General features: G+C 41.2%; 1 protein-coding gene across 2 annotated transcripts; it reads right to left on the bottom strand.

Annotated features, from left to right (window-relative positions):
* Positions 1–14898: 14898 nt before the first annotated feature.
* On the bottom strand, positions 14899–57046 carry TESPA1 (thymocyte expressed, positive selection associated 1). 2 transcript variants are annotated; one of them, XM_008140936.3, is made up of 11 exons: positions 56897–57046; positions 43504–43711; positions 42568–42610; positions 32940–32989; positions 32552–32605; positions 31780–31816; positions 31431–31529; positions 29215–29423; positions 26556–27361; positions 25347–25443; positions 14899–15457 (listed from the first exon to the last, which is right to left on the bottom strand). In XM_008140936.3, the coding sequence occupies exons 2-11, from the start codon at positions 43664–43666 to the stop codon at positions 15252–15254; spliced, it is 1764 nt and encodes a 587-aa protein (XP_008139158.2). In that variant the 5' UTR covers positions 43667–43711; positions 56897–57046; the 3' UTR covers positions 14899–15251. The 2 variants fall into 2 exon arrangements, with proteins under 2 accessions (XP_008139158.2, XP_054574408.1); XM_054718433.1 differs by lacking the exon at positions 56897–57046 and adding an exon at positions 47546–47599.
* Between the last annotated feature and the right edge of the window lie 15043 nt (positions 57047–72089).

Below are 72089 nucleotides of genomic sequence, written 5' to 3'. Positions count from 1 at the left end.
CACCAAAAAGGTTGCAGGTTTGATTCCAGGTGAGGGCACACACCTAGGTTGCGAGTTTGATCCCTGGTCAGGGTGCTTATTGATGTTTCTCTCTCACATCGATGTTTTTATGGGAGCATTTAAACCATTTACATTTTAATGGCTTAAATGTTCCAAATATTGATAGGTACATATTTATTGCCATTTTATTATTTTAACTATGGTTTTTTTTTTCTTCTTTTTCTTCTTAAAGAAGGCCCTTAACATTTTCTGTAATGATGGTTTGGTAGAAGCTCTTTATCCCCCAATTTTAATTAATTAATTAATTAATTAATTAATTAATTAATTAATTTCTTACCCCCCCCCCCCCAATTTTAAATGATAGCCTATCTGGGTAAAGTATTCTTAGTTGTAGTTTTTTGTTTTTATCACTTTGTATATTTCATGCCAATCTCTCCTGGCCTGAAATGTTTGTGTTGAGAAATCATCTTATAGTCTTATGGGAGCTCCCTTGGTGTGGGCCTCTTTGGGTTGTCCTCTTTGGGAATCCCTTTGCTTCCTGAACTTGTATGTCTCAATTGCCATGAATCTTTGAAGTTTTTCTGAACTCACAACAATTTGAATTATATAGTGAAGTGAATTTTTGCTTGTTTTTGTTTGCAAGGTTTCCAAAGCAGAAATGTATTGACTAAGCATTTTGCTTAGTCATCCTTGCTGTGTTGCTTTATCATTATTACTGATAGTTAAGTCCCATCTTGAGTTTAGTCATAACTTCCTTCTGCTGAAATCTTAGCTCATTTCTTCTTCCCACCTTTCTGCAGGGAAGAACAACTCTTGCCCATTCTCCATGGGTAGCAGTGTGGCTTAGACATGTAAGCACTGACCCAGTTCTTACTCAGTCTGCTCTTTGTTTAGCTGAATCATCCTAGTGTCCACTGGACAGATTGAAACTCTCCAGTCTATTTTAAGGTAGACAACAGAGAACTTAAAAAAAAAATCATCACACCCATCTCTGCATCTGGGCAGGATCATTTCCTGCCAGGCAGAGCAATATTCTTTCTTCTTTTGAAGCACTAGAATTGTAGTAGGCAGTTAGATTGCCAAGAGCAGAGCAAGGACAATAGGCCAGGTATGGAAGGTCACCAGGGTGAAAAGCCCTGGATGCCTAGCAACCGGCAAAGGTGGGAAAAACAAGGACCTCCCTCCCAGGGTAACCTTTCCTTCCCTAGCATATTGTAGGTCATGAGGTTTAAACCCCTTAACATTTCATATTGCTGGTCATGCAGTTCAGACCCTCCCCTGACCTTTCTACCCCCAGCATATTAGTAGTCATGTGGTAGATCCCTCTAGAGGAGGAACAAGGGGGCCAGAGAATAGCCTCATATGACTCCCATATAAGCTCTTGCAGGACCACTTCCATAAGCATTAAGCCCATTTGATGAGGTTCTGACCCACATCAAATAACCCTAGGAACAAGGCCTCAGGTCTGGTGGCCACAGAGACAGAGTTTGGTCAATCTAGAGATGAAATCTAGGCCTCAGTTGTGTTTTAGCTCCTGACCCAGAAAAGCAGCAAAAGCAGGTGGAGCAATGCCAATGGCTCACGTAAGGATCAGATGCAGTGATTATTGAGCCCTGCCCTAGTGCCAGCCAATCAGTAGAGAACACGACGCTGAAAGGACACGCCTGGAAAAGCTGATGAATATTCTATTGAGGTCCTCTCCTGGGACGCGTCCTAAGAGAGGAGATGAAAACCCTCAAGATGAAGGACCCAGAATGTGTTCTCCTCTGGAACAAGTTCATGCCTTTCCCCCTCCTCATCCCCCCAGGTGTGTTACTTTTGCTTTTCTTTCTCTTCAGCTCCAAGGGCCCTTCTTTTGCCCCTGTAACTTGTTTCCTGAGCCCATGCAGCCTCTACCTCTATGACTTTATAAATAAACATTTACTTGTATTTGAGTTTCGGCTCTGAATTATTTCTTAGCCAGAACTCAAGTACTGAGGTTGCTGACTGAACTGAGGTCCCATCGCCAATAACATTCAGGTACCACTCACCACTAATAGAATCCCCAAAGAGAGGGAATGAGTCCAAGACGTCACTCACACTGATCCTTCAGGTAGTCACTGAAGTCCTCCTTTTACATTGCTCACCTTCATTCTTTGAGTGTAGAGATAAAGAGAAGGTCCCAGGGCCTGTCTTTTAGTGGTTTTAGTATACATTGGGAGACACGTTTTATTTAAATGGCATAAATTGGGAGCCATTTCTGGTGCAAGTGCTAAAATAAAAATCTTATTTTAAATGTAGAGAAAGTCCATCAGATAATAGAAGTATTGATTACAGTTCATTTGGGGAAGACGATACAAGGTAGAATAAAACCAAAGGATGAAGTGTCTTGTGACTATATAAGGCATCTGAGCTAGGGATGAGTTAAGGTGCCTTTGAGGCTTCAGAAGGTTATTGCAGGGAGAGCATATGTTCAATAATTAGTAATTTGCCCTGCACTATAGGTAGGTCAAAAGAGGTTATCTTTAATAATCTTATTATGAGCAAGGCCTCTAATTCAAGCCTTGGGTAGTTAAGGAAGGGGCAGAAGTTTCTCTTAAGCCTGGAGCTAAAGCTGTCTTCACTAAAAAAGAAAGAAATCCCCATAACCACAGAGGCACATATTGAGGTGACTTGCTCAGAACCCCATATTCATCAGGTACTTCTCTAGTTTTGAGGATACAGTTTTAAACAAAACAGACAAAAAAAAAAAGAGAGAGTGGCAATAAACAAATTAAATAAGTAATATAGAATGTTAAATAGTATAAGTTCTGTAGAAAAAATTATAGCAGAAAAGGGGGATTAGAATTTTGGGGGCTGCTCAAGGTGTAGTAGGAAGTCAATGAGGACTGGGAGGCTGAGAGATGGAGACTTGTCCAGGGTTGGGCAGCAGATTAGGGCAAATGTTTCTTACTCAGTCCTGTGCTCATTCCTCTGTTCCTCCTGCATGTTCCAAGGTCAGAGGCACCCTTATGAAGCTGAGTGCAACTTGATTTACACTGATGAGAATCAATAAGAAAAATTCTGAACAAAGTACTTATCTTAAAATATAAATACATTAACCTTGATTTTGATTATATAATAAACATTAAATTTAGAGGTAAATTTGGGGAATGGTAGGATATGTAAAAAGAGTAGGTAGCTGTGCCTTAAACTGCAACTTGTAAAGAGAAATAATATCTATACTAATAAGGGGTAATATGCTAATTAGACCGGATAGACCGGACGTCTTCCAGACGTCCTTCCAGACAAAAGCCACAGTGGCAGGGGCCGAGGCAGAGGCGGTTAGTGGTGATCAGGCAGGCAGGGGAGCAGTTAGGGGCATCAGGCAGGCAGGCAGAGTGGTTAGGGGAGACCAGGCAGGCAGGCAGAGTGGTTAGGAGCAATCAAGCAGGCAGGCAGGTGAGCGGTTAGGAGCCAGTGGTCCCGAATTGCGAGTCAAACATCCCCTCAGGGGTCCAGGATTGGAGAGGTTGCAGGCCAGGCTGAGGGACTCCCCCGAGTGCGCGATTTTTTGTGCACTGGGCCTCTACTAATGCTTATATAATACATATGATTTACAATTTTACAAAGCACTCTCTTATTCTTTTACTCAGTTTTCATGACAATAACTTGAAAGTAGAGCAGCTTTCTTTCATATTGTTATCCCCCATTTTTAATAAATGAAGAAACTGAGGCTCATAGTGAATAAGTGATAAAATTGTCAACTGTGTGGGAGATATATATAAATACTATTCCTCTCACCTTCTAAGATATATATAAATACTATTCCTCTCACCTTTTAATTCATACATGTGGGGAATCCACATAGGCATGAAAATTCCAAAGACAGGGAAGGAACACTAGGTATAGAAGACATTTTTGGACAAAGAAGAAAGAAAGGAGGAACAGGGTATTGGATTTCAGAAGTGAAAATAGACTATTTACATGTAGTTGAGGAAGAGCAGAGCATACATGGACAGGAAAATCCTTGCTAGGCAACTCATACACCATGGGACACAGAGGGTATTAGCTAACAGGTACCCACCTGAAGCCCTCTATTAACCATAATTAATTCAAATTAGTCTATGGCAGTGGTTCTCAACCTTTTTAATGCCGCGACCCTTTAATACAGTTCCACATGTTGTGGTGACCCCCAACCATAAAATTATTTTCGTTGCTACTTCATAACTGTAATTTTGCTACTGTTATGAATCGTAATGTAAATATCTGTGTTTTCTGATGGTCTTAGGCGACCCTGCTAGCGGTTCTCAACCTGTGGGTCGAGACCCACAGGTTGAGAACCGCTGCTGTAGAAACTAAGACCATCGGAAAACACAGATATTTACATTATGATTCATAACAATAACAAAATTACAGTTATGAAGTAGCAACGAAAATAATTTTATGGTTGGGGGTCACCACAACACGAGGAACTGTGTTAAAGGGTCGCGGCATTAAAAAGGTTGAGAACCACTGGTCTAAGGTGACATCCTAAGATTTCCTTCCTGAAGCAAGGTTTCTCTGTCTAAATCTCTTGGGCAGGAAAGGTGGGAGGGTCAAAGGTTATTTCTGAATAAACACATTGTTTATTAATAAACACATTTAATTAACTCACCCCTAATGCTGTAGCAGGGCCAGACCAAATGATTCCATGGGCCTATGGGCCCGATGTTCCCTAACCTGACCTAGATGCACAGGGCTTTGCTTAAGGCAAAGATAAGCCTTTTACTAAAAAGTTATATGCCTGGAGCATGACAACTCACCAAGACCTGCCCCATTAGGAATTTATGATCAGATTGTTAGCATAGGTAGCTAGCTAGTTATTAATAAAGGAAGGGAGCAAGGGAATCAGACATTAAGCATAAACTACTAGGGAGCCAAATAGGACATTAAGCCTGCTTCACTGGGAAGTTGCAGCATGCATACGCTCCCAAGGGGACTGCTGGATCCTCAGTGCTCAGGACCCAATTCCCTAAGTGGGCAGGAAGGATCTGTGACTGGCCATTAGCCATGATTACTGAAGGGGAGGGAGAAAAAAGCAGGGGAAATTCCTTTGCTGGGCACATGCACAGTAGGAGTTAAAATGGTAAACAAAAGGGGAGACGTCTAATCTGGGACAAAGACCAGATTGGTTAGGGGGAGGGCCTACCACAAGCCCAAGAAAGATTGGGAAAGAGATTGCTCAGTTTGAAAGCCCGAGGTAATATAATCAAAGCCTAACAAAGGCATTTCCTTGGTAATGTGTTCATTAGTTCACTGGCCCTAGCAGCCATGCAGGCCTAGCAGCCATATGGGCTGAAGTGTGGACCCCAAGCATGGCTCCAAGTGTGAGCCTGGCAGCTGTGTGAGCCCAAGCCTGGGCCCCACATGCAAGCCTGGGTATAGCAACAAAGTACTGGCCAGGGTGCAGCCAGGAGCAGAGACTAAGTTAGCTGGATGGGGATAAAGACTGAATTGGACTAAGCTTTGGCATGGACTGAACCAATGGCACAGAATTCCTGGACCCTGGCTCTTTTTCTGGGCTTCGCAAAGACAAGGCTGGACTTTGCCCACAGTGGAATGGATGAAAATGAGACACTGGGTACACTGGGTCCCTGGGGGCAATCTTTTATTTCTATTCCAATAAATCTTGCCACTACTCATCCTCCCATTCATGGGTCCTCAATATGCTTTTCTTGTGACTCCACAGAAGGACCAGCAAGATCACCCTATAAGGTTATTTTCCATAGAACCCCTTTCATAAAATTCACTTGGTAAAGTTTACACAATAGTGAATAGCCTCTGTGGCTGGGACTAAGTCACTTTCCTCTAATCAGTCTGACTGAGGTAGGATGTGTGCACAAGACAATAATTCATGCAGCCATGTTGCCTGTTTGCTTTCATGCACAGAAATCACCTGCTTGCATATTGTTATTGTTGGTGACTAAGTACAGTCATACAGTAGTAATGTGTATTGAAGAGAAGGTTGTATTAGGGAATAGTAACTTTATCATGCACCTGAGAAAGGAATGTTCTTTTTATTTCCTGATGTCATAAGTTTTGTTATGTTGTGTTTGTTTATTTTTTAAAAATTTTTATTGTGATGAAAAACATACAACATACAACTTTCCTTTTTAAAATTATAGTTCACATTCAATATTATTCTGTATTAGTTTCAGATGTACAACATAGTGGTTAGACTTCATAAACTTTACAGAGTTGTCCCCCTGATATTTCAAGTACCATCCCCCTGGCCTGTATATAGCTATTACAATATTTTTTTATTCTTTATTGGTTAAACTATTACATATGTCTCCTTCCCCCCCCCATTGACCTCTCCCTGGTCACTCTCACCTCACAGCACGTGGTCTTACCCCCCTAGTGTCTGTGTCCACTGGTTCTGCTTATATGCTAGTCCTTTGGTTGATCTCTTACCTCACCCCCTCTCCCCTGCCTTCCCTCTGAGGTTTCACAGTCAGTTCGATGCTTGTATGCTCTCTGGATCTATTTTTGTTCATCAGTTAATGCTTTTCACTATATTCCACGAATGAGTGAGATCATGTTATATTTATCTTTCTCCAACTGGCTTATTTTGCTTAGTATAATGCTCTTCAGGTACACCAATGCTGTTGCAAATGGTAAAAGTTCCTTCTATAGCAGCACTAGAGGCCCAGTGCACGAAATTCGTGCACAGAGAGGAGGGGGTGCTTAGCCTGGCCTGCACCCTCTTGCAATCTGAGACCGCTGGCTCCTAACCACTTGCCTGCCTGCCTGCCTGATTACCCCTAACCACTCTGCCTGCCTGCCTCATTGCCCCTAAACACTCGCCTGCATGCCAGATCACCCCTAATCACTTGCCTGCCTGATCACCCCTAACTGCTTGCCTGCCTGCCTGATCACCCCTAACCACCTCTGCCTTGGCCCCCACTGCTGTGGCTTTGTCCAGAATGACGTCTGAAAGGTTGTTCGGCTGTCCGGCCTAATTAGCATATTATGCTTTTATTATTATAGATAGTATTCAATTGTGTAGATGTACCACAGTTTTTTAATCCATTTGTCTTCTGATGGGCACTTAGGCTGTTTCCAAATCTTAGCTATTGTAAATTGTGCTGCTATGAACATAGTGGTGCATATATCCTTTCTGATTGGTGATTCTAATTCCTTGGGATATATTCCTAGAAGTGGGATTACTGGGTCAAATGGGAGTTTCATTTTTTATTTTTTGAAGAAACTCCATACTATTTTCCACAGTGGCTGCACCATTCTGCATTCCCACCAGCAGTGCACGAGGGTTCCTTTTTCTCCACATCCTCACCAGCACTAGTCTTTTGTTAGTTTGTTGATGATAGCCATTCTTATAGGTGTGAGATGGTACCTCACTGTCGTTTTGATTTGAATCTCTCAGATGATTAGTGATTTTGAGCATGTTTTCATATGTCTCTTGGCCTTCTGTATGTCCTCTTTCCAAAAGTGTCTATTAAGGTCCTTTGCCCATTTTTTGATTGGATTGTTTATCTTCCTTTTGTTAAGTTGTATGAGTTCTCTGTAAATTTTAGAGATTAAACCCTTATTGGAGATAACATTGGCATATGTGTTCTCTCATGCAGTGGGTTTTCTTGTTTTGTTGATGGTTTCTTTTGCTGTGCAGAGGCTTTTTCTTTTGATGTAGTCCAATTTGTTTATTTTCTCCTTAATTTCAATTGTTCTAGGAGCTGTGTTGGTAAAGATATTGCTATGACATATGTCTGATATTTTGCTGCCTGTGATTTCCTCTAAGATTTTCATGGTTTCCCATCTTACATTTAAGTCCTTTATTTTGAATTTATTTTTGTGTATGGTGTAAGTTGGTGGTCTAGTTTTTTTTTTTTTTTTTTTTTTTTAATATTTTTATTGATTTTTTACAGAGAGGAAGAGAGAGGGATAGAGAGCTAGAAACATCGATGAGAGAGAATCATCGACCAGCTGCCTCCTGCACACCCCTACCAGGGATGTGCCCGCAGCCAAGGTACATGCCCTTGACCGGAATCGAACCTGGGACCCTTCAGTCCGCAGACCGACGCTCTATCCACTGAGCCAAACCGGTTTTGGCATGGTGGTCTAGTTTTATTTTTTTTATTTTTTTTTTTTGCATGTATCTGTCCAAATTTCCCAACACCATTTATTGAAGAGACTGTCTTGACTCCATTGTATGCTCTTGCCTCCTTTGTCAAATATTAATTGAGCATAATGGCTTGGGTCAGTTTCTGGGTTCTCTGTTTTATTCCATTGGTCTATATGTCTGTTCTTGTGCCAATACCAGGCAGTTTTGAGGACAGTGGCTTTGTAATACAGCTTGACATCTGGTATTGAAATCCCTCCAACTTTGTTCTTCTTTGTCAGGATTGCTGTGGCTATTTGAGATCTTTTTTTATTCCGTTTTTGGAGAGTTTGTTCTAGGTCTGTGAAATATGCCATTGGTATTTTAATGGGGATTGCATTGAATCTATAAATTGCTTTGGGTAGTATGGACATTTTAATGATGTTGATTCTACCAATCCATGAATACGGTATATTCTTCCATTTGTTTATGTCTTCCTCTATTTCTTTTTTCAATGTTCTATAGTTTTTCAAGTACAGGTCTTCTACTTCCTTAGTTAAGTTTATTCCTAGGTATCTTAATTTTTTTTGTTGCAATGGTAAATGAGATTAAAAAAAATTCTCTTTCTGTAAGTTCATTATTGCTGTATAAAAAAGCCATAGATATCTGGATGTTAATTTTGTATCCTGCTACATTGCCCAATTCATTTATTAAGTCTAATAGTTTTTTTGATGGAGTCTTCAGGGTTTTCTATGTACAATATCATGTCACCTGCGAATAATGACAGTTTTATGTCTTTTTCCCCCAATTTGGATGCCTTTTATTTCTTCTTCTTGTCTAATTATTATGGCTAGCATTTCCAGTAATATGTTGAACAGGAGTGGTGAGAGTGGGCATCCCTGTCTTGTTCCTGTTCTTAGGGGAAATGGTTTTAGTTTTTGCCCATTGGTATGATGTTGACTGTAGGTTTGTCATATAAGCCTTTTATTATGTTGAGGTATGATCCCTCTATTCCCACTTTGCTGAAGGTTTTTATCAAGAAAGGATGTTGGATTTTGCCAACTGCTTTTTTCTGCTCAATTGATGTGATTTTTATTTCTCAGTTTGCTCAGCGTAAATTCTGGTGATTGTTCTAAAACATGCACAGCTACTAAGGTCTTAGAAAATATAAACTGACTTTATAGTTTTTATAAACCAAACCAAATTAAATATGTGGATCTTCTAGGAGTGGATAAGGCTGATGTTGGGTGCTTGTTAAGATCTAATTCAAAATTACTGTATTACCTGTTGATTAACATGACCAGAACTCCTATACCCCTCTTTGTTGGTATGAAGATGGGAATAGTATGGAGGTGGCCAGGGAACACACCCATATGATGGATCACATTTATTGATTTGCGTATATTGTACCAGCCTTGCAGCCCTGGAAAAACTCCCTCTTGATCATGGTGTATGATCTTTCTAATGCAATGTTGGATCCGATTTGCTAGGATTTTGTTGAGGATTTTAGCATCTATGTTCATCAGAGATATTGGCCTATAATTCTCTTTCTTTGTCCTATTTTTATCTGGTTTTGGGATTAGGGTAATGCTAGCTTCATAGAAAGAGCTTGGAAGTGTTCAGAAATCTTCTTAGGATAGAAGCTTGTCACAGAAGTTTTATTGGAATTGTCTGGAGTCTTTTGCCATCCAAGCTCAGCTCTCCTGTCATAGCTCTATATGGAAACATGTCCCCATAAGTTAAGACTGAGGAAAGTTGGAACAAGCAGGGGTGTGTTCCCTGGCCACCTCCATACTATTCCCATCTTCATACCAACAAAGAGGGGTATAGGAGTTCTGGTCATGTTAATCAACAGGTAATACAGTAATTTTGAATTAGATCTTAACAAGCACCCAACATCAGCCTTATCCACTCCTAGAAGATCCACATATTTAATTTGGTTTGGTTTATAAAAACTATAAAGTCAGTTTATATTTTCTAAGACCTTAGTAGCTGTGCATGTTTTAGAACAGTCACCAGAATTTACGCTGAGCAAGGGCAGGAAGGTGGCTGGAGATTGGAAGTTCACTTTGGAAAACTGCCTAAATACAAACTAATGTTTAGGTAATTGACACAGTTATTTCATGAGAGAATATTGCTTTCCTGCATTAAAGAAGAATTAATGAACCTCTGAAATGGAAGAAGTCTGAGATATCATTAATAATTGTAAGCCCTTCTCTCGTGATTAATAAGTGCCAGCGTTCTTCTCTGCTTGTTACATAGAAGAGCTCATTTATGCTCACATTAAGAGCTCATTAATGCTCACATTAAGCTCATGAAGTGAATATTATTATTATTGAACAAGATTACCTTAATATTCCCTTCAACTTTAGTTAGACTTTTTTTTTTTTCTGACTCTATAAGTTTGACCTCCATTTTTATAGAGCATTTACTGGAGAAAACTTGCCATTGTAAATTCTTCCTCTGTCCCTTTGAGATGTAAATCTTTCCCACTGCCCAGTGTCTTGCTAGTTTTACAACTCCAGGATGTCTTTCTCAGGTACAGGGAACCATCTCTTTGAAGTGTAATCCTCAATGATTAGCATTCTTATCTCTAAACTTCTATGGGAGACTAGGAGCCTAACATCTGAACATGCCTAGCTCCAAATTGCAAAACTATTTTCTATAATAAAGATACGAGAGACATTTTTCCTTTGGATGAAGACAATTATCAGGTATAGCCTATAATCCCTCCCTAAGGTCCTCCAGTACTTTTCCATTGGCTCACTCCAGCTCTTAAAACTTCTATCACCCTTACTTCAGCAGAGATGAGTTCAAACTTAATTCTGGCCTCTCTCCCCTATTGGAATAGCCAGGAATAAAGTCTTTCTTGCCTGCTTAACTTTGGTGCAGTTTTTACTAGGACATTACCCATAGTTTATTGATTAAGAATCTGAGGCACAGAGGGGGTTAGGGGGGTGAGAGAGGGTAATGGGGGGAAAAGGGACATACATAATACTTTCAACAATAAAGATTTATTTTAAAAAAAAGAATCGGAGGCACAGAAAAATTGAGTAACTTGCCTAAGGTCACACATTAGTGAGTGGGATTCTAGTTCTACCTCCTCACGAGGTGATGCTGTCATTCAGGACTTTCTGTCTGTTAGAATTCTTCCTAGAATAAATGTTACTGTGTTAAAAACTATTTTTATGGCATTATTTTATTTGATCCAGCCCAATATACTAGGCAGAACAGGTATTTTTACATCTTTACTTTATAGTTGAGCGTTTAGGGAGGTAAAACACCTTGCCTGAATCACACATGAGTTTAGGTCCCCAAGGTTTAGGGTTCAATCCTCACTGCACTCTTGAGCTGTGAATCTAATTTAGAACCAGGTGCTTGGGAAGGGCCAATTCCCATCCAACTCTGGAAGCCTATGTCCTCCCCAGGGAGTACCTGTGATCCTTCCTTCCTATTTCAATAGTCACCCAACTCCCCTCTTCCACCCAACAGTTTCCAGAGGCCTTTCTTTAGTTCACAAAAGCCATTTCCAGCCCTGGCTGGTTTGGCTCAGTGGATAAAGAGTCAGCCTGCGGACTGAAGGGTCTTGGGTTTGATTCCAGTCATGGGGGGCGGGCGGGGGGGAGTGTAGAGGGCATATGCCTGGGTTTCAGGCTCGATCCCCAGTGGAGGGTGTGCGGGAGGCAGCTGATCGATGATTCTCTCTCATCATTAGTGTTTCCGTCTCTCTCTCTCCCTCTCCCTTCCTCTCTGAAATCAATAAAAATATATATTTTTAAAAAGCCATCTCCAGCCTTCTCCACCCACATTGCTTTCCTTTGAACCAGCTCCCTGTAATGATTCTGCCTTTCCTCGGCCTCTTAGAACTCACTAAAGAACTCCGATTTATATATGGACACCTGTCACTTTGCCCTGTGAGGCCTCAAGTATGAGCTCCAGCCTGTTTCCTACCTGTGTCTTATCTCCCAAATTGACTTCTCTTCCTTCCCCAGGGCTTCCCAATGTTAACATAAGGAACATTCAAACCTGTGAAAACTTTGCGTGTGAGTTTATTTGAGCCAAATTGTCGACAATTGCTGGGAAGCAGACTCTCAACGGATTGAGATGTTGCTCTGGAGAATGGCAGTTTTGCACCTCGTTTTATACATTACAATCAAAAGAGGAGACTTAAGTGGGTTACATGAAATCCATTGGTGATAGATCAGGGAGGTGGGAGAAAGCAAAGCGGGGAGACCTCTGGGATTGGAGAAAAAGTAAAATAATGAACACATCTTTTACTTAAGTGGGTGCAGGATAGTTAACTGTCAACAATTAACTCAAGAACAATGAGGAGATTTGTGGTCTCTGCAGAGCAGTGCCTGTGCTTTGAGGGGATCACGATAAAGAAAAGTTACTTTGACATTCCAACCATATGTTATCGTAGATGCAAAAAGACAATAGGCTCAGTTAAGGTAAAGATTGACCTTTGTCAGGGAAGATACTGGCCGAGGACACGACTACCCATCATAACCTGTTTTTTAGTTTAAAGAAGTTTTAATTTCAGACCATTCTTTGTGGTAACTTTAGGTCTCTGAGTTTGCAAGGCTGCCATGCAGGCTTCCCCTGAGCTAGTCAGGTTAGCACGTGGCCCCTTTTCGTCCACCCCTAATAATCCAGGATGGCAATGGGGGCAGTGTAGGTAGGAGTCGAGGCCGAGATAGATCAGCGCTGAAAGGGTGTTGGAGAAAGAGGATCGTGCGGCAAAGCTTCCACCAGAGAGCGGGTCTCATAGAAACCAGTCCTCCTCAGGTCCAGGCCGCCTCTCCTCTGGCTGCGGGCATGTGCTTTTGGTCAGGTTCATGTCCTTCCTCTGGGCCTTCCAATCAGACCCCTGACTAGTCCGTTCAGGCCGTGATATTCTGGGATTGTGAGGCCTCGGGGTTCCCAGCGGGAATGGAAGTAGGTACCCCTTCCCTGCTGGGCTCACAGGGAACTCCGTTTCCTTATGGGCAGCAGGTCTTGGAAAGAAAAGCAGAGCCCAAGCTTGGAGCTTTATGAGGACTGCAGGGGCGCGCTTCACTTGAGCGCTGCCCTGACACCTGTCTAATCCAATGTCCTAGACGCGGCACCCCCCCCCCCAACACACCCTCCCCCGTGCCAGCGAGGCGGGCACAACAGACTGGCCTGGGGACTATTATCTGCTGTCTGGCGGCGACCCGCCCGGGAGCTCCGTCGCACACGCCCCAAGTCCCGACAGGGAGAGCGTGTGGCTGGGGAGCTGGCCGAGGAGCCTGGCTCTCCTTGGGAGGAGGTGGAGCCGGGCACGTGCGGCAGAGAGAGAGAGGAGCCGGAAGCTTTGGTTCCCGGGCTAATAATAGAAGCGTCTGCAAAGGCGTCTGACTCACTGTCAGAGTCCGTCAGAACCGGCCTGGGAGCGGCCGTGGAGGCGGAAGGCGTTTCTTTTCCTTCCGCGCTGGCATTGCCGGTGCGGACCCATCGGTTACTCCGGGGCTGTGAGCACCGAGGAAGGGAGCAAAGGAGGCTATGGGGCCACACCCTACCTCCAATGCGGTCCCCACCTCCCGCCAGGCGCACTCCTCAGAAGGCTTCAGTTGTTCATTTCTGCATCTATCCGTAGCTTCTGGCGAAGCTGAATGCAGGGATTTGCCTCGTTCCGCAGCCCCAACCCATCTCGTCCAGGCGATGGGGTCGAATGTGCTGTTAGTCTCTTAGGCGCTTTAAGTGACAAATCACAGGCCCTTTTGTTCACTCTCAGGACCAGGACGGCCTTAACCGCCCCTCAGCTTGACTAAAGCGAGAACAGGCTTTTCCTGATGCTAGTCCCTGGCTTTGGAGAATTTTACTGTAAATTCTTTCTCTGTCCCTTTGAGATGTAAATCTCTCCCTGCCTCATTCCGGTTTAACAGCCCAGGAAAGGACCTGAGACTCCAGTCTCTACAAGGCAAACTAGTGTCCGCTGTCTCAGTTTCTATGGAAGGGTAGGAGCCTAACTTCAGTGGTGGGGGCGGGGAGGCCCTAGCTCCAAGTTGTAAACCTACCTACCTCCTGTCATGAAGATACCCAAAGTTTACTTTTCCTTTGGGTTAGGCTGATCTCCCAACACAGATGTCTAAGATCCCCCCATCCGAGCTCTTCAAAATGCACAGCCGGTTGTTTCCACCTAGCTAGGTATCCGTGTTTCATTTATGCTCTCTCTTGATTGCAGGCAATAGTATCAGAATAAAATCAACCTGTCAGCTCACTGTATTTGGTGTGATTTTTCTTTTTCTTCAACACTCACCAAGGATATGATTGCCCTCAAATTCCTCTCTTCTGGTCTTCGCTGTTTTGCAACTTATTATGCAACCAAGTCATACATGACTGAAAGTGTGTGTGTGTGTGTGTGTGTGTGTAGAGAGAGTGAGAGAGAGAGAGAGAGAGAGAGAGAGAGAGAGAGAGAGAGAGACCTCTCCCACTCTACTAAAATGTTCTTGGGGGAGCAATGTATCTAAGATGTCTGCACCACATACTGCCTTACTGTAGAGCACTGTAGGTGCTCAGGCCCTGTTTGTTGAAAATGTTTTGTCAACGTTTTCCATCCAACAGAAACTATGACTGTTAGTTCTCCAAAAACATGGCAAGATTTTAAAATATTTTATTTGTATTGTTTTCTGCCAGCAGAAAATACTGTAATTTTTTTTTTTTTTTTTTGCAGTGGCCAAGAAGAGAGACTCTGAATTCCACTCATCTCTTTCTATGAAGATACAAAGTTTGGGGTAGAGGGAGAAGCTGATTTTAAGGGGGAGGCTGTAAGTGGATCTGCTCAGATGAGGCCTCAAGAAGAAAAACAGGACTCCGGTGTGTGGAAGACATTCTGGAGTTTAATGGAGAGCCCATAAGAATGAGTAGAGGCTCAGAGGGACTTCCACTGTGGGTTGCACCAAGGTTTCAGAGCCCGAAAGTGGGATTTTTCCTTCCTCACTTAGCTTGAGCCCTTTGAGAGCATTCCAGTAGCAACTGTTGTCTCAAACTTCATCATCCTTAAATCTTCTAACTGTCCTATGCAGTGTCAAACCAAACTTGGGAGAAAATTAAGTCTTTGTCCAGTTTACCACTGTCCATATGTATTCTAATACCTACATAGTAGAGAAATCTACACACAGAGGAATGAAGACACGCCTAAGGTCTTTCTCTCTGCGTTCAGTTTACGACAGCATCAGGACGTAGATTCCAAGTCTCTCAGTCTGGTCTCCTCCCCTGTGTGCCATGCTGCCTTCCTCCCACTGAGCTCAGGACTTTGTAAGGTCCGGGAGCAGGAGCTGGAGGTTGGAGGCAGTACCACCTCCTGCAAGAAGAGGTGGGAATTAGGCTCTTCTACGAAGCCACTGCTGTCAGAGCATGCACTGTGGTGGTGGAGAAAGCCTGCAATGCAAATGAAAAGGAAACACATCATGCATTTTTAAGACAATGTTGGGTATTGGTGCTAATAGAAACTTTCATACGCCACCTGTGGAAATGCTTCTCACTACTATAAGTAATATTTAAAATTATTATTAGCAGCAACAGTCATGTGACTGGCTTTCTGCTCTTCTCACCATGAAGTGAGATTTCTGGAATGTTCACCTCTTTTTATACTTATAAAAGTATACCTATATTTTATTTTTATTTTTTTATATACTAGTACTAGTGGCCTGGTGCACAAAATTTGAGCATGGAGGGGGGGTGTCCCTCAGCCTGGCCTGAACCCTCTCCAATCTGGGACCACTTGGGGGATGTCCATCTGCCGGTTTAGGCCCGATCCCCAGGGCTGGCTCCTAACTGCTCACCTGCCTGCCTGCCTGATTTCCCCTAACCACTCTGCCTGCTGGCCTGCTCACCCCCAAATGCCTCCCCCGACGGCCTGCTCGCCCCCAACTGGCCCCCCCTGCTGGCCTGCTTGCCCCCAACTGCCCCCCGCCCCGCCGGCCTGCTCACCCCCAACTGCCCTCCCCTTCTGGTCTGATTGCCCCTAACTGCCTCTGCCTCGGCCCCACCACCATGGCTTTGTCCAGAAGGATGTCCGGAAGGTCTCCCAGACTAATTAGCATATTACCCTTTTATTAGTATAGTTATTGCTGAGCATTGCTGTAGAAACTTACAAAACCATTGCCAACCCATGTTCTGCACCTTGTGCTGAGCCTCAACATTATTCACATATTCAACTGTTAATACATGTTTCTATTCATAAATATTTCTCATCCTTTCTCCATAGTGACAAATCAAATCTTTACTATCTTCCTGAAATTCCCTGCATCACACTTTCAGTGATGATCCTACAGGCAAAAGAGAGAAACCAAAGGCAGAACTTTCTGGGCTTCTTCCCCAAATGACCAATGTACCTGTATTCACACCTGTCCTTTTTCCTTTCTTCTATTCTCAGACAAAGTTCTGCACCTCTAGTTCATGACTAACCGACTCCCCACCCCAAAGTGCTTTGGATATTAACTCAATCTAATTCTCCAGTGACCTCAGGTCATCATTCTCCCTTCCCTCCTGAACCCTAGTCTCTCCCACCCTATTGATTCTCCCCCTTCAGCAAATATACATATTTAAACCTTCCCCATCCTAAAACAAAACAAAACAAAATAAACAACCAAACGCAAAAAACACTCGTTAGAGTCTCTTGATTCCTTTACTAACCTTGTTTACATAATTTCCTATTCACTTTCATTAATATTTTCACATAAATAAAAAATCTTATGCAGGTTCCTAATCATTATTTAGTTGCATTCTCATTCCTAATGGATATTTTATGGCATCTGAGGACCACACCCTCCTTCTTGAAGCCAGCTTCCTTTGGTTTCTATTTGAAACCTTCTTTTTCCAATCAATATGTCCACTCCTTTATGAACATCTTTTGTTCAATCTAGCCCTAAATGTTAATGTTCTTAAGGGTTTCTTTTTCATTTCAACTCCTGACTCTGCTTTCCCTATTATTTTCATGGCTTCACCTATTATAAGTAAGCATTGAATTCCAAAAAACTCTCTTCAAATTCAAATATCCAGCTGCCTTGGATCTGCCCTGACCCTTTGAACTTTGCCACCACTGGTATTTCAGAGGTACTGCAACACATCACATCCAAATCTGAACTCATCAAATTGTTCTAAACTTCAAAATGGGCAAACAAGGTTACCAGGTGTTCTTTTGGTACAAGGTTAGTCTTGAGAGTTTATTTACAGGGCTATTTTCTAGTTCTGCAGGAGCAGAGGTTACCTTGAAAATTTATGTTGAGTAAAGATTAAGTAATTTATTTCTAATGTGATCAGTATTGCCTGAGATTAGAGTTTATGGCATTGCTGGATATTAATCAGTTTTGTAGCTAACTGGCCGATCTATTAGGTTGTCTGTATATAACTAGATTCTCAAGTACTTTCTGGACCAGTTCAAATATATCATTTTAACCCTTATTAATCAATGAATAAAATCTTGTATTTGCGTGAGAGTCATTATTTTGCTTTTTGAAAATTAGACTTTAAAATATTTGCTTTCCAACTTGTTACTTCTACTGTATTCTGTTCTTAATAAAAGGACATTAATAGTCACTTAGTCACCCAAGGAAAACACCTGGAAATTTCTGTTTTTTTCTTTTCCTCACATCCCATCTCCTAGGTTTAGCCACTGTATATATTAAAAATCCCACTCTTCTCTCTCCCCCACCCCATACCCAGTACTCTCACCTTATTTCTGGTTATCATGTTTCTCCTCAGTCTTCTGTGGTAAACTCTTGAATGATTTCCCTTCCTCCACTGGCTCCCTATTCTGCCCATTTCTCATATCTCTGCTAGATCATTCTAAAATAAAAATCTAATCATATAATTCCTTTGTAAAACTTTTAAGTGGTTCTCTAGACTGAATAAAAATATTTAAAATAATAGAAAACTTTGTTTCACAATCTGCTTTCTATTAATGTTTCCTAGTCTTAATTTTTATCATCTCCCATATAATCCATTTCTCCCACTAGGCACAAGGTATAGTTTCTGAAGATGTGATTTTTCCATTCCTGTCTGCCTTTGCACATGTTATCTCTCTAACTGGGATGTCAATGTCCTGTTTCTTCTTCTACTTCCTCCCACTACCTTTACTCATCGGTCCAGATTCACCTGGAAATGTCATCCTCTGGGAAGTTCGCTTTTCTATGTCCCCATGTCATCTAATGAAGTGAAATCAAAGTAATTTTTTGATTGAACCAAGATGGCAGCAAAGTTAAACAACTAAGCTGCCGCCTTGCACAACAATTTCAAAAATACAACTAAAAAACAAAACGTCTACCACCCAGAACCATGGGAAAGCTGGCTGAGTGGTAGATTTACAACTAAGAAGAGAAGGGAGCGCAAACGCTGGAGAGCTGAGGTAAGGAGGCACGCGCTAAGTGGGCTGGCGGCAGGCAACTGGGCGCATGGCTTTTCTTCAAACCGAAGGGAGACAAACTCCCGATCACTCTGAACTCCAGTTTCTGGGGACACGCGGGGGACCCAGACGTCTACGGGGAGAAGCTGGACTCTCGGCCATCGGTCGGAGAGTGAGAGTGACTTTTTGCAGAGGTGCGCCCAGCAATCAGGGTTTGCTGCACTGGAGCGCGGGACACGGGGACTTGGAAATGTGGAAAGGCAGAGATGGCTGAAAGCAGCCATGGCCGTTGGCCACGCCCCAGCCTAGTGACACCCTGAGACCCCGCCCCGCACATTCTACAAACCCACCCAGGCTCCACACAGCGGCTTTTACATATAAATGGCCTGTTCTGTGGCAGCTCAACCAAATTAACTGCAGCTCCAGTCAGACTGCTCCAAAACCGCCCAAGCAAAGAGGAGAAAACTGTAGCTCTTGCTGTAGCTCCTGCTGGGAGGCTTCAGACCTGCACCCCATTGGAGATCCAGACACTAGGGTATCTAGTGGTTGGTGTGGATGACAACAGATTTCAACCACTCTCATAAGGGACACATTCAAGAGGCAGACTCAGTGAGCACCAAAGCCCTACTGTGTCTCCAGCACAGCAATTCTTCCATTATAGACACAGCAGGTCCTCACAGCCAATTGGCCTGGAGGTCAATTCCTCCCAGTGTACCTACAGCAATCAAGGCTTTTAACTACACCAAGACTTTCCACTCAGCCCACAAAGGGGTGTACCAAGAGCGACCACCTAGAGTGATTGGGGAAGCTGAGCTACCGGCCCCTATAGGTCACTGACCACACAAAGCCACTCCATCTACATAGGGAGGCAGCCAAAATGTGGAGACACCGAAGTATGTCACGAGTAGGAGAGATGGAGGAAAGCAAACTAATGGACGACACAGTGTTCAGAACCACATTTATAAGGTTACTCAAGAATCTTCTAAAAACCGCTGAGAAACTTGAAGAGACCTTCAAGGACCTTAATGAGAATACCAAAAAAATGGAAAAGGACCAGTCAGAAATTATGCATACACTGTCTGAAATAAAGAATATACAGACACTCAACTGTAGACCACCGTACCCGAAGAGTCAAACCAAAGATCTGGAATATGAGGAAGCAAACAACACCCAACCAGAGAGGCGGAAAGAAAGAAGAATCCAAAAGTGTGAGGATAGCGTAAGGAGCCTCTGGGATGGCTTTAAGCATAACAATATCCGAATTTTTGGGGTGCCAGAAGAAGAAAGAGAGCAAGATACTGAAAACCTATTTGAAGAAATAATGACAGAAAACTTCCCCCACCTGGTGAAAGAAATAGACTTACAAGTTCAGGAAGCACACAGAACCCCAAACAAGAGGAATCCAAAGAGGACCACACCAAGACACATCATAATTAAAATGCCAAGGGCAAAAGACAAAGAGAGAATCTTACAAGCAGCAAGAGAAAAACAGTTAGTTACCTACAAGGGAGCACCCATACGACTGTCAGCTGATTTCTCAACAGAAACTATGCAGGCCAGACGGGAATGGCAAGAAATATTCAAAGTGATGAATAGCAAGAACCTACAACCAAGACTACTCTACCCAGCAAAGTTATCATTCAGAATTGAAGGGCAGATAAAGAGCTTCACATATAAGAAAAAGCTAAAGGAGTTCATCACCACCAAACCAGTATTATATGAAATGCTGAAAGGTATTCTTTAAAAAGAGGAAAAAGAAGAAAAAGGTAAAGATAAAAATTATGAACAACAAATACATATCTATTAACAAGTGATCCTAAAAATCAAGTGAATTAAAAATCTGAGGAACAGAATAAACTGGTGAACATAATAGAATCAGAGGCATAGAATGGGAGTGGATTGATAATTCTCAGGGGGAAAGGGGTGTCTGTGTGGGGGATATGGGAAGAGACTGGACAAAAATCATACACCTATGGATAAGGACAATGGGGGGGGGAGGTAAGGGCAGAGAGGGGGTGGGAACCGGGTGGTGGGGAGATATGGGGGGGGGGGGAAGGAGAAACAATTGTAATAATCTGAACAATAAAGATTTATTTAAAAAATAAAAAAAACAAAAAAAAAACAACAAAGTAATTTTTTATTTTCCTGCCATGTCTTTCATGAAACTATGAGCTACAAGTATCATGTGAGTGTTCCTGCTTAATCTATATAATACTCTTCTGGCCAGTGAATTTATAAGAACACAAGCAAAACCAATGGTGGCAAAGCTCAAAGAGACAGGGCAGATCCAAGCACAGGAAGTGAGGTTTGTTCTGACCCACAACCACAATCCAAACTCCTGTGTACTCAGGGCAGTGTGCCTTCATGAAAAGAGCATTGATTTGGGAGTCAGGAGTCCTGAATTCTAGTACTGATTCTGATATTAACAAAGTTACATGATCTTACTAAGTCGTTTTCTTCTCAAATAGTCTCTGTAATTCTAAGACATACATGAGATAATATCTCTGAAAGTGCTATATACTCACTAGAAGGTACTTTCTACCTCAAGGGCTGGGTAAGACAGTATGGATGGAGCTGGGGCCTCTGCTCTGCACACCTGCAGGAGTAATGCTTACATTGCAGTCCATGTGAATGCTGACCTGAAGTTGCGTGGCTCGACAGCCCTGGATGTAGCCTTGGTAAACCATTGAAACATTTGAAATGAATGACTCAGAAAATGAGCATTATGCAATGCAGAGGCAGCATCCTTCTGCCTTCCACAGCTCTAAAGAAGAATGGGGCCGTACAGATAAAGGGAAAGCCAATGCAGAGAAAAGAAGACACACAGAGGTGAAATGGCAAATACATATAAAAATAAGCTTAATTTTCCCTGTTGTGAAAGAGGCTTCTTCTTCTCCCACATTTGTTCTTAAAGTGTGTTGCTTTAGAAAATTTGTAAACTCTTTGTCTCTTTGAAATGTCTGTAAATCTTTTTAAAAGGCTAACTAAACCTCTTGCCACCTTTACAAGCCAGAAATATCTTTCTCAAAGGAAGCCATTGCTTTGAAATGTAATCATCAAGGACCATAGCATCCTTACCTTCCAGTCTTCATGAGAGGGTAGGAGTCTAACTTAGGAACTTGGTTACAACTCACAAAACTATCTTCTACCTTAAAGATAGGAGAACTTTTATTATTCCTTTGGATAAAGGCAATTAGCTAACACAGTTGGCCACCTCTGTTACCAGGTAAATGCCAGATGAACTATGTATGACAGATGGTGCTGTTGAGTCTTCTGATTTGAACACTAGTTATGGTTTATTTTGACATGTGTATAATGGGTTGTATTTGTTTGGCTATTTGACAGATTAGATTTCTTTCTGTCTTTATAACCTCGTTTGTGGATTGCCTGCGATGAACATCATATTCTGGTTTAATGTTTATTTAAAAATAAAACTGTTTTCTTTCTCTTATACCTTTTGGAGAGGTTTTATGGGGTTGAAGAAGATTTTATCTTTAATTATATTTCCCCAATGGGCACAAAACAATCTTGGTAAGAATTATAATTGAGCCAGAAAAATAATTGTCACATTCTCACAATATTCTCTCTCCTTCCCCTCTCCCTTTTCCCATCTCTCCTTGTACTTCATATCTAATAGTTCCTCTCCAGAATTTATTTTGGCATAAAAATAACTGTCCAGTGTCATCATCTATAAAGTGGAAACAATAAAAAAAATCACATCATAGGATTAAACAATTTGATTCTCATAAAGTGATAAAGATAGTAGTGTTTGACATATAGTGAGCCATATATCCTATATAATAAAAGCCTAATATGCAAATTGACCGAACAGGGAACCACTGGTCACTATTATGCACACTGACCACCAGGGAGCAGATGCTCAACGCAGGAGCTGCCCCCAGCCCACAGGCCCCAGGGTGGTAAGATTTTGGGTGGTAAGCTCTATAGAGCCAGATTTGAACCATTATTTGCCTCTTTAAGTGAGTGTCTTTGTGCAATGAGGACTACAGACTGGACACAGTGGCTGGTTGGGTGCTGCTACCACTTCCTACTCATGCTCACACCCCTCCCATGACTGATAATCAGTAGTAGTTAATTTCTGGGACTTGATACAGAGATCCTGAGTGATAATTCATCTCTTGGAAATAATTACAGATTCTGGAAGAGGCAGAGTGGGGTTGTTTTTCAGTAGATCCAGGACTGTGCCACCTATCTCTGCCTTTAATGGTGGTAAGTGAATTTCCCCCTTCCATATTTCTCACACAGTCTTTAATGTTGGCAGTACCGAGCTGTTTTCATGGCTATCTTCCCCTTCCTATGATCTCTTAAGGGATGATTGAGGGAGATACTTCATAGCTTTGTGAAAAGACGATTAAGAAAACTCACAGAGAATTGGAAAGATTTGAGAACCACTGTGATCCCCGTCTCAGCCAAAGACTGTGTCAGTGAAGAGATTTTTCATTCTTCTGGAGAGGCATAAAAGGGAAATCTACAAAAATCACTTCCTCGTTTATCTGAGAGACTAAGTGCATTTAATGTCTAAAGTTGCACTGTTTTATTGAATCTGATAAACCATCATTTGTAAGATTTATAATTATTTTATATTCCACTAAGGTGGCAAAAAAATTAGACAATTAAATTGGCTGACAGTGGCAATTATTAAGACCCATTCCACTTGAGAGATTAAAATGTGGAAAAGGTACGCCTTAGAATAAGTGAAATACAGCATTTCTAACTGCAATCTCTCTTGCTGTAATGAAATTGCATCACCATGGCAGATAATGGAATCTAGTAACTTATTTGAAATGTGTAACTCCTAGAAATACTTCCTCTCTGGCATAACTATATAGATCTTGCACGTGGCCTGCTTTGCTGGACATCTTGGTATTTTCTTGTGCAAGGCTGACATCTGCTGGATAAATGGCACTTGAGCCAAGCTCTGAACAGTGGTCCCCTCCTATCTGCGGTTTCAGTTACCCCTGGTTAATAGTGGCCTGAAAATATTAAATGAAAAATCCCAGAAATAAACAGTTCAGAAATTTTAAATTCTACGCTATTCTGAATAGTGTGATGAAATCTCTCACTGTCCTGCTCCATCCCACTCGGGACACGAAACATCCCTTTGTTCAAAGTCTCCACACTTTAAACGTTCCCTGCCTATTAGTCACTTAGTAACCATCTCAGTTATCACATTAGCTGTCAAGGTATCACAGGGCTTGTCTTCAAGCCATTCTTATTTTACTTAATAATGCGACATTCCCATAACTGTTATTACAGTATATTGTAGCAATTGTTCCATTTTATTATTAGTTATTGTTAACCTCTTACTGTGCCTAATTTATAAATTAAACTTTATCATAGGTATATATTATCAGAAAAACATAGTACATATAGCATTCAGTACTACCTATGGTTTCAGGCATCCACTGGGGGTCTTGGAACATATCCCTCATGGATAAGGGGGGATTACTGTGTGTGTGTGTGTGTGTGTGTGTGTGTGTGTGTGTGTGTGTGTGTTATTCTCCTATTTCATAGAACAAAACTAAACTGATTTCTGAAAGAACAAATATGAGGTATGTCATTTGACTCCAGGTCTTAAATTTTTTCAACTGTATATAACATATTGCTGCCTTCTGATATTTACCTCTTTTGTGAGTCACTAATCTGTATACCTGGAGATGAAGGTAATGGGTAAGAGAGACAGAAGAGCCATTAGGGCTCTAAGCCACAGATTATTAGAATTAAAAGAGAATTGTAGAGATCTTTGTGATTATAAACTAATAACACTGAAATTTTGGAGTTTTAACAAAAAAAGGTATTGTGCTAGGAAGTGCAGTAAATAGTTCTAAGATATGCACAATGAAGGGAACTCTAAGCCTGATGAATCTTTATTCATTTACTTAATTCAAGGAAGGTTTCAATTCCTACTATCTTGGAATAGTCATTATCCCCAATGCCATCTTCTCTGTGGTTCTGAGATATAGGTAGTAAAAACTATAGGAGATTAAGTTTCACTTAGTTTAAATAATAAATCTTTTGCCCAAATGCTCAAATGTATAGGGGATGCCTCTGAAAGAATTAACAATCAAAACTCACATCACGAGGAAAGACATTTTAGTGGCAATAACAACGTATGTGAGATTCGACATCAGACCCTTGCTGTAGAAAGGAACTCAGAGCCTAAATGAACAAAGCTGTGAGATACACTGAGGAGTCTTCCCTAAGTCCTATGATGTGGGCTGATTAAGAAGGAGCTAAAAAAGTAGGTGCTGGCATGTAAATCTCCATGATCGTTCCTTACCTGTTACAGAACTTCTACAATGTTTTTCAAACTCCAATGTGCAAAAGAATCACTAAGGATCTTGATATAATGGTGATTCATCAGGTAGGGGCTGGGATTCCAAATTTCTAACAAAATTCCAAGTGATGTTAATGCTGCTGGCCTGCAGACTACATTTTTAATATTAAGGTTATATAGGATTTCCCCCAGAACAGCAGTTCTCAGACTGCGGTCGCCAGACCAGCAGAATCAGCATTACCTGGGAACTTGTTAGAAATGCATATTTTCAGGCCTTGTCTAGACCTATTTAATCAGAAACTCTGAGAACTGGGGCCCAGCCATCTGTATTTTAACAAATCCTCTGGATGATTCTAATGCTAATGTCTGAGAATCACGGATCTAGAGAAGTATTTATCTATCCATAATAAAATTGCCCTAGGAGCTTAAAAACAAAATATCAGCCACTGGTTTCCATGCCATCCCAATTAAATCGGGATTTCAGGATGTGGGACTCGTCATTGTGAATATTAAAAAAATATTTCCATGTGATTATGATATGCAGCCAGGTTGGAGAATAGAGAGAGAGAGAGAGACAGAGAGAGAGAGAGAGAGAGAGAGAGAGAGAGAGAGAGAGAGAGACTTACTTCTTGAGTCTTTGCCAACAAAATGATGGTAGAGGTGAGGGGGTGTGTGTCTGCTGGCCCAGTGTGTCTCCTCATCGTCCTCACTGTTGCTTTGCACCTGTAACCAAGATCACAGCAGAGCTAGTCAGAGCCACTGATGGGGAAAGGTGCAGGATGTTAGGCAGCTGTAGGGGAAGGAGGCTGAGTGTGCTTGAGAGACTTGGTCTCTTCTCCTTTGGCAGAGCCTGGTAGTGAGGAAGGCAGGAGCTGAGGTTGCGCTCTACATTCAGTGAGAGGTGACATATATGCAAATGATATTTTGAATCATCACAGCTTCTCATTGTAACAAAGACTTGAGAGCTTTTCCAAGAAATCCTTGTATTGGTGGCACAACTATAGACCTAGGCAAGATGAGTCCTGAGTTTTTAAGAGTCCATAGAGTAAAGAGTTGGCGGACCTAGGGGATGTGCTCATCTGGATCCTACACTATCCCTTCTAGACCATACATCAGTTACCCAGAATCTCAAATATACTGTTCAAATGGCCCAAGCCTGCTTCAGTGAACTGCACTGGTTTTGCCTGGTGTCTGTCCTCTCAAGAGCCATCTTCTCTGTTAGTATATATACTCCTGAGTCTGAGGGATGGCCAACGGATGGCTATTTGTGGGGATAGGAGGTGTGAGGCACTTGGATTTGCAGGCTGGGATGTTCACATACTTGTGTATGAAATCCCTGATGGTTCAGGACAGATCTTGGCACGGGAGGAGAAGAGGACAGGCCAGAGGCTGGAGTGTGGCTCTGCCCACACTGCCATGTGCTAATACAGAAGTCCTAAGAGTCTGAGAATTCTAGATTTGAACCTGGACTTCCAGGTCTTTATGATTACATATTTGTAAAGGTAGAAGAGAAAATATTTTATTTAATAGTGTTTAGCTTAGTGTATAACTGACCTCTGCTCTTGTGTGGATCCCACAAGAGTGCTTGATGAGAAACTTCAGGAAGCTCAGATAAGATGAGGAATGAGAAAAGCAGTTCTGGAAATCTGAATACTCGTAAGAAACTGGGCCTATTTCTTTTTCTCCTTCTATATTAACTCATTCCCAAAGGTCTCGGAGTGTAATTCAAGAATTGGTATATCTGATAAGGACAGGGAGCCTGGATTTCATTTACCTAAGGACAAGAATTCAGAGCCTTTCTCTGCTAGGCTCTTCCTCATCTCCAATCTACTCACCTCCTCCAAGTCAAAAGTGTCCTGCAGCTGATGGGTTAGAGATCGGCGCAGTTCTGGTCTCTCTTGGCTCTGCTTCCATTTCTGTCGGACGATGGACAGATCCAATGAGTTAACCTTCCTGACGGTGGGATTCTTCTGAAACAGGCTCTTCCTTGCTCTGCTCTTCCTTTTCCAGAAAGTCTCATCCTTGACCAAGTGGACTTCTTTATTGGTGGCCTGTAGACCCCACAACTCTCTCTTTACCTGTGCAGGGTCTGTGCTCCACTGTAGATTTGCTCTGGGCAGAGAATGTGTGCAACAGGGTATCTTGGGGTTAGAATGCAGAGTTTGCAATGGTTCGCACACTGTGGACATGACCTGCTGTGTTTCCTCTTTAGGGCAGAGGACACATGAACAAGAAGTAGGCAGCATTGTACCCCTGATCGGGGGCACAGGACCTTCCTGTGAGCCTGGTCCAAACTCAGGGTCTTGCTGAAGAATTAGCTTCTCTCCTCTCACTCTGTCCATCACTTCCCACACCACTTGGTCCAAACTGTTCCTTTTGGAGGTATTGTGGGGTGGTGATAACTGAACGCGGGGGCATGTATATAGGCACATTTTGGAGATGGCTTTCCGGAGGCGATCTCTGGGTGAGTGAGGTTCAGGTTCTGGGGCCAGAATCTTGATGGATGGCACATCAGTTGGGTTGCAATTCCAGAACATGTGGGATGGTGTGAACTTTTGGACAGGTGTCTTAGACACATAGGAGTAGAGACAGAAGAAGGCATCAGCAGTGACAGCCAGTGTTTGCACCTGTTTAAATCTGCCTGGGTACAAGGGTTGAAAACAGTGAGTCTGGGAGGCTATCAGCAAATTATTTCTTGAATTTCTCCCTTCAATAGCCTTCCTAAACTTAAAATCCAGAAAGAAGGTATCAATTTCTCCTCTAGCATTTCTTCTATTTAGATTTTTGACACTCAAATTCCCCTTTCTTGACTTTCTTGATTTTTCTTTAATTTTCATTGAATTTATTGGGGTGACAATGGTTAATAAAATTACAAAGGTTTTAAGTATACAATTCTATAATACATCATCTGTATATTGTATTATGTGTTCACCACCCAAGTCAAGTGTCCTTCCACTTTCCTGATTTCTTGACTTCCCACACCAAGTAACTATTTTACTTTAGTCCAAAAATTAATTCTATATGGTATGAGAAACATTTCTATATCTTGAGTTAGCATATCTTTTTGTTGTCAGTATTTTCTAAACAATGACCTCTAGCACTGTTTGCTTTAGAAACAAAAAATAATGTTACAAAATCAACATTATTATTATTTTTTTAGTAATAAAACTTTAGGGTTATAGAAGGCAACAAATTTGAGAGATAGCAATGACTAGGCAATGAACTGGAGTAGAGAAATTTAGATGAACTCTATCATTTCTATTAGACCTTTGCTTTTCAAAGTGTGGCCAGTAGTCCAAGCATCATCATTGCTTGGTAACTTGTTATAAATACAGAATCTGACTGCATCCCATACATTTTAACAATATCCTCTGGTAATTCACGTACACATCCATGTTTGAAAGCACTGTGATAAACCATAAAGCCATTAAATTGTAACCTTCTTGAAGGCAAGAGTCATGTTCCTCTTGTCTAGCTATTGCTATTCCAGAATTTAACACATAATTATGTACCTGGTACATACAACAAATTCAATAAACTATCCTCAAAAGAGTGTGACGAAGAATCCTCTAAGGCAGTGGTTCTCAACCTTGCTAATGCCGCGACCCTTTAATACAGTTCCTCATGTTGTGGTGACCCCCAACCATAAAATTATTTTCGTTGCTACTTCATAAATGTAATTTTGCTACTGTTATGAATAGTAATATAAATATCTGTGTTTTCCAATGGTCTTAGGCGACCCTGCTAGCGGTTCTCAACCTGTGGGTCATGACCCACAGGTTGAGAACCACTGCTGTAGAGCCTAAGACCATTGGAAAACACAGATATTTACATTACGATTCATAACAGTGGCAAAATTACAGTTATGAAGTAGCAACAGAAATAATTTTATGGTTGGGGGTCACCACAACATGAGGAACTGTATTAAAGGGTCGCGGCATAAGAAAGGTTGAGAACCACTGCGTGTGAAAATACTCCCACTCGAAATTCTTGTTTCAGTCGCTCAGGAATCTAGTTTTACTAAACTTCTAAGTTGAATCTGATACAAAGAATCTGAAACAACACTGTCAGAAACACCATCTTGTTTTTGGAGTAGCAGAATATAATTTGAAATATACTCTAACATATAGAATTAAATAGAATCTTTTATACCTCATCACGGTAGAAAAGCCCTCTCATACCTTTCCTTAGTATGAAATCAGTACTAGTATAACTTAAATTATTGTTTCCCTAGATGTGGTCTAAGGATTGCATAAGAATCATCTGTGTGCTTCTTTAAAATAAATATCCCCGAGCCTTTCTTTCTCTGGAGGAAAAACCTATGAGAAGAAGATGTCAATGTTATCCATCTTCACTGAAGACAATATAAGGGGAAATAGACACAAGAGACAAAGGACCAAATGAAGCTAATCGAGAGAAGGCAGGATTTGGATCCATTGATCCCTGTCTGAAGGTTTATGAAAAAGTGGAGCATGGATCTGTGGGAACACTCACTGGCCAGCATGAGGCATGGGTCCTCCATCTCAATCCTCTGCACCTGGGCCTTCAGGAAGAGCTGGAAATCAATGCCTCTGGCCTGGGAGGGGTTGGTGAAAAATCGGGCAGGGATCCGAGAAGTGTCTTTGTGGTCCTCCTGACCAAAGCCCAGACTGAAGAGGACATCTTCTGCGTCTTCTTGCACCTTATCCAGAATCTCAGAGATGCTGAAAAAGGGAATTTGGGTATGTAGGGGCAATTTTGAGGCACAGGGTAATCCAAGTATCTGACTTTGAGAAAAACTTTTATTTCTCTGAACGTAAATTTTCTGTCTGAAACATGGGAACTACAATACAGCTCTGGTTTAAAAATTGAATGAAATTCTATCATAGGACTTTGAATAACTGATTACAGGTGAATGAAAATATACTATGAGAGGATCTGAACAATCTAAGTAAGTACAGATACAAAGAAATCTGTGGTTGTGTTATTAACCAGTCAGTTCCCACTTGCACCTACGTACTATGACATAGCTGGCTTTTGCCAAGTGCTTTGCAACTTGCCACCCAGTTTACCCTTAGTGGTTGTGTGGGACAATTAGAGAATGTGTGTGTAGGGAACATAATACTCATTTTATTCTCACTCTGAGAGTAAAAAATTTTCAATACGATAGGTCCTCACTGAATGCCATTGATAGGTTTTGTGACTAAGCAAAACAACATATAGTGAAATCATATTTACCATAGGCTAATTGTTAAAAACAACTGTTAAGTTCCTATGTCATCTCATCAATGTTGTAACAAAACAGCATTGAACAAAACAACTTTATTTGAGGACCCACTGTGTAGGAATGTTCAAAACCTGATTTTGAGAGGTAGACCCCTTTGTAGCTCCATTTTCAGTGCAGAAGCCCTGCATTACAGAAGATCAAGTATTCTCTCTTCATGACATCAAAATGTATCTGCATTCAAATCTGTGTTCCACCAGGCTGGGTGACACAGAGCTCAATAACTATGCATCCCAAACAACAATGGGGATGATTGAGACTTTGAATAAACATTTTCACTCTTTTTAGAAAATATGTTGAACTTTTGATTCAAATAGGTAGCATCTTATTTAATTAACAGCTGGATAATTGGGATCCCTGGCTCTACTATTATGTTTGTTACCTAAGTGCTGATTTTATTTCCATGGTCCCAAGTTTTTTTTTATCTGAATTGTGGGCCTAAGTCTGAGTATTGGTTCTTAACCAAGGCTGCATATTAGAATCACTTTCAGGGGGCTTTAAAATATGAAGATGTCTGAGTCTTATATCAAGAGATGCTGATTTAATTGAATTGGAGTGTGGCCAGGGCTAGGGCTCTGTAAGGACAAGTCACTAAACATAGTTATATGGCTAATAAGTCTCAGAACCAGATCTCAAATTCACACTTTGACTGGAGCCCAGCAGGTATGGCTTAGCGGTTGAGCATCACCCATGAACCAGGAGGTCATGGTTTGATTCCCAGTCAGAGCACATGCCTGGGTTTAGGCTCAATCCTCAGTAGGTGGCGTGCAGGAGGCAGCTGACCCATGATTCTCTCTCATCATTGATGTTTCTATCTCTCTCTTCTCTCCCTTCCTCTCCCTGAAATTAATTTTAAAAAACATAAACCAAAACAAAAACTTTGACTTGAAATTCCCACTTTTAATTATACCTCACTAGTTTTCATCACTTTCCACCATGTTCTAAAGGTATTTGCATGTTATTTTGTTCACTCTATTGGATTGCTGAATTATGGGGACAAGCTCTTTGTCTTCTTCATCTTTTAAAATTTCATACAGTCATTGTCTGGCTTGCATTAGGGGATATAAATCTGCCTGAATGAATCAATATATTATTGCTTTATTCAATCAATAAATCAGTCAGTTAATCAATACATTTATTGATTATTTATTGAACACTCAGTAATACTAAGTCCAGGAACTGTGATGGTACCAGTATTACACCTCCTGTGGTATAAAGTGCAATGGAAAGACACCTGTTATTTCACACATATCATCCAACTCTGAGCAGTAGATTCCTCTGCATTCCTCACTATTCTTGGAGCAAATATGGTCAAACTTCTCAAGTATTTGACTGCATAAAAGCTCCAGAGAGATATGCCAGAAAAAATTGGCAATGGTTCTCAGTTCCATTCTCTTCTGCTTCTTGTTTCCCCCATCCTTCTACTCCTGTCAAACTTGGTACCTACCTTGAACTAGTCTTGTTGGTCCCACCAGTCATGCTGCTGGAAGCCAAACTGCAGCCAAGATCTAGTAGCTGGCAGGGCCGGGCTGTCTCCAGGAAATTCCTGCAGGGATCAGAGATGACATCATACTAATCTTGTAAGCAGTTTGTACCATGGCTGCAAGACACCCCTGCTGGGCATAGTCACTCCCTGCTGGGTTCCCTTGAACCATGTACTGTGAAAATTCAGTCTATGACTTCATTCCTGATTGGGAAATTTCACTCTATTGTAAATTTTTAGCTCTTTGTTTTTAATTTTTTTTTGACTATGACACTTACCCCTATTCAGTAGCTCTGGCTGACCTTATACTTACCTGGAGAAGAGTTTGCCATTAGCGGCCATCAGTGTGGCTGGGCAAGGAACAGAAAGGCAAAGAGAAAGTTAGAAGGAAAAATAAAAATCACTGAATCTGCTCCTCTGAACTTAAAACTTAGTCCCCTTCTGTTCATCTCTGCCACTACCCCATTAATTCCACTCTTTACGGGTTTATCTAAAGACTATCAAACACAGGCCTGGAAGGTGGACTAATATGGCAGAGAAAAATTGGCCCTGAGCCTCTGAATCATGACTGGTTTCTAGACGAGAGTTTCTCTGTCCCATAAACATAGAATCATTCAGCTCTCCAGGCTAGACTTTCTATCACACCATATGAGTCTCTTCAGATCCCTGGAGACAGTAGTAGGTTGCTATACCTCCATCTTTTATTCAAGCCCTTATCTTCCTGCAATGCAGTCTCTCTCACACCCAGTACTGAGGCAGCATTGGGTTTCCTACACAGAGAACCATTTCAAAGATGTCTGGGCAGCCAATGTTATCATGATTTTATGTGTTGTCTTTCCAGGGTCCAAAGGAAAGCTCCAATGGTGGACCACTAGACAGCCTAATAGGTTGGTGCAGAAGTATTTTTGGGCATATGATGCTTTCTGAGTTTCACATTAGATGCTATTGAGATTGTTCTTTCCCTATGGATAAGATGCTAGGAATGGGCTGCTTCGTTCTGCAGTTATTCCCTTCCATCATATCCTTAATTAATCCAATGTATAGTCTCTTATTCAATCTCAACCCCAGAGAGCTGTGCTACTTACCCTCTGCTCCAAGCGTCAAGTCATCTTCAAAGCTGGTTCCCTGGCTGGAGCACCCTGTCAAATAATAAGGCAAAGGTCACAGAAAATCAGGCTTAGACATCCCCACACCTATCCCACCCCACAGTCACATCAGATATCTACATGTTTGCAAAACAACCCCAAGCTGTACATACATATACAACCTCAAAAATGACATTCATATTTTGACTCAGAAAGAATCACATAGACTTCATCTATAATTAACCTGTCCCCTACATCACACTCATATACACAATTCTCTGCCAAATAGTAATTGCACGGAGGTGTACACTCAGACACATAAACACATACAGCCATATCACTATCAAGGTAGAAGAACAATAGAAGAAAGAACAGAGTCTTAACTCACCATTGTAGATCGACTGTCCGGCTTCCTCAAAAAACCCTTCTTCAGAGTAGCTAAAAACCAAAAATAATTTTATAGGTTAAAATCACTACATTTTGCATTCAGATACGTGCCACAGATTCACATAATTTTCCGATGAGAGTCAGTAGAATTTAAATTGATTTTATGTTGAAGAAAACAAGACAGAGTGGTTATTTGACAAATTCATGGAGGTGGTCAGGAGAAGCTGGAACTGCAGTGCTGCCACTGTATTGACAACATTGTCTAAAGTTAGCTTAGCAACAATTCCCCAGGTAAGTTCCCAGGTAAGGAATATAGAAGCAAAACTGGATAAATACATTTATAGAAGCAGGGACTTGGATGCATAATTTCCACATCACAAAGCAAATATAGATATTTAAAAAAAACTTTTAGGAGGTCATCTTATCTACCCACACCCCCTTTCTTCTCTCTGAGTCATATTCTTGCAGAATATCATGTTTTTCAGGAAGCAGCAGAAACCGCCTCTTGGTTAGAGATTATATTTTTACATTTTGAGATATGAGCTTATCAAACATTTACCATCTGCAGAAGAAAAACAGATGGAAATCAGCATAAATGTTAGTGAGAAACAACTCAGTTTTATAAACAAGGAAGAAATTCTCTGTCTAAAACAGGTGAGTGAAGTAGCCTGTGAAAAAACTTTGAACTGGCACCAGAGTACCTGGATTCCAGTCCTGGCTCCTTGATACTGTTATGTTTTCAAACATTACACAGAGGATTGGATGCCTAGATATTATTATTTTCTAAGCCCACTTCAAGCAGTGATGTGTTGTGAGTTTTATAGAGTTTGCTTTTCTGGGAGTTTTAAAATGGAAGTTGCACATGATGCTTTGAATGTAATCTCATATGGAGGCTGGAGCAGAGAAGGCCTGCTAAAGTGAGTTATCAGGAAGATGAACTGGAGTGCATCTGTTCCATTGGAGTGGTCTTAGCTGAGGCTTCTCCTTGATCAGTTTTCAGCGATCCAAAGAAATCTAAAGCTATTGAAGCATCACTTCATGAAATGCTTAATAATGGCAATGGGTATACTAATTGAACATCTGTAGATTAGTTGTGTTTAAAATTTTATAAAATAAATCATTATGTATATTTATAGACTTCTTTTACTGGTACTTTGCTTTCAATAGTGAAAAAAATCAACCCTGTTTTCCAAATTCTGTACTTTTATATGTTCCTATGAAAAAAACAGTTCTTCAAGATATGATATAGAATGATATTCCAAAGCTAATTGAGAATAGGTACCTCTAATACTATAACTTGAACTATAAATATATACTTTCCTTTCTAATATGTAATATTATACATAAACCATTATTTTATTACACATATAACATTATTACATATATATATTATATATTTGTTATTGTTAATCCTCATCCGAAGATATTTTTTCCACTGATTTTTTTTTTTTTTAGAGAGAGTGAAAGGGAGGAGGACAGATACAGAGAGAAAAACATTGATGTGAGAGAGACACATTGATTGGTTGCCTCACACATGCTCTCTGACCAGGACTGGGGATCCAGCCTGCAACTGAAGTATATTTCCTTGACAGGAATCAAGTCCATGACCCTTCAGTCCACAGGCCAACACTCTAACCACTAAGTAACACTGGCTAGGGCTACATAAATATATTTTAATATAATATTAAAATATGTTGTATATGTAATATTACAAATATTAGTATAAATAAATATTTACAATTACTACTAAAACACTATGATAAGTAGTATAGGAGGTTCCAAAATGGTGGCAGATTAAGTGGAAGCTATACTGACACTTTCCCAGGACCAAATTGCAATTATACACATTTATTAAACATTTCATGAAGTGATGCTTCCAATAGCCTGAGATTTCTTTGGATCGCTGGAATTTCCAGGACCAAACTGGAATTATAACTAAAATATAGAAAAACCATTCTGAATAATCAACTGAAGACCAGCTGGTGAGAACCCAGATAACCAAGGACGGGAAGTGGAGACCACATATAGACTGGTAAGAAGTGTGGAGGTGCAAGAGGGCTGGCCAGGCTCCCACAGACAGCAGCTGAAGTACCAGAGGGATAGCTCAGCTGTGGGGTGTTCTCACGGAGATCTCTGGGGTCTAAACTCCAAGGGGGTTCCTCAGCCCAGTGCACCAGAACTGAGAAAGATACCCACATAACATCTGGTTGTGAAAAGGAGAGGGTTTGCTATCTGCCAGCCAGAGACAGCTGGAAATGCAGACACACTATTAAAGGGCCAATGCACAAAATTTTGTGTGCAGCCACTCATCTTGGGCTCTGGCAGAGGGAGGGCAGAGTGGACTAGAACTGTGTGAGGAGAATCCAGGGCTGGGGGGTCTGGGGTTAGAGCTCAGAAGGCAGCCACCCCAGCTTTCTGTGCTGTGTCATTTCACCATACTGCAGAGGACATATTTCTCAAACTAAGCTTTACCAGCCAGGAAGATTTTGGAGCAATTGACCTATCCTGTTGGTAAACCTTTCACCCCACCCTGTGGAGTCTATGCCTGGCTGTATTCTATAGTCTGAGGCACATTAAAACTGAAAAAAAAAAGACAAAAACAATCAGACTTCAGGAAGAGGCAGTCTGGAGGCTTTGAGTCTTTGCCTGACCTCTTTCTGGATCTGGGGCTAGGAAAGGCAGACCTTGGTGCACATCTTGGTCCATTCCAAGGTACCCAGCCCTAGCAGAGGGAGCCACAAGCTGTGGATTGCTGATAGCTCCAAATAGTACTCAGGGCCAGTCACAAACAGTGTCTGGCCTCTGGCAAGAACCCAAATAGGCTCAGTTCTGCAAGTCACAAACCGTGTCTGGCCTCTAGCAAGAAGAACCCAAACAGTCCCAGTCATAAACAGTGTCTGATATTGTCCTACACTAAAGTCTCAGAGTCATAGCAGATCTGCCTAATACACAGACACAAACCCAAACAGGCAGCCAAAATGGGGAGACAAAAAAACAAATAAACTCCAAGTGAAAGAACAAGAGAATTCTCCAGAAGAGCTGAATGAAATGGAGATAAGAAATTTATCAGATATAGAGTTCAGAATAATGATTATTAGGATGCTCAACAGCATGAGAAAAGACATAGAAAGTATGAAAAAATGACCAGTCAGGAATAAAGAATGACATAGCACTAATAAAGAACACATTGGATGGACTACACAGATTAGGGGAAGCTGAGGATTGGATCAGTGAATTAGAAGACAGAGTAGAAAATATCATTCAATCAGAGAACCAAAAAGAAAAAGCAATTACAAAACAGGAGGGAGGACAGCTTAAGGGAGCTGTGGGACAATATGAAACATAATAATATTTGCATCATAGGTGTGCCAGAAGGTGAAGAAAGTAAGTGAGGATTAGAGAACCCGTTTGAAGAAATAATGACAGAAAACTCCCCTAACCTGGTGAAGTAAAAAAGTCACACAAGTTCAGGAAGCACAGAGAGTCCCAAGCAAGAAGAACAAGCAGGCCCACCCCCTGACACATCATAATTAAAATGCAAAAAGTTAAAGACAAAGAGCAAATCTTAAAGACAGCAAGAGAAAAGCAATTTGTTACCTACAAAGGAGCTCCAATAGTGCTGTCAGATGATTTCTCATCAGAAACTCTACAGGCCAGAACGAAATGGCTTGAGGTATTCAAGTAATGGAAAGCAAGGATCTGAAACCAAGATAATGATATCCAACAAGGCTATCATTCAAAATAGATGGAGAAATAAAGAGCTTCTCAGACAAAAAGGGGCTAAAGGAGTTTATCACCACCAAACCAGCATTACAAGAAATGCTAAAGGGATTGCTGTAATAATAAGAAGAAATAGAGAGAGGAAGAAACATAGGCATAAAGATAACCAATATAGTCAAGTACTAGAATACTGAGATTTACTATTGCATTAAATGTTTGTGCTGTAGCTACACAGTAATGCAGCTATTAAAGCCAACTATTATTATAACTACTATTATAACACTACTGTTGCACTTTTGGGCATATATTCAATGGAAATACCTGAATATATTCACCAGAAGAAATGATTTTCATAATAACCCACAAATGAAAGACAAATCTCTAATTATTATAAAATAGATAAATTGTAGGATAAAGAAACAATTTAATGCTATGCAACAATAAAAAGTATGACCTATTGCTACTTGAGAAACATAGATGAACATCACAAACATAATGCTGAACAAAGGAAACACACATAAAACAGTACATGTTATATGAGTCTATGTATATAAAGTTAAAAAACTGCAAAACTTATCTATAATGCCATAGTCAGGCTACTAGTACCTTGGAAGCAGGGTATGAATGGAAGGGGACTGAAAGGAGCTTCTGGAGTGCTGGTAATGTCTTGCTGCAGGTTTTATGGGTGTATTCCCTTTGAGAACATTCCTTGAGCTATGTATTTAATACTTGTTTATTTTTCAGTAAATAGTTTATACTTCAGTATAATGTATATCATTATTTTAAAAGCTTCATTGAGGTATAATTAATATACAAAGAACTGCACATATTTAATGTATACAATGTGATGAGTTTGGACATATGCAAACACCTGTGATACCATCACCAATCAAGGTAGCAGACATATCCCAAGCTCTCAGCTTCCTTCTTTCCCTTTGTGTTTTTTTTTGAAGTAAGAACACAACATGAGATCTACTCTCTTAATAAACTTTGAAGTGCTCAATACCATATTGTTAACTATAAGCACTTTGCTGTATAGTGGATATCTAGATTTACTTATCTAGCATAACTGGAATGTATAGCCATTAAATTGTATTACAATTTACATTAGAAAAAGAAATGCTACTAATATGTATGCTACACTTCAATAAGATTTACATTAAAAATACCACTGATAAAATTTCTAGTCTGTCCAAAGGAAAACTTGCTATTATTCATTAGATACAAGTGTTCATTGGGTGTTTACCCTATATGTCTCTTTTCTAGTTATACCCGGACAGACATGTCTATATTCTTTATATGAGGACTAGCCCAGGATGACAGTAGGCTTTTCTTTTCTTTTTTTATTCTTTATTGATTAAGGTATTACATATGTCTCCTTTCCCCCTCATCGTCGCCCCCCCCCTGTCAGCACATGCCCTTACCCCCCTTGTGTCTGTGTCCATTGGTTATACTTATATGCATGCATATAAGCTCTTTGGTTGATCTCTACCCCTCCCCCCACCTTCCCCTGCCTTCCCTTTGAGGTTTGACGGTCTGTTCAATGCTTCTCTGTCTCTGGATCTGACAGTAGGTTTTTCTATGCGTATGTGGGATCTGCCACAGACATATGGATGTGGGCCTGGATTTATTGGTGCCTTCTCACTGAGCATGTTAATTTGAAACATCATATTCATTACCTAAATCCCAGGCCTTTCATGGATTATTGCTTAAGACATAATACCAATGATTGGGGACTAGATCCATAACTGCACCTCTCTCCACCTTTTTATTGAAAGGTCCCTTAGCATCATTTCAAGTCTGAAGTACAAGAGCCAAAGTACTGTTCTCCTATATACCTAATTAATAAAGAAAGAGTAAAGAGGTGGATTGGATTATGAGAAGAAGCATGTGGCTATTTTTAGCTACTCCCAGCAATTTACATAGATTAAGTTTGCAGAGATTTTAAACTGAAGTCCATTCATGATTTTGGGGCTCCTGATCCTACCTCTGATGATTACAAGTAACACATTCATGCTCTAGAAAATCCCCTGAGAGCCTAAGAAGAGAAAGGAAAAAGAGAGGCATAGTTTGTAAAGACATATACAATCTAAACCTGCAGCAGAAGGGTCTGCTACTAGATTCGATTACCCCGAGAGACACTGACACTAAATTACCAAGGAAGATAGTGGACTTTCTTGGAAAACTTGCCATAAAACAAAGCCCTCTTGCTACCAGAGGGTGTTTGGCATTGAAAAGAAGATGGAAACTATATGGTCTTGAAATAAAATTTGAAAAGTGCCTCCCAGAGTGTACAGATAACTAGTGAATGGGGGTTTCTTGTCCATCTTCTTTCCTCTGTGGCCTGGCAGCCTAACAATCAGGATGGTGGTAACTCAGAAGGTCATATTTAGAATACATTTCCTCCCATCTTCTTCATTGTCTATTATCAAAATCAAGTATTGCCTCACTAGCATCAATCATCATCCTTTAATTTTTCTGATTTTCCCATATAATTAAAAGTATTATATACTTATTTGGGAGGATTAGAAAATAGAGAATATTGAAAATATTTTATGAACCTAATAATTCCTTTTCCAAAGAAAATGTAAGCATGCTAATAATAGACTTCCTTGTGGCCTTTTTGAAGTTTAAATATTGAATTTTTTTCAACACACAGAAAAGTAAAGAAAATGTGACAGATACTCTTGCACCTGCCATCCTATTTTCACACATGTAAACATTTCATCATATTTGCTTCATATCTCTGTTAATAAAAAATAAATAAAATGTTAAAGATATAATTAGTCTCATTTTACTCCCCATTCCTTCCCACTTTCTTCCTTCCTTGAGGTAACCACTATCCTGGAGCTAATCACATCTGGACATACTTTTCTGATAAAGAGATGGATATATCCTATCTAATAAAAGAGTAATATGCAAGTTGACCATCACTCCAACACACAAGATGGCTGCCCCCAATGTGGTCCAATATGGCTGCCCCCATGTGGACACAAGATGGCCACCTCAAGATGGCCAGCAAGGGAGGGCAGTTGGGAGGGACCAGCCTGCAAGGGAGGGAAGTTGGGGGCAATCAGGCCAGCAGGGGAGGGCAGTTGGGAGGGACCAGGCCTGCAAGGGAGGGAAGTTGGGGACGATTGGGCCTGCAGGGAAGGGCAGTTGGGGGGACCCAGGCCTGCAGGGGAGAGCAGTTGGGGGGACCAGGCCTGCAGGGGATGGCAGTTGGGAGGGACCAGGCCTGCGGGGGAGGGCAGTTAGGGGTGACCAGGCCTGCAGGGGAGGTCAGTTAGGGGCAATCAGGCTGGCAGGGGAGTGGGTAGGGGGTGATCAGGCTGGCAGGCAGAAGTGGTTAGGGGCAATCAGGAAGGCAGGCAGGCGAACAGTTGGGAGCCAGCAGTCCTGGATTGTGAGAGGGATGTCCGACTGCCCGTTTAGGTCCAATCCCACCAGGATCGGGCCTAAACGGGCAGTCGGACATCCCTCGAGGGGTCCCAGATTGGAGAGGGTGCAGGCCTGGGCTGAGGGACACCACCCCCCCCCCATGCATGAATTTCGTGCACCAGGCCTATAGTAGATAGATAGATAGATAGATAGATAGATAGACAGATAGACAGATGATAGTCAGACTTATTTTATGAAATTTTAAAGTAGCATAAAGCTCCTACTTTAGAAGCCTTACCACTCACATATTACTACAGAGCATACAGCTCTTGTATATACATCATGTCATTTAAATCTTTGAAAACTTTTGAAACTATTGAAACTTTTGAAATTATTTTTCTAGTTCTCCACTTTATAGGTGAGGAAACTGAGATAGAAAGAATTTCAGTTGTTTGTTTACAGTAGTTTACACAGACAATTAGCAAAATAAAAAAAATAAAAAAATTAGGCTCTAGTCTTGGAGTCTTTCCACTACTAGGCTACATTTTCAGCATATGTTTTGTATCAGGGTTTATCTTTGTAGAATACAGGTGGGGAAAGGTGATTTCTGAACTTTACAATCTTATATTTCTGTGAGTTTATTCTTTTCAAGTAAAATATAGTGTGTTTGAAGCCAAGCAGCACATTTTAAACTAGTTGGCATCCCTCTAGATCAGGGGTCCTCAAACTTTTTAAACAGGGGGCCAGTTCACTGTTCCTCAGACCGTTGGAGGGCCAGACTATAGTTTTAAAAAAACTATGAACAAATTCCTATGCACACTGCACATATCTTATTTTGAAGTAAAAAAACAAAACGGCAAAAACACCCGCATGTGGCCCGCGGGCCGTAGTTTGAGGATGCCTGCTCTAGATCATTTAGACAATCAGACAGTTAGCAAATGCACAGTTAATAATTGTTGATGTGAATTGATAAAATAATAGTAGTTAATGAGATGTTAACTGAGACAACTGGTTCTCTTTTACAAATCTAGTGAAGCATTTTTTTAAAAAAATATTTTTATTGATTCCAGAGAGGAAGGAAGAGGGGAGAGTGAGAGAAACATCAATGATGGGAAAGAATCATTGATTGGCTGCCTTCTGCACACCCAACACTGGGGATTGAGCCGCAACCTGGGCATATGCTCTTGACCAGAATCGAACCTGGGACCCTTTAGTCTGCAGGCTGACGCTCTATCCACTGAGCCAAACCAGCCAGGGCCTAGTGAAGCATTTTAAATCTTAGGACACACCAAAACTTGCAAATGTCCTCATCCCTAAATTCACTTTGCTTCCCTATATTTTGATTACCTTTAATTGTCTTTGAAGTCATTGAATTGTGAACCAGATTAGGACTATAAGGATGATATGTTTTGTAAACAACAAAAACACAAAATAAATCCTTCTTGGCATTAACTTCTGGGTCATAGTTGAAATAAACAACATTGGGTTATTCAGTGCTCTCTATTTCCTACCAAATAAGCAAGGATGGGTTTTTGTATACATTAATAGATTAGTTTAGATTAAAGGCTACATAAAACTTGAACCATTCTTGGAGGGGAAATAATGAGCAGGCAGGAGTTATAAATTCTGAGAATTCATTATCACACAAATGATCAGGCTTAAATAGGTCACAGAAGCTTCCCTTCTGTTTCTGTGAAGACTGAGCCTAAAATGGTACAGGCTGATGGGTGTGGGGGGTCTCATATTTTAAAGTGTTTTTTAAAAATATTTTTATTGATTTTAGAGAGAGAGGAATGAAACCAGAGGCCATGCCCAGGAATCAAACCAGAGGAAAGACATAATACATTTTGCCTTGAAGTACTTGCTCCCATTCTTTACTGCTTTGAATGACTGGAGTAAACTCTTAGCCCCTTGTCCTATGTTCTGCAGTAGGAATAAACAATATAGTGACAACCTCTGGTCATAAGAATAATTAGGTTTCTAACCTCCTTTGTTACAGAGTGTTAGACTTCTAAAGGAAAAGCAGTAAAGAAGGGATCTGGAACTCAGCCCAGCCATTCCCTAAAGCTGCAGATTTCCATCATTCTTGGCTTTTGACCAGATCCAGCCTATATTTCCAGACCTCCACCATAAATTAGTTTCATCCCAGAGATGCCCACACTCACTCCAAACTCTTTTACTCCCCTGTTCCCTTAACCCCGTGGTCGACAAACTGCGGCTCGTGAGCCACATGCGCCTCTTTGGCCCCTTGAGTGTGGCTCTTCCACAAAATACCACGGCCTGGGCGAGTCTATTTTGAAGAAGTGGCGTTAGAAGAAGTTTAAGTTTAAAAAATTTGGCTCTCAAAAGAAATTTCAATCGTTGTACTCTGTTGACTAATGAGTTTACCAACCACTGACTTAACCTAACTTCTAAACAATAGGCCCAATTCAAACCCATTTTCCTGTTTCTGAGTTTCCATAGACCAGTGCCTATTAGCATATCCACCCATCAGCTGTGTTCAATCCCACTGAATCTCCAGCACTTACCCACAGTCGTGCAGCCAGTCCTCAATCTTAGTGATTGGATTCCCTAGGAAAGTCAGACGTCAGATCACTGTGAGAACGGAAGGAAATCAGACCCCCTCCCTACAACTCACCCCATTCTCAAGTTTATCCTTATATAAGCCAAATTATGATTTTTTTCTTGCCCCATAAAAACTTTCCTTTAAAGATATGAGAGGAATATACCCATGTGTAAAAATGGATATTTCTTCTCTCTGCCCCCCTGTCCCTTTCCTTTTAGGAATCTGGAAAATGCCCAGTATATCAAGCCCACTGCTCTCTTTCCCCCACGGTTTGGGAATAGGGGTGGATCCTTCCCCTTAAAAAACAATTAAATAAAACAAAAAGAGCACAATATTGCAATTGTGTTTCCTACTAAATAAACAAGAATGGGTTTATTTATATAAGACTTTCTCCCCTCTTATGGCTGTAATCTCATTTGAACCTCAAAGAAACTCTGAGAGGCATATAGAAAAGGTACTGTTACTATTCAAATTATTCAAATAAGTCTTAGAGCAGTGAGTGACTTGCTAAAGGTCACATAGTTTGTTGGTGACAGAGTTGTGGCCAGAGTCCGGGCATTCGGGTTGTGTAACCTTGTTACACAGATAAAAAACACCCCAAAGCATTTACAGAGAACCCTGGCCTCAGGTCCTACAGGCAGATTCTCAGGATGATGCAAAAAGGTGCCTCTTCCTGTTTCCTAATCTCATGCCTGCCTCCATTTCACATAATTCATACTTTGTATTACTTTGCTGTTCTTCTTTTAAAATTATTTAAGCCAGTCAAAATGAGCCTCCTTGAGGGCCTAGCCTAAACAAGGGACCCACTCACTGCCCACACTGCAGGTCTGTGCTTGTCGCCACGTTTTTCCTACCAAAGACAGCGTGGAAGTCTGTTTGATGTCTGACTGCTTCTTACCTTCCTGGAAAACGTCATCCAGGCTGGAAGGCTCAGGATCTGGGACATCCTGCAGGGCAGCTGCAGCCTCCTCTTCCAGGACCTGGGTCTGCCAGTGACGGCTCTGACGGAGCCAGGCTCGTCTCTTCTCCCAGGATGTGGGGCTCAGCACAGAGCCCTCCATGACCCTGGTTTAGACTTCAGGGTCTCCTGTCACAGTGATGCTGCCCTGAGGTTGAAGCACAGTGATATTCCCTCATCCTCTATTCAGAAACCACCACTCCAGGGTATCTCCCGACCTCCCATCTTCCCAGATCCGCACAAAGGAGCATGACCCCTCTGTCCATTCGGGAAGAGGAAGGAGCTGTCTAGCCCTTCCTCCATCTTAAAAAAAAAAAAAAGAAAGAAAGAAAGAAAAGAAAAAGAAAAGAAAAGAAATGCTCTGAACAATCCAAACCCCAGGGCAATCTTTCAAATCAGCAAGTCTAGAAACTTAAAACATCATATGATTTAAAGGGCATTGGAAAAGCTCTTTCTGCTTAAAGAATTGCTACTTCTCATGCTAGCTGAAAGTGTGTATCAGAAAAACATTTTTCTTTAATCCTTAAGGACTTTGTCTCAGAATCTTCCACTGACATTAAAATATCTATAGATTTTCAATTTATAAAATTCACTTTACTTGATGCTCATAAAGGTATATGAAGAAGTCTCAGATCTCAAAGGTTGAACAGCTTTTCTAAGGTCTCACAAACAGGACGCCATTCTAACTGCAGTCATTCTGGGTTTGCTTTGTTTGGTTTCCTCTTTTAGATATTAGGGGCTCCACATAGGATTTCTCTGGGGGGCGGAATCTCTCAATAAAAATAACAAGGAGAGCTTGCCTTAAGCAATTAGCAGTCACCACCTTCAGGGTCATCACTTTTGACTTTGTGAACTTGAGTTTCTCCATAGCTATAAATTAATTCCTTAGTTCATCAATCTATCTATATATAGAAAAGGCTAATATGCTAAGTGTCCTACCCTCCATCGGACAGGTCGCTATGATGCACACTGACCACCAGAGGGCAGACACTCAATGCGGGAGCTGACCCCTGGTGGTCAGTGCACTCCCACAGCAGGAGTGCCGCTCAGCTGACCAACAGGCGCCAGATGCCAGGCTCACGGCTGGCGAGCACAGCTGTGGCGGTGCGAGCCTTTCCCACCTCCACGGCAGCACGCTACCAGGCAGCAGCAGGCGCAGCGGGGCCAGGATGAGCAGGAGTGGTGCAGCGCCTGGCCTGGGCTCAGGCTCCTCCCTGGCTGCCTGCCACTTCACGCACTACTACATCCCCTGAAGGGTCCCGGATTGCAAGAGGGTGTAGGCCAGGCTGAGGGACCCCACTGGTGCACGAATCCATGCACTGGGCCTCTAGTGTGTTTATATTTCTTTTAGCACTGCCTAACCAACTCCTCTGTATTCTTTCAAAAGATTCATTCTGATAGCGCTAGCCATTTATTCAAAGAAGAAGAAAGAAGAGAGGAATCATTTAATTGTCCAAATAGAGCTTAAAAAACTCAAGGTGAAAGAACATTTATTGGCTTATGCTTTGTCCTCCTGCCTCCTCCTACCTGCCACACTCAAAATAGTAAATCAGTGGAAGGGGAACCATCGTTCTCTACTGCTTTGTCCCTCTATTCCCTGGAGCTGCCATAACACCTTCATTATCTTAGCTACACTTTTAACTGTTGGAGTAAAGGGGAAAAAATAAAAGAAAAAAATAAGGAGAGTGTCAGTTTCCAGACACTTAAAAACAAAATCATTAGTGAGGCATTTAACAATTTAGGCACTGAAATTGCTATTTCTGAAGAGAATAACCAGAACATAAAGTACTTTCCTAGGACCATAAAATTGTTTTGAAAGCCTCTGTTTGTTACAGACAAAACCTATCCAGAGAAAAAGAATTCCTGTTGTCTGATCTAAATTCTTTTACTTCAGGTCTAACCCAAGAATATTTTTCTCCAAAGAGCAACAGCAGTTGGAATTATGAAACTTTGTTAATTCTGGGCACCTGTCCTTTTGTCCACTGACTGTGCCTTTTAGGGGGAATTAAAGGATTTAATTATGCTTTTGACACAGGGAAGCCACAAAGAGGGTATAGCAGGGATAATTTGTCCTTTGGTCAGGGCTGTTGTGAGGTGAGGAAAAGATGCTGAAACTGTCACTAGAAAAAATCGGAAAAGCCATGATCAGAGTTTATTTACCTAGTTAGTTCTGCACCTCCAAAATGTTTAATGGGTTGCTGTCAGTGAGCCCAGACTTGCCTATTGTCTTTAATTCCCACAGTGAATGAACTTCACCTAAATCATAAGACCTCTTTAGCTTACAAGAAGAAATATTTTGATGGTTAAGGGAATTTAAAAGGAAGACAGGAAGGCAGGAAGGCAGGAGGGCGGGAAGGGAGAAAGAAAAAAATGAAAGAAAGAAAGAAAGAAAGAAAGAAAGAAAGAAAGAAAGAAAGAAAGAAAGAAAGAAAGAAAGAAAGAAAGGAAAGGAGGAAGGGATGCAAAAATGTGCCTCTTCCTGTTCTTCCACTTGCTAATAAAGTGTAGACATCAAGTATTCCTTCCCTTCCCTTCCCTTCCTTTCCTTTCCTTTCCTTTCCTTTCCTTTCCTTTCCTTTCCTTTCCTTTCCTTTCCTTTTTCCTTTTCCTTTTCCTTTTCCTTTTCCTTTTCCTTTTCCTTTTCCTTTTCCTTTTCCTTTTCCTTTTCCTTTTCCTTTTCCTTCCTTCCTTCCTTCCTTCCTTCCTTCCTTCCTTCCTTCCTTCCTTCCTTCCTTCCTTCCTTCCTTTCTTTTTTTTGGAAAATTCAATGCCTCTTTTTGGTTTCAGTTTCTCAATCAGGACACTCTAGCTTAGTATATGCCAGAATCTCACTAACTGAGATGGTAGATGGAGGCCTCAACTTGAGTTTCAACATCCTCTGCGATATGAATCTACTCTATATTCTTCCCACATGTTTGAAACTTCATCACGCTCATATAAGCTAATTTCCCCTCTACCCCCTGAAAATGCTTATTATTTTTTTTATTAATCTTAGGTTTTTCTCACATTCTTCACTCCTTCCCCCCACTCCTGTCCTTCAACTTTGGCAGACTTAACCTGCAAAACTCAGCTCTTAACCAACTTTCTCAGTTTGTAGAGAAACTGAGTTTGCAGAGCCTACAATAATAATCACTTTTCACTGAGTTCCTTTTCTGCTTGATTTTCTTCTTCATTGTTATCACTAAAATACTTTATATTTTATTTGTTAAGTTAATTTATTGTTTACTCCTCTGATTAGGACATAACCTCCACGAGGACAGAGATTTTTGTCTGGATTATTCACTGTTATGTCCCTAATATCTAAAACAGAATCTAACTCATAGCAGTTGCTTAATAAATACTTATTCTCTAAATGAGTGAATAACTTTAGTAGGTGATTATTCCCCAAAGGAGCTCAGCATCTTATAGAATTATCAAAAATACATGTAGGGAGATCAGCTTCAAAACTGTGGACAATAAGCTTATAATTATGTGTTTACTAAGCATACAAAAATGTTTTGGGCTAGAAGTTAGAGAAAAAGACTAATGTGAGGGTTATTCTATGACTTGTTTCTACTCTGGAAGTTCCTATAATTGTGAACAGAAGTTGTATTTTCCTAACTGTTTTGATTTGTTTCTCTGTCCTATGCAGAAAAGTTTTACTGAATGTAAACACCTAAAGGAAATTCCTATGGAAAGAGAATCCTCAATGCTTAAGAGTTTTAAAGAAAGGTTTATAAATAAATATTTTAGTTAGGACAACAAGAAGGCTAGACAACTTAAGGACTCTACTGCCTATTGAAAATGACAGAGTTTTCTAAGCAATTTGGGTGAGAATTGAATAATCTCTTCTCTTGAAAAAGCAACAATGGCCTTAAGTCTGAAATAAAATATGCAAGGTATATCTATGCTAATCTTTTCAACTATGGCAAACTGGACATGGGATCAGGGAATTGAATTAGCTAATTTTCCTCAATTTCTGCCACACCTGGGTTGTACCAACCTGTTCATGCAGTGTTATATGGAAACACTGTGAGTGCAGGGAGAAACAGAATTGTCTAGTTGGTGGTATCAGCAGGAAGCAGTACTACTGGGAGATAAGAAAGTGGGTATTCTTAGTGGCAATCTGGAGGGAGCAGCAAATGATTATCAGAAAAATACATCAGCAGTGAGAGTGTTAGAAAGAACTGAAAGATGGGGCTGCACACAGCTATCAAGATGGCACCTTTGAAGGTCTTGTGGCCCCTTGTAATAGAGAGAAGGGCATGGAGATATTTTTTCCAAACAGGTCATACAAAAACATACACTTATATGTACAATGGAGTTTGGTGCAGTGCAAAGAGCACTTACTAGGAGTCAGGAAACTTGGGTATCCTTTCAATCACTGTGTGCAATTAATTGACTTCTGGCAAGTCAATTAGATTTTCTTTTTCATTCTGGAATGTAAAGCTCTTTTTAATTAAAGTATAGTTGACATACAATATTATATTTGTTTCAGGCGTATTACATAGTGATTTGGCATTTATATACCTTACAATCATTACCACGAAAAGTCCGGTATCCACTTGTCACCATACAAAATTATCGTGATGTTATTGGCTGTATTCCCTCTGCTGTCCTTTACATCTCCGTGACTTATGTTATAACTATAAAGTTTTACCCCTTAATCCCCTTTACATTTTTGCCCATCCCCCACCCTCTAGCAACCATCAGTTTTTCTGTATCTATGTTTTGTTTGTTCATTTGTTTAGTTTTTTTTAGATTCCACATATAAATAAAATGATACAGTATTTGTCTTTCGCTGACTTATTTCACACAGTATAATAACCTCTATGTATATCCATATTGTTGCAATGGCAAGATTTCATTCTTTTTCATGGCTGAATAATATTCCACTGTGTGTACATACATACAATTATTCTGTGTCCATTCATCTACTGATGAACACCTATGTTGCTCCCATATTATGGCTATTGTAAATACTGCTTCAGTGAACATAGGGGTGCTTATATCTTTTTGAGTTAGTGTTTTGTTTTTCTTTAGATAAGCACCCAGAAGTAGAATTGCTGGGTCCTTCTTTGTCTCTTGTTATAACCTTTATTTTAGTCTGTTTTGTCTGATATAAGTATTGCTATCTCTGCTTTTTCTTTTCATTTCCAATTTCATGAAATATCTTTTTCCATCCCTTTACTTTCAGTTTATGTGTGTCTTTCAACCTGATATGAGTCTTATGTAGGCAGCATATGTAAGGGTCTTGTTTTTTATCCATTCAGTCACCTTATGTTTTTTGAATGGAGCACTTAGTCCATTTACATTTAAAGTAATTACTGATAGATAGGTACTTACTGCAATTTTAATTGTTTCCATATTAGATTTATAAGTGGTTGGTCTACGACTTTTTCTATGTTTGCCTTTACTAGTGAGATTGTTTTTTTCTTTCATACATTTTCTTATTTCTAGTTTCAGCTTTTCCTTTTCCACTTAAAGAATTCCCTTTAACATTTCTTGTAATGCCAGTTTAGTGATGATAAATTCCTTTAGTTTTTGCTAGTCTGGGAAAATCTTGATCTCTTCTTCAATTCTGAATGATAACTTTGCTGGTATTCCTGGTTATATGTTGTTCCCTTTCATCATGTTAAATATAATGCTACTCCCTTCTGGCCTGCAAAGTTTCTGTTGAAAAGTCAGCTGATAGTCGTATGGGCATTCCCTTAATATGTAACTAGTTGTTTGTCTCTTGCTGCTTTTAAGATCCTCTTTTTATCTTTAACTTTTAACAATTATAATTTAACTAGTGGCCTGGTGCACAAAATTCATGCACATTAAAAGGGGATTAATTAGAGGAAATAATTTAATACTGCTATTTGCCCTTTCTCTATAATAGAAGTGTTAGAGATGAAAGAAAATTAGTAAAATGTATATTAAAATCTTCCTCCTGTCAGAGTCTGGGGCGCACCACGGGACCCAGAGTCAAGCCCCTGCCCATCCACGTGCACCTCAAAATCGCATGAGACCCAGACCCAGCTGTCCCCCCCCCCCCACATTGGGCTAGATACAGACCTGGCCAGTCCCACCCTTGTGAAGCCCTGCCAGGCAGGGGGCGTAGCCTCAGGTCCCGTGGCCCAGCACCGAGAGGGGGCGCAGGCTCAGGTCTCCCATCAAGCCCCACTGGCAGAGGGGGCACAGCCTCAGGTCCACTGTCAAGCCCCACTGGGTGGGGGGCATGGCCTGAGGTCCCCTGTCAAGCCCAGACAGGCAGGGGGGTGCAGCCTCAGGTCCCCTGGCCCAGTGCTGGGGCGGAGGGCGTGGTCTGAGGTCCCGGCCTGGTGCTGGGGTGGGAGGCGTGGCCTGAAGTCCCCTGTCAAGCCCCACCTGGTGGGGGTGTGGTCTGAGGTCCCCCGGACTGACACTGGGCATGGGGGAGCAGTCTGAGGTCTCGTAGTCCAGCACCAGGACGGGAAGTGCACCTTGAGGTCACCTGTCAAGCCCCGCCAGGTGGGGGGCATGGCCTCAGGTCCCTTAGCTTGGAGCCGGGGCAGGGGGCACGGTCTGAGGTCCCCTGTAACGCCCTGCCAGGTGGGGGATGCAGCCTGAGGTCCCCTGTCAAGCCCCACAGGGGCGGGGGAGGGCGTAGCCTCAGGTCCCTGCTGATTGCTCGTTAAGGCTCCTTATGGGAACTTGGCCTCAGCTGTGGGTGCAGCCATCTTTGTGACAGAGTGATGGTCAATTAGCATATTCCCTCTTTATTAGATAAGATTATAATGTGTCTTGGTGTGGATCTCTTTGGGTTTATCTTGTTTGGGATTCTCTGTGCTTCCTGAACTTGGATGCCTGATTCCATCTTCAGGTTGGGAAAGATTTTGGCCATTATTTCTTCAAATAGATTTTCAATCCATTTCTTTTCTCTCTTCTCCTTCTGGTACCACACAACATTCAAATGTTAGTACATTTAATGTTGTCCCAGAGGTCCCGTATGCTATCTTTATCCTTTTAAATTCTTCTTTCTTTTTGATCTTCCAAATGGGTGATTTCCAGTATCCTATATTCCTGATTGTTGATCCCTACTTCTGGTTCATCTGATCTGCTGTTGATTCTCTCCAGTATTTTTTTTCATTTCAGTTGTTACATTCTTCAGTTCTGATAGGTCCTTTTTAAAAAAATAATTTTTAACTCTTTTTGAAGTTATCAAATGAGTTTATCCACTTGCTTGCAAAGTTTGAGGAGCATCCTTATGAATACTACTTTGAACTCTTTTTCTAGTAGGCAGCTTTCCTCAGTTTCATTTAGTTCTTTATTTCTGGGGTTTGTCTTTTTTTTTTTCCCTTTTGTTTGGAACATATTCTTTTCTCTCCTCACTTTGACTGTTTGTTTTATGTATTAAGTAGGTTAGCTACATCACCTGGTTTTGAAAGTGTGGTCTTATTTAGAAGGTGTCCTGAGGGACCCAGTGGTGGAATCCCCCTTGTCACCAGAGCCAGATGCTCCAGAGATGCTCCTTGAATGGATTAGTGTGGCCTCCTATTTTGGATGGGCCACAGCTTTTGTGGACACACTGGCAGGCGAAGCTGGTCTCTGGCCTGCTAGCTGTGAGGTCTGGTCACTACTGTTATGGGCACACTGGTGTGCAGGGCAAGCCTTCTGTGTGGCTGGCTATGAGGTCCAGACATGCTAGTGCAGACATACTGCTGTTGGGCTGGTGCCCACTGAGGCTACCCATTGGGGTGGCAGGGGAGAAACTGCTTTGGAGGGGTGACAGCCTGGATAAGTCCTCAGGGAAATGCCAGGGTGAGGTGAATGGTGTTAGCAAGTTTAATGGAGAGTATCAGAAATGGTGCCTGCCAATGTCAGACCAGTTAGGTGGAAGGAATAAAAAAAGATGAAAAAGTGGCACCTTTTGAATCAGGAGAAAGTTTCAGCAGATCCCAGTTCCTCCAGCACACAGCTTAAAATTAGTCACTATATCACCTTCATGTATAAACTAGGTGCTTTTCAAACTGCTCCTTCTATGCCAGGACTCAGAAAGAGCACAACTTGGGTTTCCTACAGCCTTTTGGCTCCCCGAGATATAAGCCTTGCTGGTTTTCAAAGCCAGATGTTATGGGGGATCCTCTTCCTGGTGAGGCCCCCCATGCTCGTGTTCAGAACCCTCACTCTTTGGGGAAAACCTCTGGAGCTGTGCTATCCCTTCTACTTGTCAGTCACCACATGGGTCCTGACTAGACTTAGTCTCTATCTCTCCTACCTATCTCAATGTGGCTTTTTCTTTATGCCCATAGTTGTAGAAAATCTGTTCTGCTAGTCTTCAGGTCATTTTCAGAGATAGTTATGTATATGTAATTATGGTTTTGGTGTCAATGAGAGGACGTGAGCTCAAGATCTTCCTACTCTGCCATCCAAAACCTGAAGCCAAGAGCCTTAATCTTGAATGCCAATTTTGCTTGTCTGTGAAATGTTCCTTGCAGTTGGTGCACTGCTCCTGCAAAAAACATGTCTCTGGATGGGGTTGTTGAGTCACTCTAGATTTTCTATTTGGGCATTGGTTTTAGCCTCTAAAAAATAAATTAGTGGGCGCAGCCTGTGTGGCTCAGCAGTTGAGCAACCCAGGAACCAGGAGGTCAATGGTTCAATTCCCGGTTGGGGCACATGCTTGAGGTGCAGCCTTGATTCCCATTGGGGGGCATGCAGGAGGCAGTTGATTAATGATGTTTCTCTCTCATTGATGTTTCTCTCTATCTCTTTCCCTTCCTCTCTCTAAAAATAAATGAAAACATCCTTAAAAAATAAAATAAATTGGTGGGACTTGATGTTTTGTAAGTTTGCCACCAATACCAATGTTTATGAATTTATTCTAGTTGAATTTGAAATATTTGTAGGAATGATACCTATAAAAAGTGCATTTGTATAGTTTCCCCCATAAGAATTAAAAAGTAGTCCAGTAGCCCCTGAATTTACTTTCCATTTGGCAACTTTCCTTTAAAATTAACACTAACTTATGGGATCTCTGGATTTCCAACTTTCACTGACCCAGGAAAGTGGTGAGCCTGATGAGGGAGGCTAAGAAGGAATCCAAATGTGTGTGATTCAGTCAGGTGTTGCTCACTGACCTCCAGTACTTGAACTTTTCTGCTTTAGCTTATACAGCTTCATCCACCTTTCTCTCTATCCAAACAAATTCTGTCTACCCTTTGAAGGCCTACTCAAGTCATCTGCTTTCAATGATCTATTTCTAACAACTAGCACACATCCTATATAATAAAAGCCTAATATGCAAATTGTCCCCTCAACCAGGAGTTTGACCAGGAGTTTGACCAGGAGTTTAACCAGCCGGCCCTTCCTCCTGGCCAGCCCCACCTGCGGCCCTTCCTCCTGGCCAGCCCCACCCAGGCCAGCAGTGGTGGCAGCCGGTGGCCGGGGGAAGGGAGGTCCTGGCCTGCAGCGGCAGCCACTAGGGACCCCACCCAAGCATGAATTTCGTGCACTGGGCCTCTAGTATTATAATAAACAAGAGATAAGTGGTTACCTTTTTCTTCATTATCCACCACTTCCTGTGGTCTGTTTCCTAAATCTTATTTTAGGGCATTGCACAGTACCTTGCAACAAAAGGAGCTCAGGAAATGCTATACCTACATATGAACAAGAATCACACTGGTGCTGAAAAATTATTCTTCTATTTCACAGGACAGGTATTCCTGATTTTCCCTATGGTCTCAACCTAATGTATACATTTTAAGGCATAAAAGAATAAGGAAAGAATAGGCAGCAGGATACAGTAGTAGGTGTAAAATCCAGATGGTAAGAAAGGGATGCTGCTGTTAAGCACAGATGAAAAGTATGCAATGACTGGGTCCTTCATTCTTACTTAATATCCAAAGGGATCTGAGAGATCATCTAACCCTGATCACTCATTTTTCAGTTGAGGAAACTAAAGGAGGAAGAAAAAGAGATAGAGAGAGAGATTAAGAGAGAGGCTTATGTGAAGTCATGTAGAATATTAATGGTTATAAGTGGGACTTAAACTTACAAGTTCTGAGTTCCAGGTGTATGCTTTCTTCCTCTATATCAGTAGCCTTCCTCCTGCCATTCTTGGTTTCTAAGACCCTACCCCAGGTCTTTGTTTAACACTCTGGGCCTCCTCCCAGGTACATGTATCAGACAGACCTCACTTTTCTTCTGTCTGTATTGTTCCTACACCCCAAGCAGTGTCTATGAATTGGGACTGAGAGTGAAAACAAGCGTGGGAGGGGAGAAAAAGGAAACCGAGTTTCCATGATGGGGCCCATAAGACTTTCTACATCTTATCCACATTCACAACCAAGACACACATCACCACCATTGCAAAGGGCTGTCAGAAATCCCAGGACAGCCAACATTTCTGTTTGTGGATGGAACAAACTCTACCTCAAGCCATATTGACTACCCCCCATTCTATACACCCCAACTGCAATGGCCTCTCACATGCTTCATAGATAGGAAATACCTTTCTAATTTCAAATCCTCTTTCATGCCACTGCAGTTTGTAAGATCATCAGAACCAAAATTACTGAGAGTAGCATTTGAGCATTCTGGGACTTTCATGGTCTAAGAGAGCAGTTCAATCTATTTCAGGGAAAAAAGGGGATGTTCCTTGGCATTTTTCTTACTTCGACTTCCACAAGATGGATGAGTTTTATGAAAGGCTTGCAAACTACTACAGGAAATATTATAGCTGTACATTCGGAAGAAAGTAATCCTGTGCTCTCAGTGTTGGGAAACATGAAATTTTATTCATCTGGATAGACTCTGAAGACATCAAGAATAAGATAATCAGTGTTGGAGAGGTTGTGGGAAAAAAGTAACCTTCATACACTGCTGGTGGGAATGTAAACTGGTACAGCCACTATAGAAAACAGTACAGAGGCTCCTCAAAAATTAAGAATATATGACCCAGCAACCCTTCTTCTGGGCATCTACTCACAAAATTAGAAGACATTTGTTTGCAAAGATATATGCAGCTCTATGTTCAATGCAGCATTATTTATGGTCTCCAAGACATGTCCTTCAATAGTTGATTGGATGAAGAAGATGTGATACATATATACAAAGGAATACTAACTACTCAGCCAAAGGAAACAATGAAATACTGCCATTTGCAACAATATGGATGAATCTTGAGAATAGCACGCTAAGGGAAAAAGTCAGACAGAAAAAGTTATGAACCATATGATTTCACTCAATGTGTGATATAAAACTGAAAGTAACAAATAAACAATAAAACAAACAAACAAACAAAAACTCATAGACACAAACAACAGTCTGGTGGTTACCAGAGGAAAGGGGATGGGGAGTAGTGAAGGGTAAAGGAAGTCAAATATGTGGTGACAGAAGATGGTTTGACTTTGGGTAGTGGGCACACAATATAATATGCAGATCATGTATCATAAAAGTGTACACTTGAAACCTATATAATCTTATTAGCCAATGTCACTCCAATAAATTTAATTAACTCCCTCTAAATACTAAAAAAAGAAACATCAGTCCATTTGGACTGGTTTACAGACAGCTTAGTCTAGAGACAAGGGAGAATGAGCAGATTTCTTGATCACTGCATTCTGTGAATTCATATCTTGAATTCTTCAGTCCTATTTCCTTGGTAATGAAAGTCTTTCCCTCATGCATTAATGTTTATTCTTCCCTCTTTTTCACAATATCTGAACCATCTCTCTTCCTTAAAATCTGTGTTTAAGCTTTTCTGCATTAGGCCTGGACATGAGTAGGGCACGGAGTACAGTGGCTATCAGGATACCCACTTTGGTCTTGTCCTTGAAGTGGCAAAGAGCTGTTAGTTATCAAATGGGAATAAATGTCTGATCTTTTTCCTTTACTGCAGCCCAGAGGGGGCCTTGTGAATCACGATCTGAGCTGGGACTGAACTTTCTCTCTATTCTCTATTAGAATAAGAATCATAAATCTGAAACTAAAAATGACCGTGTTGGGTCTCTATGGCCACTGCCTAATGCTTCCTCACTGGATTCCATCTAACATTCAGAGGGCCAAAGGAGTTGTGGGCAAGTGTTCTTAGGATGGTTGTAAAAAAAACTTCTAAATGCCCTGGGGTGCCCGTGAATAAGAAATCATTTGTTAGATCTCTTTCTGTCCCCTATGTTATATCTTCAGCTTGTTATCTCTGATAATACGTAGAAATAGAGAATACACCTGGCTTGCCCTTTTCCTAGTAATACTTTACATTACTAGGAAAATCATACCAGATCTTTCTCTAGTCACTCAAGCTTAACACGGTTAAGTCTGAAGTTTGAACACACAAGTTGAAAGCTTCCGACCTCCGACCTTCTGTCCTCGGCACTGCCATGTACTGTCTAGAATGTCCCAAGGCCATTGGTGGTAGATGGAGTCACTGTTCCTTCCCTGGGGATCCCTTCCAAATCCTCATGGTCTCATCAGACCACTCCTGTGGGGCTTTTTTTTTTTTAATCTTGTCCTTGTTTTGTTTTCGGGACCTACCCCTTCTCTTCCACCCACTGGTGAGCTCAGTAGCACAGCAGGGGCAAGGGAAAACCCCGATGTAGTGGATCTTTCCACTCTTCTACCCTCCCCAAAACTCATGTAGGTGGTGACATGCTCAGCCTGGACACCACTAAGACAAGGATATTGGAGAAGTACAGAATCCACCCTTCTCCGCCCAGGATTATGTAGGTCATTAAGTAGTCAATATATTTATCTATCCATCTCTGACATGTACAGCTGAAAACCAACCCTGACGGGTAGTTACCTATCTTGAGCCGTCCAGTTAATTTGGCCTGTTACTGTCCAATTGTGTAACTTCATGGGTAACCCCAATGTATCTTGCTTTAGTTTATCTCCTCAGTAGCTTTGTCTCATGACTTCTGAAGGAAGTTCATACCCACAAAAAACAAAATTGATTTAGTCAGAGTTATGGATGCTAGAATGGGACCTGCAATGAAGCTAAGAAACTTTTCTCCTGGAGAATCTTTCAAAGTTAGAATCACATTGAATTTACAGCAAAAGTGAGTCCAGCAAGACACAGAGATAAACTTCTCAGGTGAGAAAGGTGAAACATTCCTAAATACTAATTCAGGCCATCAAAAGAACCCAGGCTTTGTGACCCCAGAAAGAATACCTCTCCGGTAATGGGAAGGAAAAGAGAGCATAAAGGGACTCCTTGTTCCAAGAGGCACAATGATGAATTTTTTTTAAGGTTGGAGTCAGGGATGCGGGAGATTTTCTCCTGACTTTCCTCTTTTCTTCACAGCCTGATGTTTCTTTGACCTGTTTTCTCCTGGGTCCCAGCATCATCTTAGATCAGTATAGTCTTAAATAAAGTGGAAGTTGCACTCACCTGTTGGCTGGTAGAGAGCTGAATTTGAGGCAAAGCAGTCATTAAAGCTGGGCCAACCCTTTCCCAGGCATGGAGATCGCTGTGAGGACAGTGAGAAAGTATCATATTGCATATTGCACTTTTCTCTCTGTCCTCATTAAACGGCTGTTGCCAGCTTGAAAGGGGAAGCGGAAATGAGAAAACACACAGGCACACATACACACAAACGCACAGTCCCCGCCTCCTACCCCAGCCACATCCTTTGCTCTAGCTCAGGAGGCTGACTGAGGAACCAAGTATCTGACAAAGTATTGAGCTCACCACCAGGGAGCCCTTCTCGTCAGAAGGCTGCCTTGATCCCCCCCAAACAGCAGATCTTTTCCTATTAAGGAAAGGTAGGGCCCCTTTAATAATGTGTGCAGAGGAAAGTCCTCCTACCACACCACTAGATTCCCACTGCTGCAAACCAAGCTTTCTGTCCCCAGGAGGGGAGGTGTCTAAAAATGAAGATAAAGCTCTCTCTCTGGAAAATTATCTCCCATTTATCTCAGAGAAGATGTGTACAGCCCTATTACACACTTGAGAGGGCTCTTTGCCAAAATGGATGTTTTCATAACTCTTTCATACTTTGGTGAATTCCCCAGAAGCTTGATTTCAAATACTGCATACCATCACAAGCCACTTTTTTTTTCTGGGTTGACTTCTTTGCACTTTGTTTTTACGTTCAAACAACTTCAAAGTTTTCCTCTTAAAAAACACACGATTGCCTTCTCCTTTAAAATTTGGATTAAAAAAATCCATCATATCCCAGAGATGTCTTCAGTTTATTGGCTTTAAAGTCAAAGAAGCCTTATTAAACTCCAAAAAGTTTTCCACAATCCTCAGTCACTTCCACCCTGACCAATTCAGCAGGACTGACTGTCTTTCTCCCCACTTCTCCAATATCTGCTAATGGGATTTCTTCTTTTTTTGATATTGCACCATCCCAGCTTTTCCTATCTCTCTTTCTTCATCCCACTGTTTCCTTCCTTGTATCATTTCTCTGCAAATATTTATCACAATATTTATTATACAAGGCATACCTCTAGTGTGCTTAATGTGATTGATTTTCACATGTTTATTCTTTTCTTTCTATTTTTTTTGGTTATAATTACACTTGGATTTCTTTTTACCATGTGCCCAAATTCCATTTCCAATTGTTAATTTCATTGGACATCCACACTATAGCTTTGGTATGGTGGAAAGAAGCCTAAATAAAATTCCTGTTCGGCAAGTTAAGTTTCCTAAACATTATTTCCTTCAAGGATAATGTAAGTAAAAAAAAATCATTCTCTCTGTCTCATTCTCTAACACACACACACACAAACACACACACACACACACACACACTCATTTTCGTGTAGGAATGAAAATGTCTGACATATTTCCCACTATATAGTAGGTGCTAAATATATGCTTTTTTTTTGGGGGGGGGGAGGGGGAGAATTACCTAAAAGTCAACAAGTGAAAAAACCAAACCTAGCCCTTTCTTGGTCTCTTTATCACTATTATTTTATGTACGAGTTGATTACAAACACTAAACTAATGGAATGCTTAAATATTTTTTAAACCCCAAGTTTCTGAAATTCAGTATGTTCCTTAACAGTTATTTTCAGTGTGTTGGGGTTAGGGAGGGTACCACTCCTGGAGGGAGTTTGTCAATACGGGAGGGCATTTTAGTTTTCAGAGTGGTAGAAAGCTGCTCCTGCTATTTTGTGTTTGAGGTCCAGAGATGCGGAATGTCTTCGGAGGCACAGGACTGTTCAGCATAAGAAACAATTGGTCTGGCCAAAACGCTAACATTTTGATAAGCACAGGTAGGTTCATGGTAGACTTTGTAGCAAGAGGATATCAGAAGATATTTCTACAGAGTAGAGTTTGAAGTCAGACTCTGGCACGAGTTGGCTCTGTAGTTGCAGGCACATTAATTAACACCTCAGGCCTCCGCTTCCTTGTCTGCAAAATGGGGAGAATCTACTTAAAGGAAGGACCGAAAGCTGTAGGATAGAGGAATGCAGAGTGTTTAGTCCAGGGCCTAACTTATGGCAAATGCAGAACAAATTGCAGCTATTTTAAAAGTCTCTTTAATCCAATGTTTTCAATTTTTCCCCAGCATGCTATATATCAAAATGGCCTCATTCAGTAAACAAGCCATTTCACGAGCAAATTTTTAGAGATTGTTTTTGTTAATTAAAAAAATTGCTATTTTGATTTATTTTTTTTAAAGAAATTAAAAAAATTTTCTTTATAAGTAATTGCTGAAAGTCAAAGATGAAGGCTGATGTATGATTCCTCCGAGGAGAAGGAAGCCCAGGGTAGTCTGTGTTTGTTTTCTTCCTCGGTAGGGTCTCTCTTTCTCCTGCTGTCTCCCTCATCTACCTTTTCTCCATTCTTGGAAAACATTAAACGCTTTTTATTACAGACACTGCCAAGTTCTCTGATCATACATTTCACATGCATCCTGAAAACTTAACCAATTGTCCTTTTTGTGCAAATGCAGTTCAGAATTTTAGAAGGTTTTAAGACTTTGTTCACTCCTTCCTACCCCCGGTTAAAAATAAAACCATTATACTAAACAAGCCTTCCGACTTGAACACTCGCTATATGATAGTTATTTAATTTCACTGGGTATCAGTTTCCTCTTCTGACAAACAGAAATATCTTCTAATATTTTCTTGCTTCTAGAAATCTAATATGCACACACACTATTTCTCTCTCCTCTCTTGTAACTATGTGTGCTTTATTATGGAAAATGAAAATATTAAATGACAGATCTTTGGTAAGAAATCATTATCAATATAATAAAGAATGCATTAGGAAAAAAACTCTTGTCCATTGAAAAGTCAAATAAAATTGCTTTTGAGTAATAGTATCCTCTAGACACATAACCTGATAACACTGATAGAATAGTCTCGGAACATGTATGTGTCCATCAAACAGATAAGCTGGGTTGGGCACGAGTTCTGCAGCTACAGAAGTGAGAGCTGAGCTGGCAGATTGCCCAGTCAGACCTGGGCGGAGGCGGCACAGCTACCCAGAGAGGCTGTCCCATGCGAGGGAAGTTGCTGCTCATGGCCTCTGCTCTGTGCTGAGCCGCTGGACCCCCTGCCCAGGCTCACATGCGCATTGTTTGCTTCCATTTCAGTTCTCAGCTTTCTCCTTCCACAGACCCTGGGGTTTGCAAACACCCATTTTTCACTGAGTCTGTTCCTTTAAATTGCTGATGGGAAAGTTCAAGGGAGTTTGTTTTCTTCCTGTATCAAAGGCTCAAATGTGGGGAGAGAGTGTGGATAGAGTCCCAGGGGAGAACTCGGTGGTGGTTTAACTAACCAAGGGTTTTCTGAACTTTTCTCCAGACAGAAAAGGGTCTACCAAAATCACTCTGTTCTTCTCTCTGCTTCTATGTTCTGGAAGTAATTAATTCCATGAGATGGGATTTGCTAACTTTTCTGACACACCCATTCTCCTGAATCACTCAACTCAATTGCTGGGAAGTTTTCCTGTATCTTCCTTATTTGTAATTTCAGCAGAGCTGAGAGCACTCTGTCACAGGCCTCTGCAGAGGGTGTTCCTGTAGAGATTTGAAATTATAACTCTATTCAAATTGTATTTTACTGGGCAAGTGCCAGAAATAAACAAGATCCAGAAAAACAATATGAAAGGCTACCCTTTAGAGAGCTTATTCTTAGTGTGATCAAGCAATTTTGGTAAATACATGGTTAACAAAAGACATACCTGATTTTTTTTTTTTTTACTTGTTTCACTAACTTTATTCCCAATGTTTCCTTACCCATTGTTTGTTTTTAAACATCAGTTTTCTTTTTAAAAAAATTAAATGTTTTGGGGTGACATTAGTTAATAAGATTATATAGGTTTCAGCTGTACATTTTTATGATACATGATCTGTATATTGCATTGTGTACCTACCACCCAAAATCAAATAATCTGTCACCACATATTTGACCCCCCCTTTCCCTCTGGTAACTACCATACTGTTGTCTGTGTCTGTGAGTTATTGTTGTTGTTTTTCTTGTTTGTCCATTTGTTGCTTTCAGTTTTATATCCCACATATGAGTGAAATAATGTGGTTCTTAACACTTTCTGTCTGACATTTCTGTCTTCACATATCATTGGCATGATATTCTCAAGGTCCCTCCATGTTGTCACAAATGGCAGTATTTCATCGTTTCTTACGGCTGAGTAGTATTCCATTGTATATATGTACCACATCTTCTTTATCCAGTCCTCTATTGAAGGACACTTTGGTTGTTTCCATGTCTTGGCCACCATGAACAATGCTGCAATGAACACAGGGGTGCATAGATCTTTGTGAATAAATGTTTTCAAGTTTTTGGGTAGATCCCCAGAAGAGGGGTTGTTGGGTCATAGGATAATTCTATTGTTAATTTTTGAAGACCCTCCCTACTATTTTCCATATGGCTGTACCAGTTTATATTCCCATGAAAAGTGAATGAGGGTTCCTTTTTCTCCACACCTCTCCAACACTTGTTACTTGTCTTGTTGATAGTAGGCATTCTAATACACCTAATTTTTTAAGGCACAACTTCTTGAAACTTCTAACAAGCTGATATAAATCATGACTCTTCTAGAAGGAGAGAGTTTGTATTTCACAAATCTACTAGTCTTTTTTTTTTTAAGGGTCATTTCAAGGAAATTACTTTCGGGAAAGTTGTCTTCCACTGTGGCCACTTCAGTTGTGTCTTCTCTGGATTAAATAATGACTTTCATGTCATCATTCTCAGATGGTTTAAACACAATATTTTGACTGCCTGGTGAGCCTGTGCTCTTTCTTCTGATAAAGCCTGCTCAACTTAGAAGCACAGTACCTCTCTTGGGTCTCAAGTGTGATTCACACAGTGAGTATTCAGGGTTTTATATGACAATTGAGGTGGACAGAGCCTGGGCCCCAGAGGATGTGAGTATAAATGCAGGGGAGGAGGAGGGATGTGGGGATTCTGTAGGGTGGAAGTCAGAGGCCTTTTGGGGCTAGGACAACCCCAGGGACTTGATCTAGGACAACCCCAGGGACTTGAGAAACAAAAATATGGAATAATTTTTATCTTAGTTTCCTTATCTAGGAGAAAAGAGGGCTTCAGGTAGGGTTTCTCTGTATATCAGGTACCTGGTACAAAGTAAACACTCATTGCAATGGTATAATTGGTGGTGGGAAAGAAAGAGGGGGATGACAGAACAGCAATACACATTTTTGGATAAAAGAGCATTTAAAGTACATTGAACCTTGGAGAAACTATGTGGCAAGTGCCAGGGAATTAGTGACCCCATGGATCTGGAAAAACATTTAAAACTGGTCCAGTACTCTAAAGTCTTTAAAAAGGTAGTCATTAAAAGCCACAATAGAAGGTAGAATTTGGAGGCTGCTGTAGCTTTGGTATAAGGGGGAAAATGTAGGGTGAGTATGAGTGCAGAACATGAGCACTTGGGTTACAGCGAGGAAGGAGTGGCTTTATCCTAAGCCTATGTTTCTTCTCTCATCTCTACATAAGGGAAGCCTTGAAGCTCTGAGGCCATCCCACCAAAGTTAGGCTGTATCCCCCAGCCACAGTGGACTAGAGACCCTGGTGGGCAGAGCGAGCACAGGGACAGGAGAGCATGTTGGGCAGAACCCAGTGATGGACTGGAGAACAACAAACCAGGATTACTGGAAAGATGTTAAAATGTTTCATCAGTGCTGTGTCAGTTAATCAGAGGAAGTGGGATAACTGTCGCCTTCTGATCAGATCAGAGGGAGCGCGGCAGGAGGGGGAAATGGTGCATGTGTCAACCCCAGTGCTTGGTCTGCACAGGAGTCTTGGCTGCGAGGAGAGTTCTCTTTATTAGGTTTAGAGAAAAAGGAGGAGAAAAGAAAGAAGAGAGACTGAATGAAAGTGGCACACAGAAAGAAGCTGAAAGGAAGTGACTCACATGCAAGAAAAAGTGAAACTGAAGTGTACCCATTTGGACTGTGAAAGGCAAATTGGTTTCCCTCGTGGGAGGAAGCATCTCATTTTCGCAGACACCTGCCCCTGCCACAGCCATCCTCCTCCTTCACTGAGGGAACCTTCTCCCCTGGTATCCCCTCCTGCCCTTACCGACCTGGAACCAGCAGCTTCCCAGGGCTCCCTTAGAAAGCAGGAGTAAGCATGAGGGTGGGTATGGATGAGGTGCATGTGTTCTATAGGTACATACTATCATTTTTGTTATAATGCACTTGTTTCTTCTGACCTGCATTTGGTAAAGGAGCGAGGAGTCAAAAAGCCTGTCCTTTAGGCCTTGCCCTGCATTTCTCCTGGATCTCAGGTTCCTTAATTAAAAAATGATGAAATGCAAATAAATGGTCTTGTAGGTTCTTTCCAGTATAGTAGTTTATGTTTCTAAAATACTAGCTACTCTCTATTGAGTGAGTATTCTGTGAAAACAATAATACAGTTTAACTCTAGTCCTCAAAACATTTAGTAAAGTGAATATTACAACCTACAGAGAAATTGAATGAGACTCGAAGCAGAATGTGTGTGTCCTGACTTTTTTCATTCTGCAAACCTGTGTGCTCACAGATGCTCTTCAGACGAATATATTCCTAAAGACCACCAGGTGGCAGCCTATCCACATTCTCTGAGTTCCGCTTGTGGTTACTCAGGTGGAATCAGACTATCCCACAGCTCTGAAGGTTGACCTAACCCAAGTTAATGAATTAACCCAGGAGACTGGATGGATTTAGGTGCTGAGTAGAAGAGGGCTTCTTCCTTAGGTTGGGTGATTTTTTATTAAGGCTGTCCAGGGTTGAAGAGGATTTCAAAAGTTTGAGAAGTAAAAAGAAGGCTGCCCTGGCAGGGGAGATCTGAGTGAGCGTAAATACCACGGTGGAAAATAGAGGGGATGCTTGGATATTTGGGAAAAATCAAGTAGCTCAATGTGGCTATAATGTGAGTTTTATAACCAAGAATAGTGGAACAGAGATTGTTAAGATAGTTTGAGGTTATATCTAAGAAATCCTTGAATGTCATATTTCAGGACTTGAACTTTATTTTGTAAATTCTTGTTTTGAAATAATTCAAAACTTATGGAAGAACTGTAAGAAGAGTAAAGAGAACTATGGTACACCCGTCACTCTGATTTACAATGGTTAATATTTTGCTTTATAACACCGTCTCTTTTTATCGGAAACTTTGAGAATAATTTGCATATCTTATGCCCCTTTATTCTTTACCTAAAATTAAGGACAATCACCATCACAGTTACAGTACAATTAGCAAAATCAGGAAACGTAACATTGATACAATATTATTATCTAACCTACCAAGCTTATTCAAATTTTCTTATTATTCCCAGCAATGAGCAGCATCACACCTGGCATGTGGATTTCCCATCTCGTCTCCTTTAATCTGGAACTGCTCCTCAGCTTTCCATGATCTCCACGACATTGGCATGTTTGAAAAGCATGGTCCCTCTCTGCTCTAAGTGTTCCTCAAGTTGGTTTGTTTGCAGTTCCATGTGATGAAATTGAGGGTAGGCGATGGTTTCTGGATTGTAAATGAGATGCTGTATCCCTCTCAGTTACCACGTCAGGCCGCACAGGGTGTCAGTTTCCCTGTTATTAGTTACACAGGAGGCATTCTTCTTTTGTTTTTATTTACTATAAACTTATTTTCCCTTTAAAATAAGTGCGATTAAATATTTTGCAACTATGTAAATAGTCTATTCCCTATTTTCCACTTTCATCGACTAGTTTTAGTGTTTTATTTGCTTACTGGTGGAGATCAAACACATCAAAACTCTATTGAGTAGGGCAGGATGTATTCAGAGACATGTTTAGAAATACCACTCTGCTGGAAGCTGTGTGTGTGTGTGTGTGTGTGTGTGTGTGTGTGTGTGTGTGTGTGATGGTTCTACCTTTAACTCCTATACACTGTACTCCTGCTTGGAACTCTGGTACTAGAGTCCTAACCTGCATCAGGAAATCGTCGCCCTGGAGTCTAGCACATAACAATCTCGGCAGATTGGAGGGCAAAACAAGCACCCTTCTTCCAGGCCAATGGAGCCAGTTGTATTTGCTCCCTTGGGCAGGCAACCAACACAATCATGAGCCCAGGGGCCTATAGCTCTGGATTGGATTTGGGGAGCATTAGAATCTGGGAGAGGACAAACATGTATTAAGCTCTCATTGCCCACGTTCCTCTCTTTAAGTGTTCCACTGTATGCCCCTTCACTTACATCTGCAGAAACCTTCAAGGCAGGCGGTAGGTAGTATTCCCAGTGAACAGAGGAGGAGGACGAGTCCAAGCAGTCTCAGAAGAAGGCCAGGGTTTCATCCCTCATCTGTCCAACTCTGATTCTGAAACCTGTATCATGTCTGCTGCTTTATAAGTCCATTCACTGTGACGATGGCACTGAGAGCATCCCTGTCATTGCCTCGGTAACTGATGCAACCAGCCCCTTAATATACATTTTCCTCTTGTTCTCACAGCTTTGTTGGAAATGTAGAACAGATATTATTTGTCTCATTTTATAGATGAAGACGTTGCTCACACAACTAATGGCAAAACCAAGCTTTTGGATTTTCAATCAGAAGTTCTTTTAAATTATGGCACATGTGCTCTTCTGAGGAGGTTGGGGAGGATTTGGGAGAGTGAGGGAGAAGACATAGGAATAGGGGCTAGAGGCCTGGGGGAGGCCAGGGATAGGGGTCCTGTGAAATCAAGGTGCCTCTCTGGCTTCCTGAACATGGCTGTGCAGCCACCCTGTGGTGCCTGCGGGGTTCAGGACACATCTGTGCTCTTTTTGGCTCCTTTTGCCAGAGCCCAAGAGGTTGGCAGGGACCCTAGAGAAGAGCCGCTCTTGAGTGTAGGCATCTGCTGACCAGCTGAGCAAGCAGGGCTAGGCTGCCGGAAGGGCCAGCTCCTCCTGCTAACTCGGTTTTCCAGGGGCCCTGTGAGCACAGTGTCCCTCTCTTCCTCCTTTAGGAGTGGAAAGCTGGCTTCCCTCCTTTCCTTTCCCCAGTGGCCCTCAGGGTCCCAGAGGGAGGTCTTTGCCTGGGAATAAGAGAGCCGAAACAGTAACAAATCTCAAAGTACAAAAGAAAAGGAAGAACCAGGCTTCTCCTCTGTGTCTTCTGAGACAAGAGCCCCTAGGAGCTGACAGAGAATACATATAATTTTGCAGGAGAGAGGAAGGTTAAAAGCCACAGGGAGCCTGGCCAGCGTGGCTTAGCGGTTGACCTATGAACCAGGAGGTCAAGGTTCGATTCCCGGTCAGGGCACATGCCCAGGTTGCAGCTTGATCCCCAGTGTGGGGTATGTAGTAGGCAACCGATCAATGATTCTCTCTCACCATTGATGTTTCTATCTCTTTCTTCCTCTCTTCCTTTCTGAAATCAATGAAGAAAATATTTTTAAAAAGCCGCAGAGAAAGTTGACTCTGAGAGTAAAGGAAGTGATCCCCAATATATAGTTATATGTCTTCCCATTCTCCAAAGTGACAGGCTGAAATTTGAGTGGGATTGGCTTAGGCGTGAAATAAAGAACGATTTCTGTGACTCTTTGAAGTTTTATGTCACTTCATGGGGTGGATAACCTCACAGATTCGTCTTGGACACAGCAGGAAGGATGGGATGATACCTGAAGGAGCAGTGTGCTTCACAGGTGGACAGTGATCAAGAGATCGGCTGCCCGCATTTGCTCTGTAGTTAACCAGTTAGTTGAGTTGGGGCAAGCTACGTAGCCTTGGTGCCTTTGTCTTCTCACATAACAGACTACAGTAATAGTGCCATCTCAAAGTGTTGTCATGGAATGTGGGTATGTAAAGCTTAGTATGTTACCTAGTACATAGTGGGTATGTAAAGCTTAGTATGTTACCTAGTGCATAGTAAGCAAAACATTTGTTATTACCATGCTTTTTACTTACAGTGAAAAGAGCATTGGGTCGAGTGAGAGGGAAACTGATTTTTATTTCTGCTTCTTTCAAGATATCCAATTTTTATCCTGGCAAATGAATGTTCTTTTCCCCCTACATGTTTTCTATGCAGAAAGGCAGGCTTGTGTAAGATCCAACTTCTATTTCCAATTGTGATATTAACTCAAATTTTGAGCTGAGGAAAATATGTCATTACTCAGAGTCTCAGTTCCCCCCATATATAAATGGAGAGGATTATACCTATTTGGGGTTGCTGGTTAGTAACAGTGTTTAGAGTCAGACAGGCCTGATTTGAATCATACTTTCAACACTTAATAGCTATATGGTTGTGGACATCATATTTAACCTCTGTGAGCCTCAGTTTCCTCAATTGTTAAGTAGAGATTATGATACCAAACACCTTGTTGAAATATTCATAAGGACTGCTTAAAACAATGAAGTATAAGCTGCTTAACACATTGCCAGCACAGAGTAGGCACCCTGGAAGTAAAATTAGTAGCTGGTAGCTTTTGGGTGTAAATACAACCACCTAAAAACTATCCTTTTAATCATATGTCTTTGTCTATAACAAAAAGTAGATAATGAGTGTGCAAATTTAAAAACCTTTTCCTGCTTTCCCCTTTTAGACAGACTCACTGAAAAACTATCTAAGAATATCTGCCCAGAATTTAGCTATAACCTGCTCTAACACCCCCTCACCCTTCCCTCCAATAACAGACAAGGCCCATCCATCAACTCTCAATCTCACCTTTGTCATGCAGAGTGGACTAGCCCCTAGCCACAAAGCCCCCTCTCCCCAAGCACACCAACACACACACACACACACACACACACACACACACACACACACACACACTCATTCTGCACACCACACACATAATTTCTCAAAAGCCAAATTAAAGTCACCTTCCATCCACTGACAGAAGCCCCTTTCCTATTCTCTTCTCCCAGGGGAATCCTCCCTCTCTATTGACATCAGCCTCCCCTCTACCCCATCCTCCAACACAGGCACAAACGGGTCACCATCCCACTTCTCCTCCCCTTCTTCATTGCTCAGTAATTATATTCTCCGCCTCCCAGTGTCATGCTAATACAGGCTCCTGGCACAGCTGCCCAGATTAAATTAGAGCCTAAACCAGCAGGCTGACTAATTATATTTTCTGGCCTGGAATTCTCTTCCCCCACCTTTGGGGTCCTGGGCCAATGAAGAGTAAATGAGCACGGCCAATATTTGCCAAGGATATTTGACTGTTTTTGCCTGGTGGTTTTGTCCTCCCCAACCAATCTGGGCCTCTTGAATTAGATTAGACCAGAATGAGGGAAGAGAGTTTTACTCAAAGGACCTTCCCAAATCCCACCCATTCTCTTGCTGGCTAGCTCAGCTGTGCCTGGCCATCATCATCAGGCCAAGGAATAAAGAGTGGCATCGAGCTCTTTCTCAAGAATGGGATTCTACTGCTACCTTTGTGAGTCTGTTCACTCTTCCCAACTCCAAAGTTTTTCCTCCGAATATTGATTGCCACTTGTCCTGCAGTGATTGTTGCTGAATTCTTTTACTCCTGTCTCATGTGAAAAAGAATGCTACTCCCCTTACTGTTTCATAGACTCTATTCCCACATTTGTCTTATTTGTAGCTGAAACATAGTAAATGTTTCAATTTGTCTAGAGACAAACTTTGCCAGTCCTTAATTTCTTTATTTCACTAACATTTATTGTGCATTTACCACACGCCTCATAGTGAGATGGATGTTAAAGAATGTAAAGGTGTAAGTCCTGCTTTCAGGAAGATAGTGGCTGCGTGAACAGTCTAAATTAGTATAGCTGTGCAGATAGGTCCGTCAAGAAATCTGTTCAGGATACAGTGCTGGCACAAGAGGCTTGGGGTAGGACTCAGAAAAGGCGTTACTGAAGAGGTGACCCTTGAGTGAAGTTTTGAAATTTTGTTTAGAAAACCATTAAAGTTAGGACAGGAATTCTAGGAAGAGAGATCAGAGATAGAAAGGCATAGCAATTTCATGACCTAAAGCATTAGGGATAAGACAAAAGAAGTAGCCAGAAGGATGAGTCTTGATATTAAAGGAGTATTTGGCTTGTGGCTAGAGCATCAGCCTGTAGGATTGTGGGTTTAATTCCCGGTCAAGGGCACATACCCGTGTCTCTCTCACATCAATGTTTCTCTCTCTCTGTCTTTCCCCCTCCCCTCCACTCTCTCTAAAAAATTAATGGGAAAAATATCTTCAAGTGAGGATTAACAAAAAAAAGTTAAAAAAATAAGTATTTTTTAAAAAATATATATTTTATTGATTTTTTACAGAGAGGAAGAGAGAGGGATAGAGAGTTAGAAACATGGATAAGAGAGAAACATCGATCAGCTGCCTCCTGCACACCCCCTACTGGGGATGTGCCCGCAACCGAGGTACATGCCCTTGACCGGAATCGAACCTGGGACTTTTCAGTCCACTGAGCAAAACCGGTTTCGGCAAAAAGAAGTATTTTATTTTTGGATTTTTTGGGCCTCAAATTCTTGTCTTTTTAGCACAGGGAGAACAATTCCGTTTCTCAAAGACCTGAGCTACCCCACTTAGGGCTCTTTCCTTTGCTGTCAACTTTCTTCCTCAAATTTGCTTGCAATAATCCCTCTTACAAATAACTGTCCTTTTCTTAAGTGACTATTTCCTTTGGAGGTGCATTTAAGCAAGAAACTAATATTTTTAAAGAACTTAAGGGAAACATTCTGGCAGTAGAGTTGCTAAAAATAAAATTAAACAAAAACAAAGCAAAAAAACTCAAAACAATCTTATGACTGGATCTCGAATGTTTTCCCATCTAGTCACCAATCTCCTCTACCTCTTCATTCATTTGTTTATTCAGCACATATTTTTTTCAGGCCCTTTTCTATATCCAACACTATTTATAGATAATCCAGTATAAATCATTAAGAGAGTCCTTCCCTTTGAGGAATTCAGTCTAGAGGAGAATAAACTTATAGATCATTAAAAAGAAGGTACATGAGAGCACAGAGGAGCCCTGTATTTGTCCCTAGGGCAACTGTAGCAAAGTACAGAAAACTGGGCAGCTTAATACAACAGAAATTTATTGTCTCACAGTTCTGGAAGCTAGAAGTCCAAAATCAAGATGTCAGCCAGGTCATGCTCTCCTGAAGCCAACAGGGGAATCCTTCCTTTTCTCTTACCTTCCAGTAGTTTGCTGGCAATATTTGGCATTCATTGGCTTGTGTATGCATCACTCCAGTCCTCTCTATTGACATTACATTCTCCCTGTGTGTCTGTCTTCACATGATTGTCTCTTATAAGGACACCAGTCATATTGCATAGGGGCCCACCCCTTCCAGTATGACCTTATTTTAACTTAGCTAAGTCTATCTTCAATGACCCTATTTCCTAATAGGATCTTATTCAAAGGTACTATGAGTTAAGAAAATGCATCTTATTTGGAGGGAACACAATTCAACTTGTATCAGGTACCTAACTCTTTCTAAGATTTGATTCCAGAGAATCAAATAAGAATGGGCCAAAAGAGTTATTTGGGGGAAGATGTTCTTATGGAAGAAATAACATCGAAAGAGGCATGAAGGCATAGAAAGGGAACATGTGAAGAATTTCCTGTCACTGTAGAATAGAATAGTCAGAAGCAAAGAGTGAATGATGGGCATGAGAAGTGTGCTTGGATCAGATGGTGACAGGCACTAAGATGTGTATACTTTATCCTGGTGTCACGAAATGCTGTGTCTAATTTTTAGACTTGTGACTTACTCCTCTGACCACAGAAAATGAGACTTGAGTTGTTATTAAGTGTGATATGAAAAAAGGACAGTGGTAGATGGCTCTTCCTGAGTGGCTGAAATGTCCATTCTATTTATCTATGTATCTATGTATCTATGTATCTATGTATGTATGTATCTATGTATATATGTATGTATGTATGTATGTATGTATCTATCTATCTATCTATCTATCTATCTATCTATCTATCTATCTATCTATCATAGGAATTGGCTCACATGATGGAGGTCAAAAAGTTCCATCATCTGATGTCTGCAAGCTGTAGAAGCAGGAAAACCAATAGTGTAATTCAGCCCAAGTCTGAAGGCCGAAAAACAAGGGGAGCTGATGAGATCAGTCTGAGTCCAATTCCAAAGACCCAAGAACCAGGCGCACTGACATCTGAGGGCAGAAGAAGATGGGTATCTCAGCTCAGGCAGAGAGATCAAATTTGTCTTTCCTATACCTGTTTGTTCTATTCAGTTGCTCAACAGACTAGATGATGCCTAGCTGCATTGATGAGGGCTGTCTTCCTCACTCAGTCTACTGCTAATGCTAATCTTTTCCAGAAACATCCTCACAGTTACAGCCCAAAATAATGTTTTACAGGCTATCTGGGCATTCCTTAGCCTCGTCAGGTTGACACATAAAATTACCTATGACAAATATTAAATTAGAAAATGGTGTGAAATTGCCTAAGGACATGCCAGTTTTCTTTTCATTTCCTTTAGAGCAAAGATGATGCATAAGAGTTTTTTGTAATTTTATTCCTAGGACCCGAGTCATAACAGGCACACAACAGTTTGCTTATAGATAGTCTAAAAGCAGTTTAAATATATTTCCACAAGGAAATATCTTACAAAGTGCTAATTAATATTACAGCTACTTAAAACAACACTGAGAAAATATTGCAAAACTATATAATTTATTAAGTTTTCAATTAATGGTACTGCCTTCAGAACAGGGGAGTGGAACACAGAATTTGTTTAGTTCTAACTTTGAAAATGCTGCAGACCTCTGAGGCTTACTAGACATGCTCCTTTGTCAGTGGTCCTTTGTATCTTTCTGCTGCTGTTTTCAGCCAGCCTCCCATCCCACTCACATATCCACCCAGGCCAAAGGATGAATCATCTAAGAGCAAGGTGTGGAGAGGAGCATCGATACAGAAGGTTAATCTCATCCTGGCCTGGTCCATCCTGGTTCCATGCCACCTTCCTGTTACACCTGTTGCATTACCTCTTTCGTGAAGACTGCCTTTCAAAATGCAGCTCATATATTAAAATGTCTTAATTTAGTGTCTTCTTAATGTGATTTTAGAAAGTTAAATTAGATATGGGAGAATAGTCATCATCTAGTTTATGACCCTTAATTCATAGATGGGGCTCAGAGAGGTCACAGGGTGAGTTACTGATAAACCCTGAAATCCAAGTCTCTGGTTTCCAGTTAGTACATTTAAAAAAGAATTG

Source organism: Eptesicus fuscus, chromosome 7 (assembly GCF_027574615.1).
Source record: "Eptesicus fuscus isolate TK198812 chromosome 7, DD_ASM_mEF_20220401, whole genome shotgun sequence".
Lineage (NCBI taxonomy): Eukaryota > Metazoa > Chordata > Mammalia > Chiroptera > Vespertilionidae > Eptesicus > Eptesicus fuscus.
The sequence above is the reverse complement of the archived record's forward strand: the minus strand, read 5'-3'. Positions and strand labels throughout refer to the sequence as shown.

Excerpts from the sequence above, each read along its gene's own strand:
- TESPA1 (XM_008140936.3), bottom strand. The coding sequence starts at position 43,666 with ATGGAGGGCTCTGTGCTGAGCCCCACATCCTGGGAGAAGAGACGAGCC. Across the intron at positions 31,817-32,551 it reads CTTGACGCTTGGAGCAGAGG|CCACACTGATGGCCGCTAAT; the intron begins GTAAGTAGCACA and ends TTCCTTGCCCAG. Across the intron at positions 31,530-31,779 it reads AATGGCAAACTCTTCTCCAG|GAATTTCCTGGAGACAGCCC; the intron begins GTAAGTATAAGG and ends TGATCCCTGCAG.